We start from the raw sequence: 60436 nt of genomic DNA on the forward strand, positions 1-60436 counted from the left end.
TTTGTAGTGATAGGACGAGGGGCAATGGATATAAACTGGAGAAGGGCAGATTTAGACAAGACATAAGGAAGAATTTCTTCACCATGATGGTGGTGAGATACTGGCACAGGTTGCTCAGAGAAGCTGTGCTGCCCCATCCCTGGAGGTGTTCAAGGCCAGGTTGGATGGGGCCTTGGGCAGCCTGGGCTGATGGGCGGTGACCCTGCCCATGGCAGGAGGTTAGAACTGGACGATCTGTGAGGTCCCTCCGGCCCCGGCCGCCCCTCAGCGGGCGGGCAGCAGCTCGGCGGGATGAGGCCCCTCCCCCGCCCCCCCGCGGCGATGCTGCAGCCAAGATGGCGGCGGGCGCTGCGTGAGGGCGAGTGGCGGCTCCGCTCCCGGCGCGCTCCCCGCCTCGGGCAAGGCGAGGCGGAGGGATGAGGCGCGTCCCCGGTCGCCGCCGGTCGTCGTGAGGGGCGGGAGGCGCGCGAAGGGCGCGCGGGCCGGCAGACGCCATGGCGGGGATTATCAAGAAGCAGATCCTGAAGCACCTCTCCAGGTCGGTGCCCCGAGGGGCGTGCGGGGAGGGTGGGCGGCGGGGAGCCGCGCTGCCTTGTGCCCTCGGAGCGGGGGGCGGCGGCGGCCGGGGCTGCCCGGGAGTGACGGCGGCGGGGGCGGCCCCCTCGCTCGGGGACCGGCAGCGCGGGGGCGGCTCGGTCTGTGCGGGACGGAGGGAGGCACCGGGGGGGCGAGGGAGGCACCGCCGGGCGTCTCCGCCCGCGCCGAGCCCGGCCGAGCCCACCCGAACCCGAGGCGAGCCCGGCCGAGCCCACCCGAACCCGAGGCGAGCCCGGCCGAGCCCACCCGAACCCGAGGCGAGCCCGGCCGAGCCCACCCGAACCCGAGGCGAGCAGGGCCGCCGTGGCCGGAGCGCTGATGGCGCCCGCTGTGCGGGGTACAGCGTGAGAAAGGAAGCAAAGGGCAGCGCAGATCCCGTGGCAATTCCAAGGCTGGAGCGGGGCGGGGGTGTTTTCCCGGGAGCTGTCCCGCTCCGCTCGGTGGCTGCGCCGGGGGAGCGGGCCTTGTGTCCCCTGCGGGTCCGGCCGCGACATCTGAGCTCCTGCCGGTGGGGTCGGGTGACAAAGGAGCAGGCAGAGGGATGGGATGAAGTTTGGGGTTTTCCGAGTGGCTGAAAGGATATAAGGTGCCTTGTGGGTTAAACCAAAAAACCAACAACCCAACCAAATAAAAAAGTCCTCCATCCAACCAGAAAAACCCCAACCCCTACTGTAAAATTTCATAGCTGTCAGTGTCATTGGCGTGAAATCACATCTAACGTGCCTTGTGGGTTAAAACAAACAAACAAAACCCCCAAAACAACCCCCCAGCCAACCAAAAAACCCCACCCTGCTGTAAAACTTTGTAGCTGTCAATGTTGTGTGTCTGAGAGATGGAGAAACTGCAGAAAGTACACATCTGATTGATACAATTTAAAAAAAAACCACATTACTTTTCCCCTGTTTTCTACAGAGAGAAAAACCTATTGGGTACTTGATGTGTCAGCGTATCACAGCGTTGTTAGTCTTCAGAGCTTACTTTCATAAATTAAAAAAATAGAACCTGAAATATCGGCTCCTTATTTGCTTATTTTTTTTCAAATGTCTTACTCTGGTTTTGTGTGGTATTTCTGAAAGGTTTTTATTTTCATCAGTGCTGCTAGACAGAGAAAATCAAACAAAATTTAGTGATAGATTGTCATTTGACTAATCTGTTGATGGTACACAGGGGAAACACAATTCTCCTTCCAAATTCTTTGATATGTGTCCACTAAAGATGATGTATGAAGCAGTAGTAGGATCATTTTTCTCATCTGCCCTACTCATGACTTTTGTAGCTGGGATTGCTGGTAAAGAAATCTTGTCTTCACATGAAAATAACTGAGTAAATGTGGAAATGGGATACAAAGATGTCATCAGCTTTGAGTCAGTTTTCTAATTGCAAATGTGCATGGACTTAATTAACTGATACAGCTCACTTCCTATAGTGCTGTTTAGCAAGCTGTATGGAAACAGAAGCGAACTCTAGTCTCTGTGCTACAGGTTAAAGTCTAAAATGGTTCTAGGAACTCAGCATGAGTGACAGGAGCTGGTTTTTGTCTTTTTCAAGTAATTGCCTGATAGATTAGAATTATGTACATTTTAACGTTTAGAAATCTATGTTTACTTTCTTGTGTGATCTGATAATGCTAATTCAACAAGACAACATCGATTGATTATGGCAAGTTTCATCCTTTTTAAAAAGCTTGTGGGATATATCTAACAGTCTGAGGTTTGCAAGTTGAAGTAGAGGCTAATGATCCATGTTATGTTGACATTAAAGGAGTGTAAAATATAGGCAGTATTACTATTAAGCCCCTTATTATTGGTGTTCTTAATCACATGATCAGGTAATACCTTTTCTTCCTGCAAAACCGGTGTTTCAGTGGTTCCAGAAGCTGGTTACACAAGAGAACAGTTTCAGGTGACATGAGCATCTGTAAATTTAGGGGCTTTTTAAATTTCAGGAACTTGGTTTTTCAACACAAATGGCAGTGTTCTTTATTTCTATATTTTCTATAATATACTTGAACATGATTAAGGTAGGCTTCAAACACTGTTTTATTTCAGTCTGGAGCCAAATACATACGGCATTTCCTGTAATACAGAGGGTGCTAAAGGACACTTTCACTTCATACTGAATTACTATATTGGTTCCTGTTCTGCAGTTTTCATAGTTTCTCAAGACTGTTGCCTCTTTGCTGTCTTCAACAAAGCAGGTTCTTAGTAGCAGGATTAAAATGTAGTTGAAGAAGTCCATATATAATCGTGGAAGAGTGGAAAGAATTATCCTGTTATCTCAATTTACTTTCATTTTTGATTGTATTTATTTTTAGATTTTGCTATGTTCAAACATAGTATGTACCTCAAAGAATGAATGGAAGATTTGAACCCGTACCTTCAGTGACAGAGAAGTACTTACCTTTTTTTGCCACAAATCACGGAATCATAGAATTGTTGATGTTCTAAGAGATCTGTGAAGCTCATCTTGCCCAGCTCCCCCAAATCATCATTGATTTAGCAATATTTGCTATGAAGACTGCTGCAATATCTGTTACTCATGGGTTAGCAATTTTCAGCTTTCTTAGTATCTGGGTACTGTGTATGCAGATTTAAGTGTTGTGTTATTCAGCAGTGTGGTTTCCATTTAGCAGTTAACAGTGATTTTATTAGATGAACTGATATGGACACTGGTGTTGTGAAGGAGCCTTATCATTCTACATTTCTAAACTAGGCAAAATTTTTACATGGCTATGAATCTTTAAGATCTGAGATAAGGAAGAAGAGGGAGAGCCAAGCTGCATTTTGGGACAGCTGTACTATCTGAATGTCTTTTTACCTTTGTAAAAGGTTTTTCTTACTGCTGTGTTACAGCTTAACAACAGTGAAGATAGCAGAGCTTATTTACTTAGGTTGTAACAAACCAGTATCTTATGTCAGGATCTGGTGATGACTTTTTAGTTTTCTCCCAGTCTTTTAAAAACTTTATAAGGTATGTCCTCTATCTTCAACATGTGTTGCTTTTATGAGGAAGAAAATGAGAAGGAGGGATGGGAGGGGGCGGAGAATGAAATAAATTTCTTGTTCTTCAGTTACATCGTGCTTGGTGTAGGCTATGAAACTAAATGCTATCTGCTAAGCTGAAGAGATGAGTTTGTCATTTGGAGGCTTGTATTTTTGTCAGCTCCCTATGTGTTAGGTGTGTTTTTTGCAAATGTGGTTGGTGGAATGTCCTTATAATGTATTACATGTGCTCTAAAATGAAATAAGTATCTGGTTAATGGCATTATCCTTTACAAAGGTAGGAATGAGATGTTGTGCCTAGGAGTCTTCTCTGTAGTGTTTGGATCACTTGCTGTCAAGATATTCCTCAGTGAACTAAAACTTCAGTTGAATTTTCCTTTGAGCTGTTACATGTTTTTGCAGGTGGAGGCTTCTTGCTGAGCAGCATCTTTTATTGCAAGATTTTTTGTGCACTGCTCTGTATTCAGCATTACTACTTTTTCTTCATTTAGACTTTGTAGACAAGTGTGTAAAACAGTGATGTTACAGATTCCCAGTAGTACCCTAGATTGCACTACACAAGTTCACAATGCAGTCGTAGAATGGTTTGAGTTGGAAGAGAGCTTAAAGATCATCTAATTTCACCCCCCTGCCATCGGCAAGGACACCTCCCACTAGATCAGGCTGCTCAAGGCCCCATCCAACCTGTTCCTGTTACACTGTCTGTGGTTTTAAGGGGATCATCTCCACCACAGGGGTTTGAATCTTGAGTTGTTTGGATCCAGGATACTGACAGAGTTTGAGTATTACTGACGGAGACTTGTATAAGGGTTTTTCCATGTGTTTTTGGGGGTTTTGGATGTTAGTATATTTGACTAAAATTCACTTTCTAGATAATGAGTGGCCTAACCTACTCTTCTGTGTAAATATCTGCAATATCCACGCCTTTCAGTAAACAACAGTTCTGTTTTTCAAAATATGTTTGAGCAGGTGAAGGAAAGCTTACAAACTTCGCCTTCAGGCTGAGTTAATTAGTCCCACTGAACATGACATTCTTTGTCCCAGTTAGGTATTAAGTGTAAAGCTTACCAGTGATAACACAACAACTTAAAAAATACGTTCTTTGTTTGAATCTTGTTTACTATTTTCAAAAAGAAAACAGGAGAGTTGTAAAAATGTTTCGTGTGGCAGAAACAGAAACTGGTTTCAGTTTGTGTTATTAGTTAATGTTCTGCTTGAACCTGGACCTTTGCTTTTGTTCACCTGAAGATGTAAAAATACTAACATTTCAATAGAAGAAAATTGCAGTAAGTTTTGTGACAGTTTTTTTCACCTTACAGTTGGGGAACCAATCTAAAATGCATATGAAGATTGGTTTTATGAAAAACAGCATACTAATTGTATGGATATGAGGAATCAATGGATTCTGCTATAAACAGTGATATTCTCCATCATCTGGTACAACTTCACTGTCTAACCTAAATTTTTGCCTTGCATATCACCTTGCTTTTCTACTGATAAGATATGCCTATTTGGTGAGGGATATTGCCGCCTCGCGATCTGAGTTGACTCCTTTTAGAATCAACCAGTGTAACACCTTTGTTTGGCCCTGATAGTCTCGTTCATTCCCATAACTAAATAACCCAAGTAGTTTGAATGAACTTTGAAACTTCTTCTAGTAGCAAAAGAAGTCGATTTTTTGCCTATTTTCAGTTTCACATATTCCACTTGTATGTCGCTTGAATTTTGTGAAAGTTATCCAATTCTTCTACCCAGCCAAAGAACACAGACTGCGTACTTCTAGAACAAATGTGAAACAGCTTCACTTTCTGCTTGTACTGGAGATTTTACAGAGTGTATTTCATATAACTGGCCTTATTGGCTTGTATAGTATTTGGGAAAATTGCAAAGCACAACGTAGACTTAATGATCTACGTTGTTCTGAATGAATCTGTGTTAAATCTGAATGCTTACGGAAAGCGTAAAATTTACATCTGTCGTAAACAAATGCTGCCCCTTGTGAAGACAGAGTGTAAAAAAGGACAGGTAGTGAAGCAGAACTGCTTGAGGCAGCAGAAGAGAATAAGGAGAAAGAGCAATTTAAAGTTTTGTTGTAATTCTGTGTTTCTTATATTCCTGTGTGTTTGAAGTTCAATGCTTTTTGTATTTAAGTGGAAACTCCATGCCAATAATTTTGTCTGTGTGAATGTGCTGATAGTGTTACGATGGGCATGAAGGAATCAATCAATGCTTTTTTTTTCAATGAAAATAAAATGCTTTCACTTTCTTCAGTTCTTTTAGTAGCTTCATGAGTCATATTGTATTTTGAGCTTTTGTAATGGAACATCTTCCAGAAGGCCAAACTGAAACTGCTGTAGTACTTATGAAATTAGAAAGGTATTTTGGAGATAAACCAGGAATAACGTATTTGCTGGTAGAATTCTTAATCATTACGTTTATTGAGATTTAAATCTATTAAATCTCGTGTTACACCTCAGAAAGGCCTCTTAAGCTTTCAGTAGCATTTGGGTTAATAAAATAAACTTACAGAATTTGATTTCTGGTCAGTTCATTTTGCCTTATTTTTGCAAATGTGTTATAAATCTGGTTGTTGATTCTGCAGACATTTTATTTGTACGAAAAAGTTCTGCTGAAGCTTTGTTGAAGTTAGACAACTTTTGTGTATGCATAATAAAAATTAATGCAATTTTCTGAGTTTTCCAGTTTCTGAGAAGCGTAGCATACTAACATTTTGTAGTCTGCAAAATCCGTGTCAAAAGTGCTCAGTCCTTCCTAGCGCTGCCCCCAAACCAAAATCTGAGTAGTCCCATTCCCTTACCTCTGTGGAGTGTGTTTCTTTACTGCAGGTTGTGAATAGGTGAAGTTGAGACACTCTGAAAAGGAACAGACAATGTGGGCTGAGAAATCTCAGGCTAGGCAAAACAAAATTGTAAAGCTGTCTCCCATTTCGAAATAAAATAACGTGTTCTGCTGCATCTCTGGAATATCTTCCTTCTTGCATTCCAAATATACTTATTGACTATCTCTGACACCACTTGGCGATATAAGATAGACCTTGTCTGCATCATTAAATTTCTCTCCACAAGTTGTTCATTGAAATATGGCTGCAGTATTGTACTATCTGACAGCAGGGGATATTCTCATGGGAATCTAGCTTTTTACACAGCTGTTTCCTCTAGTTCTCTAATGTCATGATGTGTTAAAAACTGTTGTAACTGCAGCTATCTTAAGCAAAAACTCTTACATTATTGTATCACTCCTTTTTCCCTTTGAACTTGATCCCTTGTGTGTTCCCTGTGTCCCGTTCCCTGCAGCTATTCCAGCTGACTCTGGTGGAGATTGGTTTGCTGTGAAAATATCCTTACTACCAAAATGAGTACCAGAAGCTTCTCAGAAGCCGTGGCAACTGACCACTTGCTTTCACCAGGAATAGGGGCCTTTTGTCTGAATACCTTGCCCTCAGGTAACTTCCCCTCTCCTGCCTTTGTAAAGTAAAGAGGTGGTATGCATTTATACAAATTTTGGAGTGAAATGGGCTCTGTAATATGTTAATTAGGTTTTCTCTTTTGTTTGTTTCTGTAACTTACAGCTCTGAAAAAAAGCTTGCTTTGCAGCTATGGTTTTTTTTTTTAAGTCTTAATTTGCAAAACTGGTTTGTGAGATAATACAGCAATCCTATTATAAACATACTTTTTTGTTCATTTTCTAAATGTTATTTTCTAAGTGTTGCCCAGTACCTATAGACTATTTGACATTACCTATTTCTAATTTTCACCTACTTAATTCCTTTTTGAAACTTGATGTTTATTACCTCTGTATTGATAGATATTAGAAGGATCAGTCAGCATTTAGCGTAGTTTGCATAAGATCTTTTTAATTAAGAAGTCCTTATTGTTCATATCGTATTGAAAAAATTGTGTTTTATTATGAGATCTGATCAGTTAGCATTAAAAAGATACCTGCTAATGCCACTTAAATAAATGATGTAGTTTCTAAAAAGACAGATGTTGTCATGCTTTTACTGTCCACGTTACTTCTGGATTTTAAATTTATAGAACTGTTTTACATCAGGTGGCTTTTTTTAATGTTAGTTACAGAATGTTGTATTTTGACTGGAATGTGATAGTAACCATGTATGAGCAAATTCTCGAAATATTATGTTATTTTTGCTGCGGAAGTTGCGTATAGCTTGCCACAAATGTTTTAGTATATTAAGGATTTCATGTTATCTTGTACTCAGTGTATGCATTAAGGTCTGTCATGTATAGGTTTGTCATTTTTAAAACACCTTTTTTTGGGTTTGATAATGCTGAGCATTTCTGTGCTTGTGTAAATAATATGTGAAAAGACTCACAGAATAGAAAAGCTAATATTGGTCTGTGCGAGGTTTTACCGTAAATGAAACAGAAATTACTTGAGTGATATTTTACTTAGAAGGTAATTAGCACTCATGCAGTGTAAGCTTCTCATTTATGCACAGTGCTTGGCTATGTCTGAGCAGATCTGTTGCATGACAAATAATTAGGTAACAGCCATTGGTGACAGCATCTGTTTCAGTTCTGCCTGTACCCAAAGATCAACCAAGACAGGTTTTCCAAGTAGAAAGAAAATAATTCCCTGTATGTATTATTACAGAATTAACTAGGGGAAGCTTTATATACTATCAATTTAAGACCTTTAGTAGGAATGTCAGTACTGGGGAAAGTATGGAATGGGTCTCAGAGTGAAAGGATGAGTGTACTGAGCTGTCTTTAGGAAGTCAGCTGGGGTGAGAGTCCACACTGAAGTCCTTCTGCATATTATATGGAAAGCATCAGCGAAACAGATGAACTATTCAACAACTTGCCTTCTAGGGTGGGAGAAGGAGGTGACGTGATGCTGCAGCAGATGCATTACACAAGTGTGAGCTGGTTGTTGAGTCAGAGTCCTTATTAGTGATTTGCCTGGAAAGGAAGATCTGTTTTTAGGCTATGGTAAGTCAGAAGTGTTAGGTGGTTCAGGTCCTGAAAACTCCCACCTTAAGCTGTAGGGTTGTAGGTGATGTTTTGGACTTGTCTAATGTGCTGTAACTCATGGCCAGATGAGAGCAGTAGGTCCAGGCTGGGTGTACAAACAAGAGTGTCCTATCCTGCTCCAGGGGGCTGGCCTGTCAGCATCTTCGTAAGATGCTATGTGACAGGTCACGCAGATCATCTCAATGCTGGACATCCAGCAGGCCGTGCTGGGTTTCTGTCTTGCACTCAGCCTTGAAATACACACCTGACAATTCTACACAACTTCAGGGTCTGATTAAATAGAGCATGGAGGCGTTCATGTGGAGTGGCTACGTTACTCATGGGTAAAGGGGTGATACCCTTCTCCTGTACAAAATAAAGAACTTGGGTGTTTATGTTTTAGAGTATATCTGTTTAATCCTAGTATGTTGAAGGCATAAAAGGTATTGCCTCTCCCTACAAACCCTACTGCCAGTGCCTTATTTTTTTTTCCTCTCAGCCTTTTTATTTTCATATTGTATTCAATTCTGGTGTTTTCATGGGCATTAAAATATTTTATAAAGAGTGTTTCCTTTTATTGACTTTAAATGTGTTCTTTATAAGTCTTGTGTGTGTTTTTGTTCTTACGTTAAGATAAATGAGCCTCCAATTAACTTTTTGTGTAATGTTCATTACCTTGTCATTAATGTTTCTTTCTATTCCCACCATTTCTATATTAGTTTTAATATTTTCAGAAATAGTTATACTGTCCAAGCTGAGGGCATGCCATCATATTTTGTAGTGGTACTTAGTACTACTTACCATTTGTTCTTTATATGGACTAGTACTTTAGCCCTGGTGTCACAGGCAGTTTTTCATTGTGTCTTATCTTCAAGCTTTACTGTATAAAAACATACCTTTCACTTAGAACCTTGTAATTTCCATGAATTATATCTTCACCTGTCCAGTATCTCGCATCATCAGTGACTCAGCTGTTTTTGCAAAGCCGTTTGCTGATGTGATGGGTTCCTCAGGTGGTCAGTTTTCTCTGGGCTTGATAATGAGACTTTAATGTTACTTGTCAACTTTTACACATTTTTAACTCAGCCTGTGGATGTAAAATTACTTTACTCTAAATCTTACATAAACCATAGTTAATGGTTTCTTGCTGGGTGAAATACTACTTAATAGACCACATTAAAATTAGAACATCCTTAGGGCAGCCAGGATCCACTCAAAGATTTTTTCTACTTCACAGTTCACCATTTTTTTTCCAAGGCATTACTAAATATATTCAAGTGCCTCTGGATTTCTGTGTATCCTTTGGACATATTGGATATCACTCCTTTTGCGGTGTCCTGACCAGTTTCTACTACCCTGAAGTCCTTACTGTATAGTTAATTTTATGGCAGCTTTTGTGATGCTTTTTGATTGAAGTTTTTTAAGTATTAGAAGATACCAGTTGCTTGATTATAGTCTTGTTTCATAGGCCTGGAGGATTAAAATAGACACTTCTTTACAGAAGTTTGGGTTTTGCATTTGTTTTTTTCTCCTGATGTATTTCATCCATGCAAGATTTTCACTAGTGCCTTACTGCTTCAGTACAGGTCAGTCACTTGTTGCATCTGAAAAGCCTGTCTTTAGTCTGTCTGTCATTCATTTACTGGCAGCTAAATCATTAATCCTATATAAGTGGAGTCCCTCTCACCTTTTCTTTTCTCTCTGGTCATACTTGGATCAAGAAGGGGATGTTACTAAGAACTCTTCTAAATGTCACTGTACTTATCTAACTAGATCTGAGTATCTTGGTACTTTGGATTTAACTAATGATTTGCTGCTGTGGGAAAAATATAGTAGTGCTCCTGAACTATGTATTTGCAGGTGGTATTTGGTTCCTAAGACACTGAATTTCTTATGGCTACAGGAAAGAAGATACAAAAGAGTAAATTGTTGTGTTGCCTGCATCATGCCATTTGCTAAGACTTTCTTCTTTTCACCCCTCTTATTCAAAGGTGGGGGAAATTTAGTCTTTTTTTTTTTTTTTTAGATCAAACAAGTTATTGAAAATCAGCTTTGATTTGTGGTGTTACACTAGATGAAAGAAACTCGCTCTTAAAAGTAGACACTGGTGATCCCAATACTTAGTTGCTGTGGCAGATGTGACAAAGCATTAGCTTTGTTCCTCTTCTATTTAAACGCAAAGCCTTAAAATTTGAAGTGCTCCAGTGAGCAGAATGGTAGTAGACCTCCTACTCTCTGTTACCTAGAGTCATGGGAAGCCAGTATCTTCTCAGAAACACAATTGAAAAAAGAGTGTTTTTCTTGCTTCAGAAATCATATAGAGTTCCTTAGTGATCTAATAATGTGGTTCAGCCAGGTGAAACGGGGCTAAAACCCAATTATTTTTCTGTTCCATTTCTGCTGTTTTATTAATAATACAGTTGCCTGTGCTTGTTAGGCTGTGTTGCCTCTTTTCAGAGCCTGTTCTTTTGAACCTTACATCTTTTTAAGGAGCTCTAGTTCATAACAGGGAAATAGGCAAGACATAGAACCATAGAATCATTTCAGCTGGAAAAGGCTCTTTAGATACTGAGTCCTACAGGAAACCTAACGCTGCCAAATCCACCCACTAAACCATGTCCCTAAACACCATGTCTACGTGTTCTCTAAATCCCTCCAGGGATGGGGACTCGAGGACTTTCCTGGGCAGCCTGTGCCAGTGCTTGATAGCCCTCCCAGTGAAGAGCTTTTTCCTAATTTCCAATCTAATCCTACCCTGGTGAATTCATGGCCATTTCCTCTTGTCCTATGACTTGCTACATAAATTTAAAAAAAAAGAAGAAACTGAAGCCCAGTTGTCTAACCTGCTCCTCACAGGACTTGTTCTCTAGATCCTTCACCTGTGGCATGTATTATGATTTAAGAGCCTGTCATGATTAGAGCATACACATAGAATCAAATTGCTGAAGGAATTTTTTTTAGCAACCTGATCCAGTGGGAAGTGTCCCTGCCCATGGTAGGGGGCTTGGAGCTGGATGATCTTTAAAGTCCCTTCCAACCCAAACTGTTCTGTTATTCTATTATTTTATGGTTCTATTTAAAAAGCAGGGGAGGCGTATGATAGAGCCCGGTGGAAGAGATTGTGTGTTCAGGAGATGTGCAGAACAGCTGAGGATCCCGTATCCAAATTTGATCCAGACTTCTGTTATTCCTCTATGAAATCCAGATGTTGGAGTTTCTGATGAAGTTGACAAGGCATCTGGTATTCTCTTTGCAGAGTGGTGCTCTAAGTTTCATGTGGTCTGTGGCCTTTGCTATACATGTGATAGGCTTATGCTTTCGGAGTAGTGTTTTCCCCCAGTCTTCTCTACTATTTTTGATTATTTTTTGTTTCTGGTTTTAATTCTTAGTTATTTTTTCTGCAAGCATAGAGGAGTTCTCCATTCAGACTTCCAAGCCTGCAGTGTTGCAAACCAAACTTTAGTGAGTAAATATTTTGGGCAAGTTAAAAAATGAATCTTCTGTGTAGGTTTTTAGTTGTTTTAGAGAGGAATGAACTGAAAGAACTGTTGTGGTCCTGACAAAATACAATGATTATAGCTTATTATGCTACATATGATTCTTACTACTGTGCAGTCTTTACACTTTTCACCATCTCTGAGTCTATACACTGTAAATTAAAGTTGAACCGTCTATCTAACTGCACAGTAATATTTAGTGTGTGCATGTGTCTATATACATGTGCTCAAGGGAGCTGTGTTAGGTTGTTTGTGATGTTGATAACTTCATATTTCTGGATTCTTGCCTTCAAAATGTCAAATGTTTTATAGCATTCATCTACTTTTTAGAATTTAACATTAAACTGAATTGAACTTCATGCTATCAGACACACTAATTTGAATCTCAGATCCTATGTTTTGAGAAAGGAGGGGTAGTTTGTCAAGTTCAATCTAAGTCTGTGAAAATATTTTTACTTGGAATAGCTTGTGGTATTAGCAAACCAAGTATGTAATGCCTCAGTAACAATGATGTCTTACTGCCACCGCAAAACTGTGTAACAGAAAGCTTTGGTGAACTCAGCTAATTTCCTTTCCTCTTGCTCTTCCTTATTATTTTTCTTCTATTCTGCTTTATTCACTTCTTGTACTTGGTAGTGGGCAATAACACTCAGTCTGTTCCTTTGGAAAGGAGTTTTGGTCAGGAGTTCATGGGATGTTGTGCAGGGAAATGGCCGTGTTGTTGAGGCCTCTGCTCCCTGTTTGACCCAGTTTTTAAGGAGTAATTAACTTGTTCTAAGGAGTGAACACCAGGGTGAAAAACAAATGGCAAGCTGGAAGGGGAGAGCTGTTTGCTTATGCCAAGTCAGAGAGAGGAATGTGTGCTTATCATGAAATCGGTGACATTCTGAGTTGTTGTATGAAAAGCTCACGGAGAATTTTTATATGTCTTTTTGTGGATCAAAGATTTGTGATGGTGAAACACCATGACATGATCAAAGATTTCTAATTGCTGCATATTCAGAATAACAAGATTATGCCCTAGGTTTATGGGAAGTACCTCTCTACCTGTAATTTTTATGTAATTGTAAATATGATAGCCTAATATGTTCTCAGAGTTCAAGCAATTAAGCGTTCTAAGAGACAGACTTGGAGACACAGTGGTTCCTTAGATATAGAGATAACGTGCCAACCTCCAAAACTGTATTGCCTGCTTCTTAAATTCTACCTTGCAATAAATCTCCATCATCAGAATGTTTAGAATAATACTAACATTTAAAAACAAAATAAAAAATTAACAGTATTAAAATATTCAATTTCAGATTTTATCTGGGTAACAGTTTTGTCAGTGATGATTATGCCAACTCATGGCAGGTTCACTACAACTTGCACTGGACTCGTATCAGGGTGTCTATGATATGCATTCTCCCTGAGTCTCTGTTGGCTAAATGTGAAGCACACCGAAAAGAAAAGTCAAAGCAGTGCGGCTCAGAGGGACATGTCCTAGAATAAAACTATTTGAACAGTTGTGCTTACCCTAAGGCTTTTTTTTTTAAAAAAAAACCCCTCAAAATGCTACTTTTTTTTTTTTTTGGTCATTTGGCTCTTCTTTTGATTTTATGCACAAAGATCTGATTTCTTATTAATTCTTACTAATGGGTATGATCACATTGTGTTTTGCAGGGCTAGCTGCCCACATAAGCTAACTTCTAAATTTTTAGTGTTTAGAGACCGCTGTATAAAACTGTATAGAAAGGTTTTCCTGTTATAGCAAGTAGTATGAAACGGTTCTAAATTGGTGAAAATATTCAACAGGCAAACAAAAGCATGTTCTATGGAACAACTGAGTTTAGAAGGAGCAGGAAACTGGCACAGAAACATAGAGTGTTGGCATCCTCAGTGGAAAATTGGCTCTGGATGAAGCAGATAGACAAAACAGCTGTGGTTGCTCCTCAGCATCTCCTCATCAGTCACATTCCACCTGTGGAAGTGGAAGGAAGAGATCTGCTGCTAGAGGTGCCTACACCTGATATACCTTGTCGTAACTCACCTGTTAAGTTTCTTTTTGTGACCCTTGAAATGAAGGGTGTAGTCTTACAGATGGTCTCTGTTGAATGAAACAGTACTCTGAGCTTTTTTCCCTTTGCTGACAGCAGGAGGGTAACCGATTCAAAATAATGCTCTCAGATGATATAAAAAAAAATATATAGAAATGGGTGGAAAAAAATATGTTCCTTTTCGAGATTGTTTTCCCTGTCATTCTGCTCCTTGTTAGAAGGAACTGGCTCCTAGTTTGTCTGTTTGAAGGATGTTGGAAGTAGCTCAAAATCAGCTTTGCTGTCTCCATTCTCCCATTTAACGGTGTCTTTGTTGCTATGAAGTTTAGAAACCCATTCCTGTTGATCCTCAGGATTCCCCTGTGATGTGTCTGCAGTTGAGACCGAGATGGTGGTTAGATCTGCCTACAAGTTGTGTGATGTTTCTTGTGTGGCATAGTGACAAGGAACCGTGAAGCGACTTCTTCTACAGAGCAAGAGTCTTAGGAGACTGTGTGTGTGCACAGTGGCAGAATGCAAGGTTTGACACAAACCCAAAAGTGACTAGCCCTGTACTTTGGGAACAGACAGATATTATTATGATGAAGAGTGTGGCAGTCAATAATTGAAAACTTTCTGTCATGGATTTCTTCAGTATCATAATAAACTTGGTGTTAACTCACTGTTCACTCTTGCACGCTGACATTTGCTGACCGAGAGTAAGAGAATGTCTCTATTTGAACACCCATCCACTGGATGAAGCAATCGGGTTGAGCCCTGTCTCACCATGACAGGTTAGAACATGGTCTGTAACTGTCCTTTTGTCTCCTCTCACTCCTGGTTCCCCAGCTACAGGGTTAGTCTCAGGTTTTTTTTGTGTTGGACCTCTCTAATGGCATTCGTTGTGTAAATGTGACTTTAAAATAACAGTATCTTGTGATTCTTATGTACACCCTCATCTAGAAAGTCAAAAGAGAGCTACTATGATGTGATTGAGAATGCTGAATGGCTGCTTTTTCTCTTCTAGGAATTTGAATTAGCTGAGTCAGCTTAGACTTGTTGATGCTGTCTGAGATATGAGGCTTCACGTGTTGTAGTTTTGCTAAGGCAGGTTATTCAGCTCTTCTCATTGCTTCTGTTAAAAAGAACGAAGAAGGGTAACCAGAAAATTAAATATTTTGAAGTCATTATTCCCCTCATAAGGTTTATAAATGGAGCATTTAGTGCATTAGTTGTGAAGGAAAATATATTTGTCAATGGTGTTATTATATTTTTAATACTGGCATTATTAATATGTATTATTCACTAACCAAAGCTCATCCCTTCTGTATAATTTATACTTTTTAAGTAGTACAGAAAGAACTACAGGACTTTTGTGATAAGCAACGTGTCTAGTATTATTTGCAAATACACCCTGAATTATTTCAGACTTGGCATAGTCAAATAAATAAATAAATAAATAAATGAATTTTTAACAAGCTTCTTCCCTGTACATTGTGACCACCCCAGATGTCTTGACCTCTGAGAGCTCCCTCTTTGTGATTCAATTGACAGGTGCTGAAAGTCTGTGAGTTTATGGTGTCTGGTTGAATGTTTTATGGGAGTGGTAAAATGGGGGGTTTGGGTTTAGTCAGCTTGGGTAAGTGTATTTCTGAAGCTTGCCATCAGAAGAACACAGCTAAACACTTGGGCTGAGAAAATGCCTGCCATGGTTTCAGCAACACTTTGAAGCTGTCAGGAGAAAGGCTTATCAGCTTTCTTCACTTTCTTCCACTATCTCCCCCCAACTTAATTACTTATATGATTTTTGTCATGTTATCTCACAAGTATGTGAGCCACTTGACACAGAGTCACACAGACTGTTGTATTGTATCAGCAAATCATGGTGCCTTTGAAGCATAATGAAATTTATTGCATATATACTCTTATAATTAGTGAACAGGTTTTGTGTATTGGATTAACCTTTCGAGTTTTCGTCAAATATGTTACATACACCATGCTGCTTTGTGTGTGTATATATATACACATATATTTTGAAGTTACACTTTTAAATTCTATGATTAAACCTGAAGGATATTGTAAATAAATCATCACATTTCAAGATTTTAACTGTAAGTATATATGTAAATGTACTATTTAAAAGGGCTAGCTTTTTGCTACTGGTTCTGAGCGAATCTAAGTCACACCTGCTTGCTCTGAGAAAGACAGTGTATGTTGTAGAGGGTTTGGATGTTTTGGATGTTAAATGGATTCAATTCTACCTCATATAGTTTAAAATAAATAGTTAAATACTTCCAACCAAGGAGTTGTTATTCAGGGTGATGGACAAATTACAAGATACTTCATAATATATTAATTCTCTTTATGTACTTGTAAACAGAGTTGATGAGATGCAAAAATTTAAAAGGAGAAAGGATTTCCGTGGTACTATTTCTTTCCAGGGTGAAATTGTACCTAAGAATCTAAGATAATTTCCTCACCTCAGCCCCCCAGACTATTACTTTGAGTTAAATTGTTGGTATGTGTGGAACAGCTCTGATGGCTTTATATGCTTTCTCTTAAGGTGTGTGTTTGTTTTTAGGTTCACCAAAAATCTTTCACCTGACAAGATCAACCTGAGCACATTAAAGGGGGAAGGTCAGCTGACCAATTTAGAGCTGGATCAAGAGGTGCTTCAGAACATGCTGGATCTTCCAACATGGCTTGCTATAAACAAGGTCTTTTGCAATAAAGCATCCATTAGGGTGAGTGTTTTATTGTGCTGGAATGGTAATTAGGCAGTTCTTTCTTTTTTCCCCTCTGTCTTTGCAACTTGCAAGCAACTTCATATTAGTAGAAATTTGTAATGAGTGTCTGATAGAATTTTAGAGAAAAACAAAGATGTTACCAGGACTAATTTCTTACGAAATTGTTTCTCATGTAATAACATGAAATATGTACAGAAACAGTGAAAATAAGCAGTGATTTTTTTATTATTAAATTTTTTCTTGCTGAATAGAATTTATTTCCTGCGCATTCTGATGTAGGTGTAGAGATAGAAGCTTGTGTTTGCCCCTAGTAATTGGTATACTAGAATTATTTATTATTCACTTTTTTGTGTTTTCTTCTCTTCAAGAAGAAGAGAAATTAATGAAGAAAATTTCTTCAAGAGAAGAAGTGTTGCGTCTGTCTCTCTCACTTTTATACCTTTCTTATTTCCAAAACTATCTTTCCAAGGGATTGTGGTCCCTCTGGGAATTGTGGAAACACTCTAAACCTTGTAGGTGTTACCTTTTTTTTGTCCTTGTGACCACAAAAAAATTGAAGCAGCGTAATATCATCGAATGATAGAATAACCAGGTTGGAAGAGACCCACCGGATCATTGAGTCCAACCATTCCTATCAAACACTAAACCATGCCCCTTATCTGTCCTAGATTATACTAGTATGAGAGAAAGAAATGAAGCTATGTTTTTTTGGTTTTTTTTTTTTTTTTTTTTTGACCTAAGTTATGATCTAGTCAAACTGGCAGGTCTTCAGTCTTCCCTCCCCCTTTCCCTTTTTATCCGGATGGGAGATTGTCCCGATTTTTCTGCAGTGAGCTTGATGATTTATCGCAGCCATCCAATTACTTGTGAGACAGCAGAGCAAATGTGGATTTTCTTTCCTTTTAAAGGAAAGAATGTGGAAGACGGTGCTGCTTTTTCTGATTGACAGCTTAGTATTAAAAAGAGAGATTCTATTTTGTTTCTCTGTTTTCTGCTCAGTGATAAGTAGATTTTGAAGTTCTGTGTTTCAACACCTAAAATAAATCTCTGTGTGTGCATGAATTTACATTATTTTCAGATAAACTTGCTGTTTTGCAAGTAATACTGTTTTGAGTTCAGGTGCTACAAATATAATTTGTATACACAAGCTTTATTCTACTGTATTTTTAATGTTTACTTTGCTTTAGAATAATGTTTTTCCTTGCAGATACCATGGACAAAATTGAAAACACATCCCATCTGTTTGGTGAGTTCTGCAATCGTATTCTAAATGTACTCTTTGTAGCAGAATTTATCATTGAGTTGACCATAGAAATAACTGAAAGAACAATTGAAACTGAGACAGGCCTTTACTAAGTGTTTTCTGGGTAGTGGAAGGTCGAGACATAATGCCTTAATGTTTTTGTTGGTAGGTTAGTTTTTTTTTATCCATGGCTTTGGGTGTCATCACTGTTATATTTGACTGTTAGCTAATTTGTATCAAGTTCTTCAGTCACTGCATCTTAATTTGAGTTCACCTGAAGAGCAGTTATTTGTCCAACTAAGTCTTTTAAAAGTTCCTGTTTATCTATTTGAGCTATCTTTTCAAAGAACTTTTCTGTTCTATATCCTTACTGTACTCGGTGATCTCAGTTATAGCAGAATTGATACATAGAACATTTACAAAGTTTCTGTAGCAGCCTAGGGTTCAGCCTGGATATAATCAGGATGCAAAATACATAAATAGGATTCAACAACAATTAGAAGTCATGATAATTCTTGCATTTACTTAATCTTGTTCTTTATTTTTAAGTGTGCTAAGAAGTGTGGTAGCACCAGAAGCTATTTGCTTGATAATGGCTAAACTAACTTAGTTGTGTTTACTTAGGAATGAATATTCCTTTAACTGTCATGCGTCCCAGTCTTCCAGTTGATTCCTGAATGTGCTTGTGATTCCTTAGTTCTGAATCAGACTTGGAAAAGACATGTTGTTTTAAATATTTGATGTGTTTGCTAGTGACCTGCATGTAATGTACTAATGTCTGTACCACTTCTTCCTGATGCGCAGAGCTTTAAATCTGGTAATGCTGCAGTGGGATGATTCAACCTCTTAACTGTAGGATGCAACTGCCGAATTAGGAAATCAGTTTAAGCTGTGCTATTCTTAAAGATTATGTGCTTTGACCTATGGTAGCATGGCCTGATTGTTTGCTTTGCTCCTATTGAACTTACGTGAGCAATCTTTGAGGCTAAGATAACTTTCAAGGTCACCTTTTTTACATAAAGCTTTCCTTGAATAAGTGTATTAAATGGAAATTGATAACAAAAGTTTGTTCTGCAGTGGCAGACTGTATAACAGCCTTTTTGATTTATTAGGGAAGGGGAACTCAGTGGGCTAAATGCCCACCATGAGACCTTTTAATTATTAAAACATTGAACTTCCACTATTTTGGTGGGGTTTTTTTTTGCTACTGAGTTCAATTAAACTGCAACAGCATCCTCTGCATAGCATAGGGGGTAACTAGAACCCTCTTGTCCTGGCAAAGATGCTCCTTTTGACCACAGTTGCCCTTTATGAAAATCCATCTGTCAACATAGTGGCAAATACTAAGTTATTTTTGCTCATCATCCATTTCTGTTTCTACATGATAAACAATATTATTTTGAGGAGTGCTTTGGGGACACAAGGATACTATACAGAAGATTTCCCTCTCTCAAAGTGCAGTAGTTGATGGTGAGAAAAGAATAGACAGATATCTACATCTAGGTTTCTTCAGCTCATTAAATTTTCGCTCTACTGTTCTCTGTTCTACTCATGTAGTGAAGAAAATGGTTCCAAAAGTCTTTATTTAAGAAACCTTAAAAGAGTGGGCAAGCATCCAAAAATATTAGGATAACCAGGTGAAATCTTGGCTTCCCTCTGCCCCCACTAACCTCAAATGAAGGGATTGAGTTTTATCCTTGTCGTTTTTCTTTCTCTGTTTTTGTTTGGCAAGAGAAATTATTCATTGAGGCAGCCAAGAAAATAATTTTAAAATATCCAAATTTACTGTTAACAGCTAACATTTCCCTTTAAGCATCAAAATATAGTGACGTATGTATAAATCCAGAATAGAGAGTTTATGAATTTCTGGGTTGTTTATGAATTCAGGGCATTTCATGGCTTAGAGTAACACAGAAAAATGTTTGTGGATCAAGTGAATTACGAAGACGGGCACGTTAACGCAATATGACAATAAAGTTCTGTAGGTAGGGCACGTTGAATCATGAAAAATCTAAAATTGAGGGCAAAGCTTTTCAGTGTGGTTTGTCTGGCCTAAGAGAAGGTAAGTGCAGGAGTTCAGAAGGGATGGTATAAAGTCAGTAGTAGACAGGAAAGTAATATTAGCTGTTATGTTGTTAATGGGCTTCCCGTTCTGTTCACCTTGCTGATAGTATGCATTTTTAATGAAGTATGTTATAGTTCTGCTACTTAAATGTTACCTTCAGTTAAAACAGGATTTAGGTGCCTCATTCCCTTAGTTCCCATCTCCATTTTGTAAGGGTCCCACATGAAGTATGAAGAATCCAATAACAGCATACAATTTTACTGTAATAGGATGTGTTACGAATTGCACTAGAATAGGTCTTCTTAGAAATTACATGTTTTTCTTGTTGAATGCACTGAAGATTCATATATACACAGAGTGCATGCACGCTCATGTATATATTATATATATTCAGATTTTTGTGTAAAGATACAGCACAAAACTTTATCTACTGTCACAAATTTTAGTGGACTTGTTTTAAATGTTTACCAAAAAAAATTTCTGAACCTATTGAACTAGGTAGAAAACTCGGTAGGTATTAGATAATTCAGCAGAAGGACAGCCAGATGGGAAGAAAGCCCAGATGAGTGTACATTAAATCGTGCCCTCTTGAAATGCAATGTTTGAAAATGTGTGTGATGGATAAATAATACTCAGGGATCAATAATTCTGTAATCCAACAATTGACTGGCAAGGTCTGTTAGAATTCACTGTATATGAAGAAATATTAAAAAAATATAATTCTGCTGCATCACTAAAATTTATGGGCAAATTGACATGATAAGAAGTGTTTTCTGTATATTTCTGAAGAAGTTCTCAAATGTTTTTTTTTTGTTTGGTTGAGTTTTTGTTCTTCATATGCCATCTATTTACTTTGTAAAATTCTAGGTCTCAAATTTTTTGTTTGGTTTTGTTTTTCAAGTCCTTGGATAAAGTTGTAATGGAAATGAGCACATGTGAAGAGCCACGTGCCCCTAACGGACCCTCTCCTATAGCAACTGCATCTGGACAGAGGTTGGTGATGATACTTACATGTAATTGGATCAAAAAAAGTTTAGGTGACCACTTCTGAATTACTATAAAACAGTTAGATCCATTTTCAGAAGTATATGGGGTTGCAGCTTTCCATTTCCACCTCTGCAAAATATTTTTCTATTACTTGTGGCTGGAGTTACATATGTATAGTGATAATGGAACTATCAAGAACCAAGCCTAGAAAGAACATCTGAACTCTGTATGGAGCTTTCTAGGCATGTTTAATATGGGTGCAACTGCCGCATCAAAAAATTTACCAACTTTAATTGATACTAAGATTTTTAAAAAAAGTTAGAGATGTCTTACCTTCAACCTATTAGAAGAGTATATATAATGTTGGGGTGGATTTTAAAAAATTTTTATTTTTTCTTTATTTTGTCTAAAAGCAGTATTAAGGGCTATTTGTTAGTGTAGTGTTTGTATCAGCCAAATTTCACTGAAAGATTTCACACACAGCTATATGGGCCTAAAAGTCAAGTAATTTCGTGGGATGAGGTAGCTTTACATCAGTGATTTCCACACGCATCTCCCCAGTAATTTCATTTTTGTGCACCCAAACCGTTTTTCAGTGGACATAGGGACCCATAAACAGAGAAATTAATTTGATGATACAATTGCTTTTCTTATTTTAACTTCTGCGTGATATGTAGAAGTCCATGGCCCTTATGTCTTCTAGGGTACAGCTTGAAAATCATTGCCATAGAGATTCTGTGTAGGATGGAAGTTATAAAAAGGAAAGGAGTGACAAACCACATAAGATGTTCTTAAAAAACAAGTGTGTGTGTGCGTGGGGGGAGACAAAGCAGAAAATTTTAGATGTTAAAATAATATTTAAAATACAATTTTCCATTCACTAACCTAAAAATTTGAGAACATGTAGGATTTTTAGTAAAAAAATAATTGTAACTGCTTTTTTTACTTCTGAAACACACATTACTTTGGTATAGGAATTTAACCACCATTTAGGATGCCTTTCTTTTATAGAATGAAAGAAAGCAAATACTTTATACTATTTTGCATATATGAAAGATATTAGTTTTAATGGGTGGAATAACTTGGCTTATAAATACTAACCAGACCGAAATTCTCAAATAGTTATTTTGACGTGAATTATTCTTCATGTGTGCATAAGGAATAATACAGTAAACATGTATAAACATAGTAAATAATATAATATAGAATAACAAGTGTGTACACAAGATTTCTGCACAATGCTGTAGACTGTTATGTACATATGTTTTAGTTTTCATGCATTTATATGTGTATGTATAAAATAATTATCATGGGGAAATTGCCTTAATTGGTATACTTTATGGAGATGGATCTTGGTCCAAAGTGTGTTCTTTAATGACTACTTTGAGATTAGTGTCATAAGGCAGGAATTATTGTAAACTGGATCAAGTATATTTGGCAAAAACTCCTAACTGGGGAATACATTGGGAACTTACTTTATGGTTTGTTTGATGTTGTATTTCAGCTGTTTAATAAGTTTACTTTTGTGCCCTTGCATTAGGTGAGTATTTAATATGTTGACATTTCACTTTTTAGTGAATATGGCTTTGCTGAAAAAGTGGTAGAAGGCATTTCAGTTTCCGTGAACTCCATTGTAATAAGGATTGGTGCAAAAACCTTTAATGCTTCGTTTGAACTTTCCCAGCTGAGAATATATAGTGTAAATGCAAACTGGGAACATGGTGACCTCAGATTTACTAGAGTACAAGAAGCTCAACGTGGGGAGGTAAATACTATATTTTACTTGCCTTTTTTTTCTTTGTTTTTGTGGTAAAGGAGGAGGAAGTTGAGTTGCAACCTCGTACAGTGTGGGAAACTTGCTGTTACTGGGAATGGAGACTTTCTGTGCTCAGTAATTTCAGCTGTTCTCTAGGAACACAAGGATATGAAAATGGTGGATGTGAGTCATATCAACTGTCATGTCTCTAGCAGTGGACAAAGTGGATGCTTAGTGAAGACCAAAGACCAGGGCAAGCATACATACTGCTCCACCTTACATTCTCCGTTTTAAAATGCAGGCTAGGCTAGGAGGGTAGGCACACTGCATTTCTGCAAATAGTGTTTTTCAGATTACTTTGCACTGTGCCTTTCCATCTTGCTTACTTCATTGTGTGTGCCCCCTTCCCAGACGCTTCTGGCATGTCTTTCCTAAGTCTGCTTATATTTGCAGTACCTGGGCTGTACACTTTTCAAAATGACAAGATGAGAATCATGGCTGAAAAATAAGACACATAGCAAATGAACTCTTCCTCTTCCACCTTTTCGATGATTGATATTTTTTCTTCAGAGGGTAATGTAGGAAGGAGTTTTGGGGAAACTAGAATTAATGTGTTTTTCTCTTGATGACCCGCTCATTTGACATTCTCCAAGATGTTGCTGCTGGACAATCACTACTTTTCATGTATTTGATTTTCAACATCCATCTGTACTTGCTGCTCTTGTATGGTTATTCTAACATTTGCTTGCTGTGTCTTCTAGAAATCTATGTCATGGGACCAAAGTTTGTGGGATCTATATGGCATAAAATGTGCTCATTGTTTAACTTTCTCTTTTAATTGAGGTAGAACACTTCAAAAACCTCTCCTATCTAGTAGCTTTGCTTCCCTCATGGCTCTGTTCTTATATACTAGGATATAGCGTTTTGAAGCTGAACGACACAATCTTTTTTTATTTATTTTTTTTCCCCTCAACCAAAAGCAACACAAGCCACAACAATTGTGACCTTTATATTCTTCTGAATATTTCAAATGCTGCTTGTTACTTCTGCCTGATTGGAATTAGCTTAACATTACTGTGACATTCTGGAGATAAAGATCAGGGCTTTACTTCCTGACGCCTGTAAGTAGAAAAATAAGTGGCTTGTATTTGTTCTGTTCATATCGCCCTGTAGGAAGGATACATGTGATTGTGTGGGTATATATATACACATGCACATGCTTAGGTGCAAGTAAGCTGTCATATTGTATGAAGGTGTTTTTTGTCTCTCTTTAAAGGTTTTGACTTTTAAAGAAATTACCTGGCAGATGATAAGAATAGAAGCAGATGCAATCCAGAGTTCTCAGCATGAAATCATGAGCGCTCCAGTTCGACTGATTACTAACCAATCAAAAATTAGGGTCACACTTAAAAGAAGGGTAAGCTTGAAATCTTTTATTATGTTATGAATTAATTTTTAACTCATACTCTTATGTGCATATTGTAAAGGTTTAAAATTTAGGCCATATGAAATATAGAATTCCGTGAACTAGATTTTAAATAACGTAATTAGTAAGACTGTAGAGTTTTAAGAAGTATTACAGGCAGAATTTGAAGATGAAGACCTTATGCAGGTCCTACTAATGAAATTGTCTGTAGAGCTTTCAGAGAATAATAGAATCATTAAGGTTGGAAAAGACCTCGTAAGATCATCAAGCCCAACTATCAGTGCAAACCTACCGTGCCTACTAAACCCTGACCAAAGTGTCACATCTACATGTTTTTTGAACACCTCTAGGGACAGTGGCTCAACCGCTTCCTTGGGCAGCCTGTGCCCTCTCAGTGAAGGCATTTTTCCTAATCTCCAATCTGAACCTCTCCTGATGCAGGTTGAGGCCATTTCATTTTGTCCTATCACTAGTTACTTGGGTGAAGAGACCCACATCTCGTTACAACCTCCTTTCAGGTAGCTGTAGAGAGTAATAAGGTCTCCCTTCAGCCTCCTCTTAAACAATCCTGGTTGCCTAAGCTGCTCCTTGTAAGACTTGTGCTCCAGACCCTTCACCAGCTTCATGGCTCTTCTCTGGACATACTACAGCCCCTCAAGGTCCTTCTGTAGTGAGGGCCTCAAAACTGCAAAGAGTTTTTGAGGAGTGATCTCACCAATGTTGAGTAGAAGGGGACGGTCACTTCCCTAGTCTGCTGGCCGCGGTGTTTCTCATACAAGCCTCGATTCTCTTGGGCTTCTTGGCCACCTGGGCACACTGCTGCTTGTATTCAGCCAGCTGTCAGACAGCACTCCCGGGTCCTCCTCCACTACGCAGCTTTCTAGCTGCTGTTCCCCAAGCCTGTAGTTTTGCATGGGGTTGTTATGGCTGAAGTGCGGGGCCTGGCATTTGGCCTTGTTAAACCTCACGGAACTGGCCTCTGCCCACTGATCCAGCTTGTCCAGATCGCTCTGCAGGTCCTTCCTGCCCTGGAGTAGGTCAACAGTCCTGCCCAATTTTGTGTCATCGGCAAACTTACTGAGGTAACAGTTGATCCCCTCATCCAAATCATTGGTAAAGATGTCAAACAAGACTGGCCCCAAAACTGAGCCCTGGGGAATGCCGCTTGTGACAGGCTGCCAACTGGATTTAATTCTATTCACCGCAACAGTACTCTAAGTACTCTTGATCCAGCCCCACAGACTTGTGAGTGACCAAGTGGTGCAACAGGTCATTAACTGCTTCCCCCTGGATTATGGGGGGTTTATCCTGCTCCCTGTCCCTGTTTTCCAGTTCAGGGGGCTGAATACTCTGAGGGTAACTGGTCTGACTATTAAAGACTGAGGCAAAGAGAGCATTAAGTACCACAGCCTGCTTGGTGGCAGTGTTCCCTCCTGCATCTACTAAAGGATGGAGATTTTCCTTGACTCTCTTTTTGTTTGTGACGATGCATGTTGTCTTACCTTTCTAGATTCAGGCAATATTTCCATCACCTTTAAAGAAATGCATTGGCTTAAGTCCAACGCCTGCCAAACAAACTAAAAGTAAGGCATAAATATACTGTTACATAGATACCTTTCAGTTAATGAGAGGAATACAATTTAAAATAAAACATGTTTTTTTATCTATATGGAAGAAATTTGTCGTTTTTACATTCGGCATATTTTTTTAGGTATTCAATATAAGAAATTATGTATTTAATAGACCCATTTGACTTGCTTATATTTCTACAGTTAAAGGACTGTAATGTTGTGGCATCAAAACTGGTCCTGATTCTGGATGATTTGCTATGGGTTTTGACTGATTCCCAGTTGAAAGCCATGGTGCAGTATGCCAAGTCTCTTAGTGAAGCCATAGAGAAATCAACAGAGCAGAGAAAAAGCTTGGCTTCTGAAACAACACAGGTACGGTAGTTACTTGTCTCACTATATCATTATCAGATGTTCTAACATACAACACACTGTGATTGCTTATGTTAATTTATTTTAGAGAATGTTCAGTAACTAATTTCCATTTTGCTGTGTATCTTAAATTACATTGGGAATTAATCACAGTAGTATTTATTGTACCAGATTTGATGTATTGCTGTTAATTGCAGGAAACAGAAAAGTTTTATTTCTTTATCCACGTACAGAGTGTTTAGACTTTGTGTTTACTTAACAGTTGATAAAGTGTTTAGTAAATTTACTTTCCAAATAATTTCTGGTTATTAATCTAAAAAAAAAAATAGGCACAGTAAGGTAACCTTAATGTGTGGATAAATGTGCATACTAAAATGATATAAAGTGCTCATCTAGTTTGTTTTCATATTAGTGGAAAATCAGCTCTTAGTAAGAACTTCCCTTCATGCAGATCTTTTGTTGGAGTATATAGTGAAAAATATTTCTACTTCTAACATATTTCTGGTGGCATAGGTGTGATGTTGATGCTGCATGTAAGATAGCCTTAAGTAAATCTTGGTTGTCTTTTAGCACATATGACAGACTAGAACAATTGGGCTTTGTGAGTGTTGGGGGAAAGGATGTCATCTTGTCTGTGAAGAAACTGCACAAATGCATTGATAAAAGATATGTCCTATAAAAATAAAACATGATTTACTACTAAGACTTACTGGGTAAAATCTCTTGTGTAGAATCTTGGACTAAAGCTAGTGTCCTCTAATGGAGACCTTCAGTTCTTTCGGTGGTCCTGATCTCACAGAATCATAGAATCACTTGGTTGGAAAAGACCTTTAGGATTATCAAGTCCAACTGTACCTGTCCACTACTAAACAATATCACTGAATACTTCATCTACCTGTCTTTTAAATACCTCCAAGGATAGTGACTCAACCAATTCCCTGGGCGTACCTTACGATGTGATTTGATGGTTTAGCTACAGCAGTCTAGTGGTTTGATGCTACTGAGCAGGGAGGTCCTGATTCATCAGTTCCCTGTACTTGCATCTCACCAGTTCCCTGGTACTGGCTCATGTTTTGATGCTATTGTGATGTATTTGGGGGAACTAAACTAGAAGAAACGAGCCTAACAAAAAATTGATAGTTTTCTGCTGGCCTGAAGAGCTTGCCATAAAAATTTGAAAATTACCAGTGCTGCAAATGACAAGGATGTAAAGGTGTGGGGGGAAAAAGGGGAATTGAGGATGAGCTGACATTGCCTCTTTGTGACATCTAGCCATTAGTTTAACTTGGCTATTCTAAAACAGCACACTTAAATCACAGTAATCATCCAAGGTGGGTGGGTATGGTGCAGATTTTTTCTTATTTCAAAGGCCTGATTTGAGGAAATAAAAGGATACTTATCACTTGAAAGGAAGGATAAACTCTATAAATCAATATGACTAAATATTGTTTTCAGAGCTCTGCCCCTGCGCCCAGCTCCCAGCAGGTGAAAGCGCACCAGACAACAACAGCACCTGATCAAAATGATGCAATAGTAAAATTGTTTAATGATTTTGACGTTAAGGAAACTTCTCATCACTTAGTAATTTCCCATTTGGACCTACATATATGTGACGATATCCATTCTAAAGAAAAAGGTAACTTTTTTTTTTAAAGTAGCGTGGCTGTGAACTTTTTATTGTCTTTACTGTGTTACTCGAAATGTCTTCTTACGTTAATCAAGAGCGTGTCTTTATTTTAGAGGAAAATTGAGAATTGTCTTCCAGTGTCTGTAGACACATTTAAAATTGTCTAGCTTTCTCTATCAGGACAACGTTTTATTATTAAATGTAATTATTTTAGGATAAAAGCCATAAAAACTGCTAATAGTGTCAGTGGCTTCAGTCTTTTCCTGCCTTCTAGGAAATAATTCTGTTCAGTCTGATTGATACTTTTATTTCTGTTACAAATTTGCTGTCAAGAATGCAGTGTTAGCATTACTGTGGCTTGAAAAGATGGCTGTACGGTCTGCTTCTGTAATACTCCTTATAAAATACAGACCAATAAAAGAGCACCACTCTTTGTGTTACTGATTTAGAGAATTTGGTGTGCTCTGCAGCAAACTGAAAGAATGGAACAAGTGTACTGAAGTCTTCTAATTTTATGTGTTATATTTGTATTTTTTCAAATGAAAAGTTGTTGCAGTGTGCCGTATTTATAATTAGGAAAAAAAAAGACTAATGACACTCCTTTTATGCCTTTTAAAAGTGATCAGAAAAGAATGATGTATCGGTGTGTACGCAAGAAGCTGACTAGTCACTGCAAAAATATACAGAGGCATACAAGGTCTGCTGAAGAAAAGAATGTGGAAAAACTTAGAGTTTAATGAATGTATTTCCCTGATGAGGGAAGATACCTGCAGAGCAGCAGAGCATAAGCTTGACTGGCTAGAGGTGTATTTTTGTACATGCAGTGTATTGGCTGCAGTTGGGATTTACCATTCTTAGTGAGATCTCTTTGTTTGTCCTTTACTTTTGGTCATGAAGTTTAAAATTTAGCAGTGAGGAAATCTGAACCAATGATGACGAAGTGCAGAACAGTGACAGATTTCTACAGGCTGATCTTTAGAAACCAGTGAAGACCAGCTGAATGAAAATTGTGAGGGGAAGATAAGGAGATTGAAAGGAGAGCCAGTAAAGGGGAGGAAAAAGTAGCTGTTGGGTGTTAAAAGGAGTGCAGCATGAGAGCTAACATGCTATATACAATGGCTGCAGGGCTGAGCATTGTTTTGTTTTACAGACCCAAATAGACGTGTTACAGGAGGGGCCATGCAGCTTTCCTTCAGCTGTTTAACAGTGGACTATTATCCATTTCACAAAGCAGGTATGAAAGCAAGCTTTTATGAATTACCTGTGAGTGTAACTATCTTGCTTAAATACTAAAACGTTTGTATGTATATGGCTTGGATAATGATGTTCTAAGTGTTTGATATACACACTTTTTAAGTTTCCATCTTATGCAAAACTGAACAAGAGCAGCAACCTGGAAACCAATTTGATTTCTGTTGAATGAGGTCTTTTAAACCTAATGCTTTTCTGACATGGAAAGAATTGTGTGTTGACAGGGGAGGGCAGTACAGTGAATGGAGAATTCACTGACTGGATATGTGCAAGAGTAAGATGCAGTCGTTTAATCTGGCAGGCTTTTTTTTTTCCATCTAGAAGTCTATCATTTTATGGCCATTTCCAAGCAGTGTTTTGGGTTTCTTTGTTTTGCTAAGCAAGATTCCAAGTGTGTAGAGGTTCTATTGTGGAGCCTTTTTTTACGTTTGCAGGGAATTGTTATTAAACAAGTGTTGGCAATTTTCTAATAAGCATTTCTTACAAATTATTACTAGTAATTTTTTGTCAGATATCTGAAAAAATTTAGAAGAGACCATATAGGTTTACTGTTGAATTTGAGATCAAAGGCAATCCAGTAGATACTTGTGATGTTGTTTGCCTTTCCTCTATTCCTGTGACTCTTGTCAGACTGTTTTCTGGTTTTGAACCTCTCTGGGCTAAGGAGTATTTAGAAATGGCTCTTTTCCTATAGTCTGCTTGAAAATTGTGATTAATCCTTCAGGAAAAGGCCTATTAGTTATCTTTGCAGATGCGGTTCTTGTGGGGGTTTTTGTTGTTGTTTATTTGTTTTTGTAACAGATCCCACCTAGAAAGATTGTGAAGGGAGTCTGAGGTACAGTAACTGTAAAGTAAATTTCTAACTTGTTGAACATCAAGCTTTCCAATGATAGCCTTTCATAGTACCTAAAAAAAAAAAAGAAGCAGGTTGTGTGTCCATAGTGTGTGATAACTCTAACATAAGCCAGACCGATACTGGATGTTGTAAACCTGCCCACACAACAATTGAACTCTTTACTAGTCCTCCCAGACCTTCTCTCTCGGAAGGTCTCGCCCACATCTGTTATCTGTGCAGCTGATGTGTTGCTGGATGATGATCAGAGGAAGCTGCTGCTTTGCCGTATTGCAGGGCATTTTGCAGCACAGGAAATTGTTGATGAGGCTGATATATTGAGACAATATGAGAAACTGGAAATCATTTACTTCCTAGGCAACCAGCAATAAATTCAGATGGTAGAAACATCAGCATCGGCTCCATGGAAATATTGTTTTCTTTTGATAATCAGGCCTGTCTCTTCACTTTGCATGGATAAATGTGGCAATGTTATCTCCATATGTCGACTTGTAGAATAGATGAGGATGGAAGGCACTTCTGAAGACTCTGTAGTCCAGCCTCTCTGATTAAAGTGGCATCAATTAAAGTAAGCTTCCCAGGATTGTGTCCTGGTAGGTTTTGAACAGCTGCAAGGGTAGAGACTATACAGCCTCCCTGGTCGACCTAATCCAGTGTTTAACCACCTTTACAGTTAAAAAAGCTTTTTTAAAATATTTAAGTGGAATTGCTTAAGTGTTTTTTCAGCTTGTGCTAATTGCTTCTTGCCCTGTCACTGGTAGCCACTAAGAGGAATCTGACTTTCCCCATCTTTACTTCCTCCATCAGGCATTTATGCACACTGGTAATATCTCTCTGAACCTTTCCTTTAACAAGAGATGTTCCAGTCTTTTAAGTATCTTTGTGATCTTTTTCTGGGTGCGCTTCAGTAAATCCCTGGCCTTCTTGTACTGGGCAACCCAGAACTGGACCCAGAAGTCCAGATGTCATCTCACTAGAGTTGAGCCAAGGGCAGGGATCACTTCCCTTGACCTGCTGGCGATGCCTTTCCTAAGCATCCCTAAGCATGTGCTTTTGGCTTTGTTTGTGTCAAGGACACATTGCTGATTCATGTTCAACTTGTCTCAGGTGCTTGGGTTTTTTTGGTTTTTTTTTTCTCCCTTTTCTGCAAAGCTGCTTCCCAGCCAGTCAATCCCTAGCTTGTACTCCAGATGCTGAACTTGGATTTCCTGTTGAAGTTCATGAGATTACTGTTGAGTCACTTTTTATTAGCCATTTGATCTCCCCGAGAGATCATCACCATGTCAGCCATTGCTCCTAGCTTTGTGCCATCTGCAAAACTGTTGAGAGTGCACTCTATCCCATCATCCAGGTTATTAATGAAGATGTATTGGCCCAGAGAGTACACTACGGATGACTCTCTCCAGCTGGACTTCATGCTGCTGATCCCAGCCCTTGAAGACCAACAGTTTAGCCAGTTTCCACTCCACTTCACTGTGTACTTACATAGTCAGTACTTCACCATTTTGTGAGTGTGTTACTGCCAGTATTGAAATCCTTGCTAAAGTCAAAGTAAACAGCATCCGCTGCTCTCCCCTAATCTATCAAGCCCATCATCTCATAGTAGAAGGCTGTACTCATCCTCAGTGTAAGAACTCAAAGCCTCACTAAGTCTCAAATGAAGTAAGCTTTCAGTTGCTGGTATTTAAACAGCGATGTACCACTTCAAAGAAGTTATTTGTATTGCATCCTTATTATTGAACAGGTTAGACTGTCTTTACAGGGGCTGTTTAAAGAGATTTCAGTTTCTTTGAGGTTTAAGTACTCAACCAACAACGACATGTTAGGAATAAAAGAATTTCTGCTGGGCTTTTGTTTAAGGCTGTGTGCTGTAGCACTGATTGAACTTACCTTCTTGTTTGTGTGCCACGAAGGTGCTAGAGAGCCAAGATAAAAAGAATACATTTCTGAAAAGTGACCAGGAACTTCTTAGAACGTAATTCTGGCAGGAAAGATGAGCTTGGAAAAAATAGAATCATAGAATAGTTTGTGTTGGAAGGGACCTTAAAGATCATGTAGTTCGAACCCCACTGTGATAGGCAGGGACGCCTCCCACCAGCCCAGGCTGCCCAAGGCCCCATCCAGCCTGGCCTTGAACACGTCCAGGGATGGGGCAGCCACAGCTTCCCTGGGCAACCTGTGTCAGTGTCTCACCACCCTCACGGTGAAGAAATTCTTCCTTATGACTAGTCTAAATCTTACCCCTCTCCAGTTTATACCCATTGTCCCTAGTCCTATCACTACAAGCCTTTGTAAACAGTCCCTTCCCAGATTTGTTGTAGCCCCTTCAGGTACTGGAAGGTCTCCTCAAAGCCTTCTTTTCTCCAGGCTGAAAACTCTCAGCCTATCGTCGTATGGGAGGTGCTCCAGCCCTCTGATCATCTTTACAGATGGACCCGTCTGGACCCATTTCAACAGTTCCGTATCCTTCTTATGCTGAAGATTCCAGAACTGGACACAGTACTCCAGGCAGGGTCTTGCAAGAGAGGAATAGAGGGCTGCAAGAACATTATTCTGTTACTTGCTCTCACATTTTTTTTTCAAGTGAAACATCTTTTGCATGTTCTCACATAGGAAATTAATGTGGCATCAGATTTCTCTATACTGGAAATATTCCATGCTGTTTTGATTATTGGTTAGTGGTGTTAAAAGGCACGTGGCAATATTATGGTGTTGTCTGAGTGGATTTGTGAAGCAGTGAGACTTGTTTTTATGTAGTATATAACTTCTATTTGAACTTCTGTTGTTCTATAATTACAGGGTACAATGAGATTATATTTTGAAGAGGAGTTGTGAAATAGTGGAAGTTCGTTACTGGGCTAGAAACGAACTTCCAAATGAGTTAATGTTATCCCCATTCCTCTTCCTTGCAGGAGATAGCTGCGATCACTGGGTGCATTATAGTGATGCCACTAAAGCCAGAAGTGGATGGGCCAAAGAATTATTAAATGAATTCAAAGGCAATGTTGAATTGCTTAAGCAGGCTGTGAAGGATCAGGTCATAGAATCTCCTCCCAAATCACCACCTGCTGCATCTCCTCAGAATTTACCAACAGGTACTTTGTTTGCAGCACTAATGCTTTAATTCCTTAAAATGTTAAAACTGTTCTAAAAAGGCTGTTCTTTTCAATGATTCCATCACTATTCTTTCCTACAGGCAAGGAACAGATACCGAAAGGAACATCTAGGGCTTCCTCTGTATCTTCCCAACAACCAAAGGGCAAACTGATGTCTAGTCCTATTGTGGTTAGACTTGCAGATTTCAATATATATCAGGTACATATCTTCAAGTTAGTAAAACTTGGGCTACTTTGCCCTTAACTGTTACGTAACTATGTTTTTTAAGGGTCAACTCTGAAGCCCATTGAAATTAATAAAAGTCTTTCCATTCATTATTGGATTAGACCTTTATGGGCCTGCTTCTGCTTGGATATTTTCTTACCAACTTTATGTTAGATTATACCCTATCACAATTATGTTTTGGATCCAAATTGTGCTGTTCCCCGAATTCTGACATTTGGAATTTCATTTCTTCATTGTGCTGTGTTAGGTACCCAGTATTTTAATACGTGGCTTTGTATTTCATGGTTTTGGTTTTGGCATCTTTTTTAAAGTACACGGGTTATTTTTTTTAAATGTTAAATTGAAGGGTTTTAACATCTTTTTTTTTTTTCCCCATTCCCTCCCTTTCACAGTGATATTTTGAATAGACACTTTAACCATTTTCCCCCTGCACGCATTTATTTCTGTGAATAGTTTTTGTTGCTGACTGTGGTCCAAATTCGTTCTTTGATGCAGATAGGAGGCAACTGGAAGTGAAAAGGGGCATATGTCTAAGGCAGAATAGTAGTGGTACAGGAAGATCTATTCTAAATTTTGGGCTCTAATAAAAATGCTTAGTGTGTACCCTTTAATTATTGTGATTTCTACTTGCTGTTGTTCTAATTTTCAATACTTCTTTGCCATATCGCTTCTGGTAGAGTGGGAAGTTGGGCTTGCTGCCAGGAGCTTTCGTCTGGATTTGAAGTGGTTTTATATCTTTTTGTACTGTTTGTGTTTTCAGTTGCCTTCTACTCTTCAGATGCTTGTCTTCTCCCTGTACAAATACATTTTGGTTTTTTTTTAATTGTCCTTATTTCTGTAGAATTCACAAAAAGCTGTTTTTCTGAATCAGTCTGTTATTACTTCAATTTTTATGTCTGTTAATACAAAGATGTTTGCAGCTTGAAAACAGCTACACAGAGTGAAGCAGGCTTATAAAGGTTATGTATTCATTATTTCCAGTGAAACTAATACATCATCATATATTCAGTATTAATAAGTTGGCTCATTTAAAACTAGCAGTCTGACCTACTAAGTGTTGAATGAAAGAGCTTTGTTTTGGCAACATGCTTTTTTAAACTAGGGCACATTCCAGCATTTTAAGGTCAAATATATATTAAAAGTTGATCTATCTTTCTTGTTTCGTAATTTACATTGCAAGGAAATGGAAATGAAGGATTAGTGCTCTACAGCGTCTTTATTCTTCTGTGAAGTATACCTTTAGGCATAGCCAAGTGCACATCTATGCTAGGTGCATGCTGAACACCTTGCTTAACCGTGTACAGTTGAGAGCTGGCCCATATACTGGAATCTGTCCTTATAACAGCACAAGAACTTCCTAACCCTTGTGTAATAAACATATCTAGCTTACCTATCCCTTATCTACATATGGGATCCTTTTGGACAGATGATATGCAAATTTACCACGTCTTAGCATAACTGGTTATATAGGAGCTGTATTGTTTGCAGTAAAGATAATGGATTATTCTAGGCTTCTACTGAATGCCTTTGAAAGCAAGCTGCTGCCTCCTGCCTCGCATGAAGGAAAGGGATCTGGTACTGTTAACTTCATGTAGTTTTCTTGTGAAACTTTTTTATGCAGATTGCTTCTTCTAAAAAGAAATTAGGTGTTTTTCGTTGTGCTTTGTGTAGTCTGGGATCTACATCTGAGAGCACAGGATTGTTACCTACCCTACTAGGGGCAGTGCCTTGCAACTACAAATGCTTAAGGATTCATAAAAATGTAATGTATTAATGAAGTTAATCTTTTTATCTTTTATAGGTTTCAACGGCAGACCAGTGTCGTTCTTCCCTTAAAGCTCTGATCTCTTGCAATAAAAAGTCACTTTATCTTCCACCAGAAATGCCAGCTATTCATATTGAATTCACTGAATATTACTACCCAGATGGAAAGGACTTCCCTAGTAAGACTTTTTTTGTACCAAACCATAGATTTTGTATGTTACCTTCACCTTTATGAACCTTAATACTGATTCCACGTTTGCAGTTGGAATAGTGACTTTCTAAAGCAGAAAGAATACAACTCTGCTCCATTTCCTCAGTGCTTGCTCTTGGCAAACTCCTATAAGTACTGCTTTTTATAAACATGTTTTTTAATCTGAAAACACTCGCAGCATTCTTACAAAGACAAATTCTTCGTTCTCCAGCATAACATATATTATTTCTGCCGTTACCTTGTGTGGCTGCATAAAATTGCTCAATGGCAGCATAAAAGAAATCAAAACTATTTCAGTAGTATCTAAGATGCAAGAAGTCTCTGCTGGAGTTATTTTTATTAATGTGTCATGGGGCTGGCCCTGTTTTATATACAAAAGTGTCAGTGGTTTTCTTTGGGATGGGAGTTGAGGACAGCAAATCTCCTTGGTCCTGCTGTTACTTAGTAATGAGGACATTCTTTCCTCTCTTCAGACTTCATTCTATTTTAATATTAGCTTTTATATTAAAAAAAATCAGTTACTTGCTTGGAGGTATCCCCTGACTATTTATGATAAAATATAAGTCTGCACTAATTTTTAAAACAAATGAACAAAACCCCAACCCCTAAGTGTTTAATTGTTCTCATGATTTTGTTTTATTTTCTCTTTTAGTTCCATGCCCAAATCTGTATGGCCAGCTGAATGCTTTACAGTTCACCTTGGATGAGAGAAGTATTCTTTGGCTAAATCAGTTTGCACTGGATTTGAAACAGAGTCTTATTCAGTTCATGGCAATGTACAAGTTAAATGACAATTCAAAATCAGATGAACATGTTGATGTTAGAATTGATGGATTAATGCTAAAGGTATGCTGTCATTTTTGGAGGGGGCTGTGGTTCTTCGGAAGAAAATACTTTCTGTCTCGTTCTGAAAAGCTGTTGGCCAAGCAGCTTAAGGAATAAATGAACAAATAAATAAACAGACAATCCACGCAATAAGCAATGCTGGTTTGGAAAACTATGCAGAATATGATGGTTTAAAGATGACATCTGTCTGCCATACTGCTTCATTTGTGTCCTGGGAGCACTTTGGTTTGGTATTGAATAGGGGTATCAACAAGTTGTTTCACTGTGTTCAATGAAACTGACACAGCAGAAGGCAACAAAAATTGAGCACTGAAGTAAAAATAACTATCAAAAATCTCATGTTTGCAGTCTATATTAATGCAAGGGCCCTGCCTTGCTTCTGTGGCTGTCCTATAACAAAACTCTTGTCTTGTTGGTGAACACATAAAGTAAAGAAAGCACTTCATCTGAAGGCTTATTTCCTTCTCCAAAACCCATTCTCACCGTTTTGTTTCACACTGGGCTTTGGCTGGGCTCTCTATATGTTTATTCCAGAGAAGCAGCGCTTGTTAATGCAGCTGAACGTCATTTTTGCTTCCCTTGTCATCATCTTTTGAGCAGAAGGATTATTGAGCAGATAAATTTCCACTCCACCTCCCTTGGCTTGCACTGGGCATTGGTTTCCAAGTTTCAGAGGTGAAAAAAACAATGAATCTTTATGATGGTGCCCCCAGGAGAGGTTTCAAGGGTTCCAAAAAGTCAGTGTAGGGAGAGATGGTTATCTTTCTAAGGCTCTTGATGCATATTTTGATAGGAACGGTTGGACTCGATGATCCGGTGGGTCTCTTCCAACCTGGTTATTCTGTGATTCTGTGATATTTAATGGCACATTAAAAGGACATGGTTTGTCCTGAATGAAAACAGTTAGTGAGAGCTAACAACAACACAACTACAAATACTGAATTACTGTAATATTGAGTTACTGTATGTGAATAGCCAGCTAAACTAGGAGAAAAGTAAAAGTACTCTTAAGTGCCTCAAAACTTAATTCATATTATTTCATCCCTGTCTTAACTGCATTATTTTTATTCTAGCAAATTATGATTCTTTTATTATTGATGTGCTTGATGTTTCTGTATCATATAGTTGCATATTTGGTTAAATTGTCCTGAGTCCTTTTATTTACATGAAGAAACTACTTCACTCCTATCTTTCAAGTGCCTTTAGGATTGGTATTTTTCTCTGATCTTGTTTCAGCATATTATGACAGAACGCAGTATTGCTGATAATACCAAAAGTAGTGGGGCCAAGGTCCATGTTAGCAACATCAGATAGAGGATTTGGCATAAAATATATATTTCTTGTAAAAGTTGCACTAAAGATACACAAGTTAAATCCAGTATACTGAACTATTTTATTTTTTAGGAGTTGGAGTATATTTTTCTGATGAAAAAGAATTAGTATGATTATCAGATAGTGGTCACAAAATAACTATTCTGTATTCTCCAACGTTAAGAATGCTAGCTGTGTTAACACGTTGCACTGTTCCTTGTACTTTATGATAGAAGTAAAATACTGTACTACTTGGTGTAGTGAAAAACCCTATTTCAGAAATTGGGTTGGAAAAGAGAGATTTGTAGTTTGGAGTACAAAGTTGTAAATAACTTGGAACACTTGAAGAAACTTTCTGTCAAGCTGTTTCTTGAGTCACTTCAGGCTGATATAGCTGATGTAAGTATAAATCCTTTGGATAATAAAAGCCTGAGACCCTTAATGTTTTTGTACAAACATTGAGTTTTAGATGCCACAGCATCCTTCTTAAAGATGAGAGGAAACACAAATGATAATCTGTGAGCCTCACTCAACCCTGTTCTGTGTTAGTATACTTGAGGTCTTGTCAAATTATAATTATATTCCTTTGTTTTAGCTGTCTTGGCTATTATTTTATTTCTTTAATTGTATACCTTCTTAATTTAAATATTTATAACTAGTCAAAATATATTTCTGTCTTGCAGTTCATCATCCCATCTGAGAAAAAACCTGAAATTCATAAAGATCAACCTCGTGCACTTTCCATTCAAAGTTCAGAGATGATTGCTACGAATACGCGATGCTCACCAAACTGCAGACACTCTGATTTGGAAGCTTTGTTTCAGAACTTCAAAGACTGTGAATTTTTCAGTAGAACTTTCACTGCTTTTCCTAAGTCCCAGAAGAATTTTAATCTTTTGCATCCAATCTTCCAGAGACATGCTCATGAACAAGATACTAAAATGCATGATGTTTATAAAGGTTATATCACCCCAAAATTGAATAAATGTGCATTAAAGACATCTGCAGCTACTGATGTTTGGGCCTTGCATTTTTCCCAGTTTTGGATAGATTATGAAGGAACAAAAAGTGGGAAAGGCCGACCAATAAGCTTTGTGGACTCATTCCCACTTTCGTTTTGGATTTGCCAGCCAGTAAGATTTGCAAAGTCACAAAAAGAGCTTTTATCACATAATCAGACAGCTTTGAACATTCCAAAAAGTGAATCTAGTGATCTTGCTAATAGACTGCAACGTAAAAAACTTTTAAAGGAATATTACAGCAGTGAGATGGAGCCCTTAACCAATGGCATTCAAATGTCAGACTCTTCAGGAATGCTTTCTGAAAGCTCTTCCTCTGATGCAGATGTCCACGTTCTTGTCCATGTCCAAAAACATGTAAGCGTGCAGATCAATCATTACCAGTATCTCTTTTTGCTGCTTCTCCATGAATCCCTTGTATTGCTCCTGGAAAACTTAAGGAATGATGTAGAAGCAGTGACAGGAAAACCTGCAAAGCAAACAGATGTCTGCATTGGGATCCTACTGAAAAGTGCAGAACTTGCCTTACTACTCCATCCAGTGACTCAGGGAAATCCTTGTAAGTCTCCAGTTGCAGAAGAAGAAAGTCCCATGGCATCAGAGCCCTCCCCTTTGGGAAGCGGGGATGCTCCTACTTCAGAGAGTAAATTAGCTGGCAATAAGGTTGTGCAAGCTGACATTACTAATTTTGATTATGTAAACGACTGCAAGCCTCTGAATGCTGACGTTAATAAAGGAATTTTAATAGATCCGCTTTTGTTTAAATCAGACAGTAATATGGATTTTCAGAAAGGAATGTCGTTTTCAGATGATGCGTCAGATAAAGGTCTGGGAGATACAAGTGAAGGAGGAAGCAGTGGACTTTTTAGTAGAAGTGATTCAGAGGAGGTCTGTGGACCTCTCAGTGAGAAAAGCAGCTTACATCCTAGGGATTCATCATCCATTTTAAACAAGAGAGAAGATTCTACTGAATTTTTCATTGATAAAGAGGATGACAAAAACATCTTCTCAAATAAGTTAAGTGAACAGGAAGGTACAACTGAAGGCTGTCCTAACGAAGTCACTGACTTGGATCCAGAAACTGCCTTAGAATCTGAAGCGCTTGAAATCAGCAAAGAGAAAGTGACTTCTCTTAGAATGTTTGCATCCCAGTCTTCATCAAGGTATAGAAGATTCAATACTAAATTAATTTTTCTACTGTTTGAAAGCATTTGTCAGTCTTGCTGGCCACATGCGTTTTGTAATGGTCAACAGAGTTGAACGTCTGGTAGGTGAGAATTTTAAAAGTATATGAAGATTTGCTGTGCAGTATCCTGCGTTCAGTGAAAGCTAAAATGAACTTTTAGTTAATGGATTTAAACTATTCACTTTCAGTTTAAATGTCATTAAATGTGTATTGAGAAAAATATCGACACAAATATCCACAGGAATGCGTGTTGTTTCTATGCTTGTCTCCTTTTCTTGCCAAAGGATTACTGAATAATCAGATTTTTTTCATTTATATCTTGGCTGGTTTAGAGGAATTTTTAAAAGTAAATTCTATGCAGTTCCTTTAATTTGAAATAATAATTTCCTAATGTCTTTATATTTAAAAAGTGCAAAGCCTAAGGAACGCTGCCCGTCCAACCTCCCTGCATTCTCTGTTTCTTACAAGAATATGAAGAGAAGCCCATCACAAATCTCTCTGGATACCATCTCTATTGATAGTATGATGCTAGAGGATCATTTGATAGAGAGCGATGGAAGTGACAGCCAGAGCTTTCTGGAGAAAGGTGAGTAGGTTTAACAAAATATTTTTGAGAAATAACTGAAAATGTTGTTTGTTACTAAAACAATACTCAAATGGATTGTAGTGCAGCAAATCCTGGACCCTTTATAGCACAATTTCTAAGCTTCTCCAGTCAGCAATGTTGTCATCATTTCAATGGAAGGCAATAAAGTGTAGTACTTAATTTTCTTCTCTTAAGGATAATGAAAGCACTGCAGTGCTATGTTGCAACCCTGAATTAAGCAGAGGTGTTTCCTGCTTTGCTTAAAAGCCATTGCTTTGGCTGTAAGTGTTTACAGGTTTGTACCCTGAATCAGTGTTATGCTTGAAGTGGTAAAGTAGCTTTAATTTTAAGAGCAGATGAAAAAGAAATGGATTTTCACTAATACTCGCCATGCCAATTACCAGGTAGGTAGACTTGGTAGTCTCCTTGCAGCTTGTCCCTTACAGAGTGGTTCCTAGCTATTGGCTATCTAACAGCAGGTATTATCCAGTTTTTGCTCATCGGTGCACGAGTGTTTGCTCCTGTCTGAGAGAGGAATTCAGGTATATGGTAATTGTGTCTGTAGTATTGTGGACTTACACAATTGCAGTGACCTAGGAGCTCTGCAGCAAAACTGATAAAATACTTTCCTGATGCCAGGAAGTATAAGATGTACCTCTTTTCTGATAAATTCTACTTTGAATAAAGAATGACAGTGTATTTTTCTGCAGGATTTCTTTTCTATCTAGAGCAGTAGTGAAAGGAATGCCTCAGTTGCAAGCCTGTTATATATTTGGATTGTAGGAGTATTATTACAAGTGCTTATGTGGGAGTATTCCATAAAATACATTTTCCATTTTAAATAACCTTTATATGTCTTTTTAGCTTGTTAAGCAATATTTAACTGCACGTTAAGACTGCATGCTTTCTAGTTATCAAGGAAGCATTGCTGTGATCACTGTAAAGAAAATACGTATAGCTTATTTCTCTAAACATAAATCACAAACATTTGCTCTAAAGGCACAGTGCAATGTTTTAGGTACGTGGCTTGGAATTCTTAATTTTTTTTTTTTTTTTTCAGGATCAGTTTTATAGCCCTTCACAATCTTTTCAACACTACATGTACAGTGCCATTTTGATTTTGTTGCTATATCCTGCCTTACTTGCATAGCATATAGAGCTTTGAACTCTGTAAAAGGAATGGATTTGGCAGTTCAGTCATAAATATTTGTTTAATAAGCAAACTCATCGTAAAAAATGAGTTAACGTATGCATACAGTAACAGACACTGACTTTATTCTTAATGCATGAGTGATTTGGATTATGCCATGCTAATTTTACATTTTTTCTGATGTATATACGGAAGGTATTACAGCCACAAACTATCAAAGCCCATCAGAAAATGCTCATGAGGGAGGCACAGTGACTGAAAATTGTGATGGGTCATCTCCAGATGCCATGAGTGCTGCTTCAGAGAATGCCCCTGAGACTAGTGAAGAAATGGTAATATTATTGAATTCCAATAGAATACATGCTTCAGTAAATTAAACCTTAAAACAGAGATTGTTAGAGGTGAATTTTCAGCTAGGTTTTGGAGCTTTTGTTAGTGTATTGTGTAAGCCTATAGATTTAGTGCACTTTTATAAAGTACAGATGAAGATTATTATCCAAATCACACTAAGCATTTGCTGTCCTTGTTATCTTCTCTGTAACCACTGTTGATAAATGGCAGTAGCTACTTAGAAGTATCAGAAAATACTTCTGCTTTACTGCACAGTAGTATTTTGTAATAACATCATGAGTTTTTAATGCTCTGTTGAATATGCTAGTTAAAATGAGCTTTTTAATGTCATCAAGTATAGATGAAAGAAAGCATCATAACTCTGACATCTCTTAGATGGAGACGTTTCCTTAGCACTAGTCGTGTTCTGTAGTATTTGCCAATAGGAGCATAACAATTGCCCCACTGGGTTAGATCAGAGATGCCTCTGGTCCAGGATTGTGTCAGGACAATGCCCAATATTTAGATTATAAGAATAGAGCAGGTAGAGAGAGATTCCCTCCCTGAGATGCCATGCAGGCTCCAATGTTTTCCATCTGCGTATCTACTTGTTCATTGCTGATCTTTGCCTTAATCAGTGCTTCTTAAATTGTATTGTTGTGTCAGTTAAGGTCAGGAACTGGAAACCTAAAGAAATAAATGGGTCCAAATAAAGACATTGCATTTACTGAAATCTGTTGTGTGCTTGCCGATGTATTTAATAAGGAAACTTTGGTGTTTTTCTGTTAGCAAGGGTTATGGATACGAATATTCTTTTGTTTTTGTGGGTAGAAAAAGGTTTAGACAGAACTTAAAAATAATAACCACTGTAAACTGAATTTATAATCTCATATTGTTTTCTCTTGATTTTGTTGACAGATGTCTGTTGTGGTTTTCCAAATATTTGGTGTAAATGGTGAGATTGACATCAGAGGTGAAGACACAGAAATATGCCTACAGGTCAACCGAGTGATACCACATCAGTTGGGAAATATCAGTGTTCGACACTATCTCTGCAACAAAACTGTTGGTAAGAACTAACAATGAGATCTGTGTTGTGAAACTGGAGTTGGAAGCATTTGTCCTAAGTAAATAAAACCACTGTATTAGCCATAAAGCACAAAACTTGTTTTATGCTAGCACAATAGCATCCTTTTAATGCTGGTTTAGAATGTTTGCTCTGATTTCTTTCCTAATTGCCATACATTGAAAGGGAAGGAAATAAAAATGGAACCATATCTGGTACTGTGGGTAAAAAAATGCATCACATTGAATTCTGGTCATTATTTTTGTTTTTTAAAACCAAATAAGTTTCATTACACTGTTATTTTTTTATGAAGATGGAACTCCTTTACTGCTCTAATGATACTTTCTACTTTGCTTTGTAGGGCTTTTCAAGATCTATTTCTCTAGATTAACACCCACTATTATTGTTGTCATTATTATTATTACTACTATTATTATTATTATACACATTTCTAATCTGTGGTTTAAGAAAAGTTAAAATTGAGACTGTGTCTGGAAAGATGAGCTGCAGGCTTGATGAGGAACGCGGAGTGTAGCTCCTGGAGATGTTGGTACAGCTAGATAAACCAGTGTATTGTCAGAACTCATCTTGGGCACAAGTACCTATGCATTCTCTGCCAGAAAACCTAGTTCACACACTGTGAGGTGTTTTTTATTGGCATGATGTATTGGCTTCATGTCTCAGCATGCCTTGCTTCCCTCTGCCAGCCTTCCACACAGAGTGCTGGGTGCCAGCTCTGTTGCAGTGTAGGATTTTGGAGGCAGATCCGTGATGCACCTGCTGCTTTCTGCTTCTGGTTCATCTCCTTTCTCAGGAAACAGTGATAGCAGCTATTGGCTGCCATTTATTTCCAGCCTTGCAGCAGCGTGGACTTCCTTCAGGAAGTTATGCTTGTGGCACAGCTTCTGATGCCCTAATTTTTTAGCTAGTTTTTTAGCTAAAAAAACCATTTGCTGGTAAGCTTGAGCAGTTGCCAGCAGCTGCTGCCCGAGCAGGTGTTGGATTGTGTTGCAGTTGCATTCAGGCATATAAAGGCAAGAGGGAGGTCCAGGTGGGAAGGCTAAGGGCTGACCTTCAGTTCATACAGCAAGCAAACTGATTTCTCGTTACCTGTCATATCCTCTGTAAAAGCAAGAGGGAGTAAATAGTAAGGACATGCTCCCTTCCTGCTCTCATGTGGATCTAAAATTAGAAATTGCTTCCTGTGGTTCAACTGCTTATGTGAGAGGCTTGTGCACTGGCTAATTACCTTATGGACCAAAGGTTATAATGTGATTGGAATCTCCAAATGCTGCCACTTCATATCTCTTCCTTTATCTTTCTGGTGGGCATCTGGATGGGTGGGCCAGCTACGCTTTTTTTGTACATCACTGGTCACTCCTATTTTGTAACGTACATCTTTTTTTCTCCCCTTGGATCTTTTCTTCTCTCCACTGTAGGGCTGTGTTTCCTGAACTGAGTCAGGAATATTCTGCTGCTCCCCATCTCCCACGTTTATTCTAATAGTAGAACTAAGGGAAGAAACAGGTTGGTAGAAAAAGAATTCCACAGGATCAAGATTGGGAAAGAGTTTGAGAATTAGATCAAAGGAAACGATGTAAATGAGTTAGTGATAACAAAACACAACTAGAAGAGCCAGTGAGCAAAATCATAAGAAAATATCCCAATAAGAACAAGCCCCACCTCCCAACCTTTAATAAAACTTACTCAAGTGCTGAATTAACAATTGTAACCAGTAAACTGAGGAACCATGCAAAGCAGTGAATAATCAAGTCATAACTACTATCTACAAAAGTGTTCTGGGGAAAAGCAACTATTTAAACCTATTATACTGTTAACGTGGTAGATGTAGAAAGAGAAAAGTATGTCTAACAGCTGGAATAAGCTTGAGGGCAATGTGGCAGCTGTGCCTGTCTCTGCAGGACTGGCTGCAGGATGATGGCATTATGGTGTCTGTGTGGCAGCAATAAAAAAAGAAGGGGAGATGGAGTATGGCAGTGGTACTCTGGGGAGGATGGTGCCTTTACTGAGACTTTGTCATGCTTGGAGCAGAAAGCAGCAGCAGTTGATAGCAGCTTCTGAGTTGTTCAATGCAGTATTGACTCCATGCCCTCTTGACTGTGCTGCTTTCAGATATCTGCAAGATAACCAAGGTTGACTTTATGGCTGAAATGGAATGTGCGGTCTTTTCTTCTGCATTTTTTCTTCACTTTGGTGGATTTTTCAAGCAGTGATGCGCTCTTTTCTGGTCGAGGAATACTTAAGGCACATAGTGCTTATTTCTCCTCTGTGTTTGTGGGAAGGGTATAGATCCTTGAGGGAAACAGTATTTCCCAAACCAAGTGCAGAGACTCATTGGACAGGAGTGGTCATTGTTCTTCCATTTTGATGCTTGCCCTTCTCCTCAGGGACTGCTAGTAGCTAATTCTCTCCTGTCTGGACTAGAGCCACAAAAGGCATCCGATACTTGCAGCGTGCTTTGTTGTTCTGTTTTGGTTTTGATGGGGTACATGTGAGATCTACCAGTTCTTAAACACTGGAAGGATTGAAGGATAGAGTCACTGCTGTTAGTGTTGTGGAAACCCCTATTTACAGAGGTAGCAAAGGGAGAGGTGCTGGTTCACAGCAGAGGCTGAAGATTCTCATGTTCATTCTCAGTTCTTCCCACTGGTCTTTGTCAACCCAAATCAATCATATGTTCATCTACCCTGACTCTAGTGCTTATAGATACGTGCGTGAACCCTGATACTGGTGCGCTAGGTAACCCATGAGAACTGGGCACTGTACAGAAAGAGGAAGCCAATTAATCTACAGGTAGGAAAGCAAATTGGTTACTCTGCTGAGCTACCATATATATCCAGGCAATGTTGCATACCATACTGAAACTTGCAATTAGAGTTTTTGGACCTATGCTGTGTTCAGGCTGGGACAGTATTACTTGAATAAGTTACTGCTACTTTCTATACATCTGTCTGACTGCAGTTGGTCTAGAACAGTTGACTAGCCTGCGTGGGGTTTTTTTGATAAATACAGAAAGTTGATTATCCTCCTTTTCCCCCCTCCATTTACCCCACTTTTTTCTTTTTAAAATAAACAAACCCAGAACAGACACTGATACAGTTCCATATTACTGCTCAAAACCTTCTTCCCAGTACACTTGCGGAGCTGGTTTCTTGGAGACAGCATGTTTAGTTTGGCTCCCTCCCAGAGGAATGCAGCGTATTGCTTAAGAGGAACTGAACAGGTAACATTTCCCTACTACTGCTTCCCAAGAGCAAATAGGAATTCCTTTTAGGTCCAGCAGAGAACTTGCTGTGACTGCTCACCAGCCATCACTGGGGCTGGACTCAGGGTCTCTCTGGCGAGTGACTGGGCAAAGTGCATGTGCTATTTCTGCAACTTCGCAACTGCAGAAAATCTGTATCTGGCTGTAAAGCAGCTTATGTTCTGTTCCTGCCTTGAGAAGGCTTTGAGGATCTAGAGATGCTGATCTTGGGGACAAGAGCTGAGGTCAGTGCAAAGGAGATTGTTGCAAAGGACCGTGGGATACCAGTGGGAGGCTGCGTGACTTCAGTGTCAAACATTGCCCAATATGTGTAACTTCTAGTCACTCCGAGCTAACCTCCCAGGTGTTTGAACAAAGCTGATGCAGCGTAGTGTCCGTATGACTTAGTGAATTGTCATCTGGCTTCTACAGTTCTGATCTGTCCTTCATCTGGTTTAGCATATCAAGAACCTGAATACTAAACACTAATGCTCTAAACAGTTGTTACAGCATGGCAGTAGCAATTAACAATATTCTAACGATAACTTTTAAAAATACCTTCACATGCTGCAAATGTCTTTTCTTTAATAGGATACCTGAGTGTATCCGTAGAGACTTGATCTATTGAAAAGCTTGTGTCTCAAAAATGTAACATGATCAGTGGTGATGCCTTGGAATTTTAACCCACTGCCTTGCAAATCAGATGTGTAATTTCAGAAGGAATGGTAATCCCCCTGTGGATGTCACGTGCCACTAACTGCAGGGAGCACAGTGCCGTAAAGTGTATGTGAATCTCTGAACAAGAAGCAATGTAACTTGCAGCCCATCAGCAGGCTGCGTTTTGGTTTTGCAGTACATAACCTATGCTGAATAATCTGACATCTTTGAAATGGAGGGGTGAAGAATGCTACATTTCTTACAGTATGCATTTTTATTTATTTTTACTATCGCCGCTCCTGGGTCAGTGGACAACAAGGGGGCCAGAGGGGTAAAGTGCTCCCTCTGTAGAGGAGGACCAGGTTAGTGACCACCTGAAGAACCACCTGTGGGACCTGATGAGATGTATCCCACAGTCCTGAGGGAACTGGCTGATGTGGTTGCCGAGCCACTCTCCTGGGTATTTAAAAAGTCCTGGCAGTCAGGGGAACACCCTGGTGACTGGAGGAAGTGAAGAGACCTGCGCTTCATGGAATCGCAGGATAATTTAGTGTGGAGGAGTGAAGGCAACGTCAAGATGTCTTTAGTCCGATCCTGTTCTCTGCCCCCAATATATGGTTACCTTAAATCATTTATTTTATTTTTAAAACTGTTTAGTTGAATGTTGCAGCTGTCTTTACTGGTTAAAGAGTCTGAAACTAATAAGAAACTATGAGGGTTTTTGTGCATGGTGTTACTTCTGTGTTGTCCTCTTTTGTTGTAGCAGTGAGGTACTAGTACTTGTACGTAGTGTTTATTTCTCTTTAGTACTTTAAAGTGATAAACTTAAAAGAAGTTCTGTATCTGCAACACTAATTCATGGATAAGACTTCTAAATGGAAAATCAGTTGGACAATAGAGGAAGAAGTATTTGCATCATAATTTTTTATGCATCGCAGAATTTTAATACAAACTTGTTTCTCTTTTGCACAGGTTCTGACTGTAAATCTGTGGCTGGACCAGTTAATTCCTCACCTGAGATTAGTTTGAGATGGGAAAGTGGGCCTAGTGCTGTCGTACATTCTCTGCTTGCTGTAAAAAACGGTTTTCTTCAGTGTCACGTAGAGAACTTCAGTGCTGAATTTCTAACGTCTTCCCTCACAAACATTCAGCATTTTCTAGAAGATGAAACTGTTGCAGAAGTGATGCCCATGAAGATAAAAGTTTCTAATGCAAGGATTAATTTAAAAGTATGTTAACAGTGAGATATTTGGCTGCTCTAAAGAAAATGTGTTCTTGTTTCTTTGATGATAAACTATTAATCTGGATACAGTTAACTTCAAAGGAACTGCTATCACACTCTGGAAGGTCTTTAGATAACAGTAAAACAACTTAAAAATCCATAGATTTTCTTAGCTCTTTAATATGCCTAGAAGGGAATTCTCTGCATGACCAAGCTATTTATATGAATTAATACTTTTGTCCTCCTCTCCCAGTCTCCTTTGTAGAGTGACAGTGTCTGGGAGTTTTATAGGTAGGGTATACCAAGTTCCTAAGGGCACAACGTGGAGTTTTCTGGCTCAGCTTTTTTGCTTAGTGTAGTAATGGTTTTCTATACAAAACACTGATTTTGAAGGCTAATTCTTCTACTTAGAGGATAGTTGTTCCAATAAAAGTTCAGTACAAAGAGGGGGAATGTGAATACTGTTTCTTAGAACCCAGATTTCTTGTTCTGCCCTACCTGAAAACAGATACTATATAATGGAAGCTTTTCTCACTGCCGTAGCTAAGAATAGTAATGTTAAGAGGACACTCGTACTTGGGTCTCCTAGGGGATTTTCTTTTAGACATTTAAAGGAGGTGGTAAGTTTTGTGCTGCACAATCGTTGAATATAAAGATAAGGACCTTTTTCTGGTGGGGTAGACAATTTTAACACAAAACCGAACATAAAGAGAAGGTAAGTATAACACTGCTTTGGAAATTATTACCCACACAAACTTCAAACAAAGCGAGGACTGGAATAGCGGCTGCAGTCCTGCATCTGGGGCTAAAGGCCTTGATTCTGCTAAGATCATTTTTAACCAGAAGGGCAAGTGTTATTTCTACAGTGTTCTACTTAAAATATATCAGTATTTGGTCCTTGATGCAGCTTTTTCATCCCCTGAGGATCTTTAGTCACTCCTTTAGGGCCGTTTCTACTACAGGAGTAGCACTTTCTGTAAGACCTGTGGGTCTGTTCCTCAGATAACAGAAAATTGTCTGTTCCTCAGATAATTTTAAGACAGGAAAATCTTAAAATAGAGCCATTTCAATTTAAAACCAGAATTGTGCTGGTTTATTGGCAAGAAGGCAGACCTAACGAAAATGAGAAAGCAACTGTTTGAGGTAGGGAATATACATTAATAAGTGGGCAACAAGGATCTGCTTGGCAGTGAAAACACTAAAGTGCTCCCTCAGCGCACACGAGTCATAGTGAAGTTACTCGTGATGGTTGACAAACCGTAGATTTTGACATACAGGTGACTGATTTCTATAGAGCTGAGTAATAAAGAATGAGAGGATATGGTTCAATTTATGCTGCATGGCCTATTCAGTGCAGTATATTCTTCTACTTCTTCATGAGACCTGGTGCAGTGTGTTTCATGCAGCGGGAAGAATTTAAGAAAGGGTATTTTACATTTTTGCTTTTTCCACTGAAATCTCAGTGCAGTTTCAAGAAACTTGGGAAGTTATATCTCTACAGCTTTCTTGCTACATGCTTAATGCCCATATGTATATTTTCTGATTATACTGGCTGCATTATTCTGCTTGATAGGGATAACAAACTAGAAAGACTTCTGGGGAGACCCCAAAAGAAGTAATTTGTGAAGTTCTTCTGTTGAGTACAGTAATGTAACTGAACTGCAGCTGTTGTCATCTCAAACTAAATTCTAAAAAGACAAAATCCTCTCAGGAATCATAGCAGTACCTATTCAATATTTAAATAGTTCAAGGGAAAATCAGATACTCTATAGTGCAGCCTTCTTATCTCTGGCTCTGAGAGCTCCTGAGCTAAAGAATGTCTTGAGTTGGGATATAATCTTATTGAGATGTCTGTAGAAATACTTTCAAGTATTTCAGTCAGACCATATGTATATACTGAGTTCAGCAGACTTCTTCCAGAGATAAGTCTGGGTCTTTAATATGATCCCTGTAAAAAAAAAAAGGGAGCAGAAGTTCAGTGGAGATCCCATTAGAAAATTCTACTCTGAAACATTCCCTTTCAAGTTTTGCTAGATCAGCTTATGTTTAATTGAACATCTTAATTAGCTGTTTCGATTTCCTGCTAAATTCATTTTTGAAAATTTTTATGTTTTAGGATGACAGTCCGCGTGAAAATCTCAAGGCATCTGAGCTTGTACCCATAAAATTGCATATTGACATACTCTGGATAGAAAGAGATGATGATGGATCTTTTCTCATTAGAGGTTTGTATGCTTCTGCACCTTGGTGTCTCAATACTATAACCTAGTTATTATTAATGCCGTGTTTTTCCTTTGTGCAGATGTGTGGCTAATGTCGAAAAGGTAACTGATGATAATTTGTGTAAATTGCATTGCCATGTATCTTAATTCTAAGGGTGCTCACATAGAGGAACGCTGCCTTTTTGAATAGCGTATTGGCTGTGATAGCAACTCAAAGCTGAATCAATCTGAGCGAGATTAAAATATGCATATAACATCATCAGGATATGCGTCATCAGCGCATATCGCTTCGACATAAGCCTAAGGTTCCTTTGATTGACTACAAATCAAACAAAAAAAGTTGCCTTTCTTCACAGATTACCAAAGGTAGTTATCTGTTGTTTGTGGTTTCATGTTATGGGTAGTAGTAGAGCATATTGTAAAACAGAAGACTATTTGAGAAGCATAAGTAGCGGTTTTCAGTTGCGTATATTATGGTGATGGCCTTGCAGCTCATAGCTGACGTTGCCCTCAGACTTTTATTTCAAACAGCGATATAACTTCCTATGTTTCGTGAAACATGTGTACACTTACAGGTTTATTTTTCTACATTTATGGACAAGTAGTAAATATTAGTAACAAGGCAATACTTCTAAACCTAGAACTTTACTTTTGTCTTTCACAGGTATATCAAAGAATCATAGAGTATTCTAAGTTGGGAGAAGCCTCTAGAGGTCATTCAGTCCTACTCCTTGCTCAGAGGAGGGGCAGATCAGATCAAGTTGCTCATGCCCTGTCCAGTCAGGTTTTGAGCATCAGAACCCCAGCCTTGCCTAAATAATCTGTCCTAGCGTTCAGTCACCCTTACGGTTAATTTTTTTTTGTAATGTTTAGTTGGAATTTCCTTTGTTGCAGCTTGTGTCTGTTGCTTTTTGTCCTGCCACCTCAGAACAGAGGTGCTTGAGTGCTTGCTAAGCACCTCAGGGAAGTCTGGGTCCATCTTCTCTGTACCCTTCCACTAGGTGGGCAGAGGTGGCATTAAGATCACCCCATAGCCTTCTCGTCTTCAGATTTGACAAGTGCATCTCTCATTTATACATCACATGCTCCTGGCCACAATTATCTTGGTGGTCCTTTGCTGTCAGTATCTTTCTCACACTAGGGGATCCAAAACTGGATCCAGTGTTCCGGATATGGTCTCACTGGTGCTGAGTATAGGGGAATAATTACTTTCCTAATCTTGATAGTACAGCCTGTAATCTTGATAGTAAAGCCTGGTCTTTGCTGTGAGACATCACTGCTGACTCCTGAATCTTGTTGACCAAGACCTACAGGTCATTTCCTGCAGTGTTGCTTTCTGTCCCAGCCTCTAGTGGTGCGAGAGTTTATTCATTCCCAGGTGCAGGATTTCATGCTGGCTTCAGCTGAACTTGATGAGGCTTCAGCCAGCACATTTCTCCTTCCTGTCTGAGTTCCTCTTAAAACCAACCTTGTTCCTCAGTGTGTCAGTCACTTACTCTTAATTGAGTATTATTCATAAAATTGCAAAGGGTGCCCCCACCCTTTCATCCAGGTCCTGAACACACTAATTCAACCAGATGCAATGTATTTATATGACTTGAGGAAGAGGAGGCTGCAGAGTGATCTTAGTGCCCCTTCACCTACCTGATGGGAGGTCATAGCAAAGCTGGAGCGGACTTCTCAGGGGCATGATTTGCTCATATTTTAATTTCTCCACGTTACTGAATACATTGCTTGAATGCTTTAAGATGTTCAATGCATCTTGGTCATTTTTTTATGCTAAACATTGGAAGAAATAGCAATTTAGTGAGAAAATACACAGCTTTAAGGTTTCTTTCAGTTTATACTTTCCCCCTGTTCTGCTGAAGTGCTTTGATCCCTACTCTTGTCAAGCATTTCTCAGGTACAGTGGCTTCAAAGGCACAGGTCAAATGCTGTCTGCACTGCAGCGATTTATTTATCTGCAGTGCTACGGTTTTGAGTCCTCACATGGTGGAAAGAGGAGTGATGAACAGAAAACTCACATTTAGAAGGAAATATTTAAAAAAGAAAACCAGATTATTTTTAGGTAACTAGGAAGCATGACCCTTATTTTTCCCTTGGTGTACAGCAGTATATTTTAGTAGATGTTACAGTGTACTTCAGTTATATATGCTGGAAAATATCTTTAATACCAAGTCATTTGCGTTATCTTTGAACCGAAAAACTTGATCCTGTGGGTTTATCTCAATGTGTCTTCAAATATAAATGCACTCTTCAGATCTGATTTGGACCTGGAGGCAGTGTATTAATAGCAATTTTAATAGTTTTCAACCTTTTAATTATTCAGAATGCATATTCTGTGGTGATGTTATTGGTCAGTATTAAAACATGATAATTTTCTTCAAGTTGAAGATACATACTGCTTCTTCTCATGCCTCCTTTCCTGTCTCTCTTCCTCCAAAAGTGTATATGACTTTCAGTTATTTTTTGGTTTTAAAATCAATTTTGGGAGTCAAATATAAATGTACTTAATATAACAAATATATTTTTAGATGGTTCTAATATTGTACTGATGAGAATCAAACTTTTAAAAAAATAAAGATGACAAAAACCCCATAGCGTATAAACCCCTAACCATCTCATATGTCTTTCTGTGATATAGACAATCAAAGAGTAAATGATGTGTCAAATATGAAGAATTCAGGCAGTGCATTGCAGCAAGCAACCAGACCTGTTGGACATAAAACACAGGACAAAGCCACGCAGACTACTTATGAAATTCCTAGACCTTCTAAATCAAGCAGGGATTCCGATAACTTCAATAAAAATGAGGTATTAAAAATTCCTTTTGACATCCCCACCCTTCCTCATTCCCTCTTCCTTCCCCCCCCCCCAAAAAAAGAAATTATGGTATGAACATTAGGCATGATCATTGTTAGGTTATCTAGGAGTGGGCTTGGGGGTTACATCTGTTTAAAATCTATTTGAGATGGAAAATACGAAATATGGATATTACAGTATGGTTCAGCACTTGGGCATGGAAAACAAATTTAATGCTACTTTCTAAATAGGAAAATAATGCTATCTGTAATATATCTAATACAGACTAGTTCCCCTTTACATCAGAGGGAGTTTTATGAGGGGGCAAGTTCCTTCTTCCCCGCATCTTCCCCATCCGTGTACAACACAACTGCCAATGGCAAAGGACTAGACTGTTAAGTCAGACCCTTTGTAATCTATTCAGTCATACCTGACTTTTGAGTTCATGATGACAGAACTCACACATCAACTTGGCTGTTTTTTCCACTAGGCAAAAATACTAGAGCTCAGAACCTAGTGTCATTTCCACTCCACTCCAGACTGGAAATGGCACAGCTAAAACATCGGTTATCTTGTATTTTGAGCTAACTGCATCAACTCCCTCCATGTCATAGAATCATAGAATAACTAGGTTGGAAAGGACCCACTGGATCATTGAGTCCAACCATTCCCATCACTCATTAAACTATACCCTTCAGCACCTCATCCACCTGTGCCTTAAACACCTCCAGAGAAGGTGACTCAACCACCTCCCTGGGCAGCCTGTTCCAGTGCCCAGTGACCCTTTCTGTGAAATATTTTTTCCTGATGTCAAGCCTGAACCTCTCCTGGTGGAGCTTGAGGCCATTCCCTCTTGTCCTGTCCTACATTCACTGACTGGGAATCGGTCGCAACAGGCCTGCACCCAGCAATGAAATGTGAGCGTGTGATGTTTTAAAAGTTACTGCAGTGGAAAAAGTTGTCAGCGTGCAGGAATACTAACAACCTTCTTTTCTGACTCAATCATTTCAGCTTATTGACGAAAATGAATGTCTCAAACAGGAACTAGCCAAAGCCAAAATGGCTCTTGCTGAGGTCCAAATGGAAAAAGATGCCCTGCTTCATCGTATAAAGAAGATGAATGTTGATCATCAGTAGGACAACGTTCTGTTAGTGCAAGGCATCATCAACAGGTCTTCAGGGGATGGTGTCATCTAAAATACTGTTTGTAAATTGCTGGAAGACACGGTTACTTTTTTTGTCACAGAGAAAGTTTTCTCATTACAAGCAAAATGTTTGTGAACTAGTTACTGTTCCAAAATTATCATTAAACATTTTAACTTTTTTTATCCCATTTTAAACTGAAGTGACTTTGGAAAAAAAATGAGTTTATACTGTACTTTATTAATTTACTGAAGAAAAAAAATCGTATCATCTACTTCTAATATTATCAAAGGAGATGTTATTTTTAAAATGTTTTCTGAAAAATGAATGGCTCAGCTATTAAAGAACGTGCCTAGGTGCATAATGGAGTAAAATGTACCACGCCTCATTAACAAACTGTACCTCTGTTTGTTAAGATTATGTTGTTTTATTACTACCAGAAGGGATTTATAGAGGAGGTTACATTTGCACTATGTTAATATGGGCTAGATCCTCTAGAATAGTTTAGCTACTGAAAACTAAAATACCATCCCTAAACTGGCCCTAAATTCAGTGTAATTTGCCCAGTGAGGATTTTAAGAAGAGTCCTCTGGTGCTATAGAGTTCCGTATACCCTTCCCATGCACACTCCTAAAATACCACAGTAAATGCTGGAGAATTTAAGTAAGAGGGCGTACTACAGGGCTTTCTTTCTGCATGGAGGTCCACTGTATCTGTACAGCTGATGTAATTTAGACATTTACATTTTTTCCCTGCTCTCCGTGACAAAGATATAGCCCTGCAATGGGACCCAGCCCTTTGGAAAGATGAGCTTCGAGCCATTTGCCAGCACGTCTGATTTCTGCACTACTCATCAGACATGCCCAAGGGTTGGGGCTAATATATTTAAATATGTCAATGCTTGGGGTAGGGAGGAATCCTACAGGGATTCATTAATTGTATATTGCTTTTTTGATTAAAAAAAAGCTGTAGAGAATCATTTAATTGCCCAATGAAATTGTGAGATTACACGCGGTGTAATCCTGCAGTTTAAATAATGGGTGATTTGTACAAACTGAACAATAATTTTCAACTAAAACTCGGTACAGATGAATAAATATAAAAGCACAACGCTGTAAAATAGAAAATCTAAGAGTGTGCTTTTAAACAATTTGGGAAACAACATACGAAACCATACATGCCTGTAAGAGAAGTAAAAATGACTGAATAATTTAACTGGTGACCTTGAATCTGACAACTGAAAATCTTTCAATTGCTACCACAATTTTTTCTGCTCCACGAGATGTCTGATGGAAGTTTTGTTAGTAAATATACAGACAAATCTCAAAGTATTTAGTATCTGGTGATTTGACTTCACATATTCAGCCTGTCAAACTGGTTTTAATTAAAACGGTTTTTAACTAAAAGTTTTGGAGGAGACATAATTTAGGCTGCTGAAAATAGTTATTGAAAGTATGCAGGTTTTATTTAAGAACTCTGTGGAAGAACTGGTTCAGGCACTATTTTAAAGCCTGCCTTACAAAACCCTAGTTGAAACTCCCTTTAAGGCCCATGGAAATGTTTTTTTCTTATTATTCTGAATAAGATGAAAAAAATTACATACAGCTGTTTCTAAGAGAGAAACGAAATATTTGTGTTTTAAAAGGTATTTAAGACAACACAGTATTAAATATGGGTAGTCCAATTTCATACAAGTATCCTGTCAGATTCAGGGGAGGAGTTGTTCTCAACGGGTTTAATTCCTATTGGTACTACTAAAGTCAGTAATTCTAACTCAGTTTATCCCTGCCAAGATCTAGCTGGAATTATTCTGAAGCAAGGAATGTATAGAGTGCTTAGTAGCATGTTGCTGGAATAATATGTTAATAATTGTTTAATTTTTAAAAAATAAATAAACAGCAATATCAAACGCCTGTTCTTATTACTGTACAAGCTAGCGCCTGCTTCTTTTGACTAAAAACACAAACCAAACCCAAAGCAACAACCCAAACCAGTTCTTCTCAGTACAGATGTTGAAATTCAGGGTATCACTTTCTTGCACTTTGTTACAATTGAATATATTTCTACTTCATTGCAGTTTTGCAGTTCCGAGCATCATGTGGGAACAGTTCAGAAGTGATGGGTGGTCTTGATTGTGGACAGAGTGTGGTAGGACTGTCACTCTGAAATGAGCTTTGCTATTGAAAAAATGCAGAGGGAGAGTTGTTTTATTAAGTTTGAAAGTAGAAAGTTAAACTAAACCTTACTAAGTTATACTAAAAATAGCGATTGAAGGCCTTGGATTAAACAAAAAGGCTTAATTAGTTCATTCTTGGTGCTCTGCTATTACTCATAACCTCTTTAAATCCTAGACAGGAAATGCGTATCAGCAGTAGAGCCGCTTGAATGAACTGCAGGTTTTTTTCTGCAAAGAACTAAGCAGGACAGAGTCTGGAGAACTTCAGTGTATACAGGAAACTGGCTCCAGAAGTTTTGCAGGCAAACTTTTACCAAGTTTTATTTTACATTTTCTGTGAAAATTTAAACTGGTCTACAGATCAGCTTAAGGCTCATTCAGCTTGTTTAGAAGTAGTGTTTTCGTGTCTAATACAGCTTTTAAAGTTAGCTCACTTTGAAGAGGCTGTGCCCTTTCCCAGGTGAGGTCATTGAGTCATTCTGGAACTTACTGTTCCAGTTCTCGCAGTAACTGATGCTGGTGGCAAGTTACTTGTACTTCCTAAGCCTGACATGATTACAGTTGCCTTTATTCATAATAAACGTAAAGGGGATGTGATAATCCCTGGGCCATGGGCAGGGACACCTCCCACTAGACCTGGTTGCTCAAAGCATCATTCAACCTGGCCTTGAACACCTGCAGGGACGGGGCAACCAGGACTTCTCTGGGCAACCTGGTCCAGTGCCTCACCGTCCTAGTAATAATAATACAAATAAAGACTTTATTAAGGATCTGCACTTCTAAGAGTACAAAATATGTGAACATACTGCAGAAACAAACTCCTTGCAGTGGCCAGATTTGAGGTAAGTAACAACTGAGATGGTTTCTATATAAAAAAAAAGTGCTTGTATTTTCCAGTTCTTAAAACATTCATCACAAAATGCTTGAAGTATATTTCAGCCCGCTGTTGCCATCTGCAAATTTTAGAGAATACTTCAGATTCTGATTCAGCTGTTGATACCAATCAATGTCTTTTTACCTATTGTAGGAACTGAAAATGACCTTGCTAATATGTTAAGTAGCAATGGAGTTGTGAGCACCTGCTGTGAAACCCACTAATTCATCCTTCACAGGAGGGAGCTGTGTCTTCTGACAGCCCTGCAATGCAACCTTATGTGTTTTTTTTTCCCTCCAAGCTGTGACACTTCGCTTTTGCTGTCTTATCTTTTGAATAGCTGCCCCATTTCCTGTGCCTCAGAGAAAATACCTGTCCTTGTGAACCTAGTAGCAGCCTTAGTGGTGCTGAAGCAGATCTTGAACGTATTGAGGCAGACACGTGGCTTTGAACGGAGCAGGCAATCTGCACTAAGCTGCACGCAGTATTTGGTTTTGTGGTAGTGTACCTAGTGATCTACTACTTAATAGTATGGAATCTGAAAGCTTGAGCAGCATAAAGATCATGCTAATCAGTATTAACGGATGTAAAAGACATAGTGAAAGGCTAGGAACAGTGGTCTTTTGCTGTATTTCTTAATCAAATTAAGAAAGCATAAATCTTAATAGTATACAGAAGCTGTATAGTTACAATTCCATGTATTTTTTAGCAGTCATATAAAACCTTAAACTTGAAACCCTCACATTTCTAAAATTATTTTCACTTTGAAGCGTGTTATTTAAATGTGGTTGTTTTGCAAGTAGAGGGCCAAACCTGCTGCCACTTCAGTGAAGTAATTATGGATTTATATGAGTTTCAGGCAACTTAAAAATGCTTCAGGAGTGTAAGCAAATATTAGATAACTATCTTTAAATTATCTGGTTACTAATTAAAATCTGCGTACTGGCTATTGTGTATTTTGGATATAAAAATTAGAACTATTCTAATTACAAAAGGTATTTTTGAAGCACTTCAAAATTAATATTAAAAATGATGATTTAAAAAAAAGATTTTTCCAGCTTCTTAAATACTTTCAAGTATGTGTGGTGCTACTTGCTAGCTGAAACAAATTGCAGGCAGTGAATCTTCAGAAGACAGCTAAACTCTTGATAAGCCTGTGTTCTCTCTCAAAACCAGGGGAAAGTTCTATATCTTGAAGAGATGAATCACATTGCCAGCTGCTTCCATGGGTCAATATTAACTTTGTTAAAAGTTCATTTTTGTTTAGTCTGTCATTGCTCAAGCCATACATAGCTGGTAACATTAAAGTATCTGTATTTTGTTATTTCTTCCCTATCTCCTGCCTTTCTTTTTGTTCTCATCACTTAGGGGATTAGGGTTAGGGGTTAGGGTTAGGTCTATGTATTTCCTAAAGTTTTCCCTGTGTAATCTCAGGATGAAATCTTACGTTGTCTAATCAATTCTGAGGGCATAATTTTGGAAGTAAAAATAAGATGCATCACTAAGATGCATCACTATTAGGTAAGAAATGATTTAAAATGCTGATTGCTTTATAAAGCGTATGAGATATGAACTAATGCTGTATCTTCTGTGAGATTAAGCTGGTGGTGTGGGGAGCATGATGCATGAACCGGTTAGTGCAGCTCTTCTAGGTTAGAGTATGTTTAAAACCACCATGAGTTGATTTATCATAGAATCATAGAATCACCAGGTTGGAAGAGACCCACCGGATCATCGAGTCCAACCGTTCCCACCAATCTCTAAACCATGCCCCTCAGTACCTCATCCACCTGCACCTTAAACACCTCCAGGGAAGGCGAGTCAACCACCTCCCTGGGCAGACCGTTCCATTGCCTAATGACCCTTTCAGTGAATAATTTTTTTTCCTTATTATATTGAGTTAGGTAATCGGTAAGTATTTAAAACATTTGACAGAGACGTATACAAACGAGCACTGCAGAGAGGGTAGTCTGAGCCAGCAGGTGCAGAATAAAGGATAAGGCTATAAACAGCTTATCTGTGGAGCAAATCTGGATGTCTTCTCATTGAATGCAAACTTCATTACACCATTACCATGCAAGATGCAGCTGTCATAAAACCTTTTAATCACAGTTAATTGCGTTGTACTAGTGACTGTTGAGGTCTTTAAGCACTGGAAAATTCTTTTGCAGTAAGAATTCTCACATTGAGCTCTATGGTGGTTAATGTGTTGCTAACTAGAAAAACGGCGCTTAACCAGTTCTCAGAGTCATGACTGAGTTTTCAGCCGTTCTCCCTTTACACACGGGTAAAGCACGATAACAGGTCTCCCCTCACCAAGCTACCGCTAGATGGCAATCCAAGAAGTCACTTGTGGCTTCTTTTTCCCCTGGGTACCAGTGCGCCTTGTTCCTTGACTCATGAACAGTCTCATTACACTAGAAAATGTCAAGATACCATTTGGAGTTTTTATAAACTTTCGATGATTAATTTCATAATTTGATTTTGCATCAGGCCTTTTCGCCTTTAATTTAGATAGCTTCTCTTTGTTTCTACTGCCTTCTTTATGGTATATTATTTTTTTCTTCTTTAAATAAACCATATGAGCTGCTTCACTATTGTTAGAAGAAATGCCTCCCTCCCCCTTTACCGTTCAAATAGATTCTAAAACCATATTTTTGTACATATTGTCCCTTTTATAGTATATTTTTTTATCATATTTGCAGTGCTTCATCACTATCAGTAAAAAGAAAAGTTTAGGATTTTTTGTTTTTCCTGTCATTGCAGAGATCAATTTACTGTCCAATTTCCCACCTAACTAGAGAAAAAAAAAATTTTAATTTTTCTTTGGGAATAACCAAATGTAATCCTTTTAAATGCTTACCTTATCCACCTTCACCAAACAGAAATCTAACAAGACAGTTTATATTAACACTATCGTGTATGGTAAGTCATCCAGAGCCATTTCTTTTTATATCCTGTTCTGCTTTTCAAAAACTTACAGGCAGAATGACTAAGCAGAGAGAAAAGCAATCTATATAAAATTTACTGTAGGAATGAGGTCGCTTTATTTTTGTTAGATAGTTAGAGAAAATAGCGTAGAAAGCAGATGTCTTTTCATTCCTCTGGAATCTTAATGTGGTTTGTTCCTTCCACATATTTTAAAGTTTTATTTCTAATAATAGACTGCAATTCAGAATAGGTACGATGGAGAGTTTTTTAAGGTGACATCTTGCAATGCCACATTGCCAGAAAAGGTTGCAGAATTTGACAATATGCTGGACA

The 60436-nt window shown here is 38.5% G+C and overlaps 1 protein-coding gene across 3 annotated transcripts; it reads left to right on the top strand.

The window, feature by feature from the left end:
* Positions 1 to 324: 324 nt before the first annotated feature.
* Positions 325 to 55212, top strand: BLTP3B (bridge-like lipid transfer protein family member 3B). 3 transcript variants are annotated; one of them, XM_069852965.1, is made up of 22 exons: positions 329 to 538; positions 6914 to 7062; positions 16687 to 16849; positions 18060 to 18098; positions 21062 to 21153; positions 22723 to 22912; positions 24180 to 24320; positions 26102 to 26272; positions 27725 to 27905; positions 29047 to 29130; positions 32913 to 33095; positions 33197 to 33315; positions 35144 to 35285; positions 35970 to 36163; positions 38158 to 39656; positions 40090 to 40265; positions 41611 to 41747; positions 42664 to 42814; positions 47706 to 47962; positions 50072 to 50180; positions 52822 to 52991; positions 53991 to 55212. In XM_069852965.1, exons 3-22 carry the CDS (start codon positions 16787 to 16789, stop codon positions 54114 to 54116), a joined length of 4224 nt encoding a protein of 1407 aa, XP_069709066.1. In that variant the 5' UTR covers positions 329 to 538; positions 6914 to 7062; positions 16687 to 16786; the 3' UTR covers positions 54117 to 55212. The 3 variants fall into 3 exon arrangements, 2 of the variants coding, with proteins under 2 accessions (XP_069709058.1, XP_069709066.1); XM_069852957.1 differs by lacking the exon at positions 6914 to 7062 and having other exon boundaries at positions 328 to 538; XR_011337065.1 differs by lacking the exons at positions 6914 to 7062; positions 41611 to 41747; positions 50072 to 50180; positions 52822 to 52991; positions 53991 to 55212 and having other exon boundaries at positions 325 to 538; positions 47706 to 47846.
* The last annotated feature ends 5224 nt before the right edge of the window (positions 55213 to 60436 follow it).

Source organism: Phaenicophaeus curvirostris, chromosome 1 (genome assembly GCF_032191515.1).
Source record: "Phaenicophaeus curvirostris isolate KB17595 chromosome 1, BPBGC_Pcur_1.0, whole genome shotgun sequence".
NCBI classification, from domain to species: domain Eukaryota; kingdom Metazoa; phylum Chordata; class Aves; order Cuculiformes; family Cuculidae; genus Phaenicophaeus; species Phaenicophaeus curvirostris.

Coding starts and splice junctions, on each gene's coding strand:
- BLTP3B (XM_069852957.1), top strand. CDS start 495: ATGGCGGGGATTATCAAGAAGCAGATCCTGAAGCACCTCTCCAG. Junction 27,906..29,046: donor TATCCATTCTAAAGAAAAAG/GTAACTTTTTTT, acceptor TTTGTTTTACAG/ACCCAAATAGACGTGTTACA. Junction 42,815..47,705: donor TCTCTGCAACAAAACTGTTG/GTAAGAACTAAC, acceptor TCTTTTGCACAG/GTTCTGACTGTAAATCTGTG.